The sequence below is a fragment of the Arachis ipaensis genome, chromosome B1, assembly GCF_059453495.1.
Source record: "Arachis ipaensis isolate K30076 ecotype BB chromosome B1, ASM5945349v1, whole genome shotgun sequence".
Classification (NCBI taxonomy): domain Eukaryota; kingdom Viridiplantae; phylum Streptophyta; class Magnoliopsida; order Fabales; family Fabaceae; genus Arachis; species Arachis ipaensis.
In genome coordinates, this window is record NC_142436.1 from 131,603,561 (window position 1) to 131,667,665 (window position 64,105).

The 64,105-nt window shown below is 36.8% G+C and overlaps 3 protein-coding genes and 1 non-coding gene across 5 annotated transcripts; 3 read left to right on the forward strand and 1 right to left on the reverse strand.

Moving 5' to 3' along the window:
* The first annotated feature begins 22,463 nt into the window (after positions 1–22,463).
* Positions 22,464–26,462, forward strand: LOC107634539 (uncharacterized). Its single transcript, XM_016337989.3, has 3 exons — positions 22,464–24,122; positions 24,859–25,280; positions 25,439–26,462. Exons 1-3 carry the CDS (start codon positions 23,225–23,227, stop codon positions 26,240–26,242), a joined length of 2,124 nt encoding a protein of 707 aa, XP_016193475.1. The 5' UTR covers positions 22,464–23,224; the 3' UTR covers positions 26,243–26,462.
* A 175-nt stretch (positions 26,463–26,637) lies between these two features.
* Positions 26,638–29,376, reverse strand: LOC107634551 (uncharacterized). The gene is made up of 5 exons (XM_016337995.3): positions 29,239–29,376; positions 28,552–28,702; positions 28,351–28,419; positions 28,102–28,208; positions 26,638–27,593 (listed from the first exon to the last, which is right to left on the reverse strand). Exons 2-5 carry the CDS (start codon positions 28,691–28,693, stop codon positions 26,973–26,975), a joined length of 939 nt encoding a protein of 312 aa, XP_016193481.1. The 5' UTR covers positions 28,694–28,702; positions 29,239–29,376; the 3' UTR covers positions 26,638–26,972.
* A 434-nt stretch (positions 29,377–29,810) lies between these two features.
* PS2 (Presenilin-2) lies at positions 29,811–46,021 on the forward strand. 2 transcript variants are annotated; one of them, XM_016338004.3, is made up of 3 exons: positions 29,811–31,292; positions 38,467–38,545; positions 44,376–46,021. In XM_016338004.3, the coding sequence occupies exon 3, from the start codon at positions 44,485–44,487 to the stop codon at positions 45,889–45,891; it is 1,407 nt and encodes a 468-aa protein (XP_016193490.1). In that variant the 5' UTR covers positions 29,811–31,292; positions 38,467–38,545; positions 44,376–44,484; the 3' UTR covers positions 45,892–46,021. The 2 variants fall into 2 exon arrangements, with proteins under 2 accessions (XP_016193490.1, XP_088357888.1); XM_088501762.1 differs by having other exon boundaries at positions 29,811–30,170.
* Positions 46,022–58,413: 12,392 nt separating this feature from the next.
* On the forward strand, positions 58,414–58,521 carry LOC148578398 (small nucleolar RNA R71). Its single transcript, XR_015902787.1, has one exon. It is a non-coding gene; the product is annotated as a small nucleolar RNA R71 (small nucleolar RNA).
* The last annotated feature ends 5,584 nt before the right edge of the window (positions 58,522–64,105 follow it).

Here is a 64,105-nt window from a genome sequence, read left to right on the forward strand (position 1 = left end):
CGGTTGTTCTAGGTGGAGTCCTAGCGGCGAACAGGGAGGCGAAAGAGAAGCTCGCCGTCGTGTTGGTCTGGTGAAGAGGAGGCTGTTGGTGGCTGGCGGTTAGGGAACTAATGACAAAGGGAGAGAGAGCTTCGCGGAGGTGGTGGGTCTCGCACAAAGCCAAGGAGAACCGGCGGCGATGTGGTTGGAGGTTAGGTTCTGGGCTCGGCGGAGGTGAGGTGCGGCGATGGTGAAATCGCGGAGGTGAGGCGTCGAAACAGTGAAGGTGTGGAGGCGCGTTGGGTGGTCCGCGAAGGTTCGGTGGTTCTGGGTGGCGCTAGGGTACGGACAGGGGAAAGATGGAGAGGCGGAAGAAGAAGAAAGAGAGAGATGTGGTGGCTCTGTGTCGGTTGTAAGAGGAGGGTCACGGTGGCTCGGCCAGTAAGAGCGAGGGAGGAGAAGGTGGCCGCCGCTGGTTGGTTGGTTTGGGCCTGCGCCTGGGCCTGGTTATGATCTATTTTTTCTGCATATGATGTTTCCGTGGTTTTGTGTTTGTGGAGGCTGAAATTGAAGGACCTGACTCGTTCCAAAAGCGAGGATGTTCGAACGAGTTGAGGCTGAGTGAACTCGCCGGTTCGGCAGTACTCGGCGTTGTGTCGTAGGTGTATTGATGAGTGAGTCTGAAGGATCTGACTCATTGCAGGAGGGAGGGTGAGCGAGTGAAAGGGTGTTGGAGTTCATGTTCTTGAATTCGGTTGTTGTGGGAGGAGGTGAAGCGGGAGGTGATGGCAATGGTTCCAACAACGAGGTTGACAAAGATGAAGAGGGAAGAAGGTGTTAACCAGCTGGCTATGAGAAGCGTCACTGAAGCTGTTGGTTCTGCCATAGAGAGCTTGTTAATTCGGGATCAGGGCAAAGAGTTCTGATTTGGGGGCAAAATGAAATCAATTTCCACCCAGGCTAACAAATTAATTAATTAGAAATTACAACTCAATTAAAACATGATTTGTCAGCATAATCCGGTGTCCAGGTAAGCATTGTCCTCACCGAAGTTTTGGTCCGGCAAGCTTATGGACACGCTTGTCAGTTTTTAAAATTAACCAAGTACCATTTTGTCGATTACAATAGTCAGGTACCGCAATGTCAGCATTTTAATCTTTCGGGTACTGATTTGGTCATTACCTCTTAATTAAATTTAGAGTTTAAGTGTATGATCTGAATATGTGCATTTAAAGTTGTAGCATGAACAGAGATTGCATGTAACTAGATATTGGATGTTGCTGTCATTAGATAATGGATGGTTTTGTCTAAAAAAATTAAAATTTTATCCCATTTAAAAAGTGTATGTCACTTATTTTTAATACTATTGTTCCTTATTTGAATTGGTGGATTCCAGTAAAATTTTTATGGCGACAATGTTTGGTTATTATATATATTTTTGTGGAATTACATTGGAAGTTCTACTTGTGTGGAGCCTTACCCAAAAATCTTTACAAATTACAAAATCACCTGATTTGTGTTGCTGAAAAGCCTCACCACCCCGTTGTGTGCCACCGTCAAGACACACCCATATGTGGATTCATCTATCAAACTTATTCTTCGCTTTCTGTTTCCCTTCTTTGCCATCCATTGCAGAAGACATGCAGTTTTCAAGGTCATACCACAGAAAAGAAAAAAAATACATGAAAATTCATGATAATGTATACATGGGATGCCGTCACCATTTGAGACACTTTTGATACATTTTCCTTTTTTTTAAATGCTATTCGGCATGTTTCTCTGTTTAGATACATGATTGTTTTTGCAAAAATCTAAGTAGATGTTACTTCTGTTAAGCATTAGGATGTTCCTTTTGTGTACTAAATGGATGTTACTTTATACATTTTTCGAGTTTTCTTGTGTTGCAGTTGTAATGTCTGTATTTTTTTAAAAATTGCATGGCCCTTTTTTTTAAATCCTACTCGGCATGTTTCTCCGTGTATGTACTTAGTTGTTTTTGCATAGATCTAAGTGGATGTTACTTCTATTAAACATCATAATGTTCTTTTTTCATACTAAATGGATGTTACTTTATATATTTTTCTAGTTTTCTTGTGTTGCATTTGTGGATGACTGTATTTCTTTAAGAATTGCATGGCCTTTTTTTTTAAATCCTACTCGTCATATTTCTCTGTGTAGGTACCTGATTAATTTTGAAAAGATCTAAGTGGATGTTACTTCTGTCAAGTACTAGAATGTTCCTTTTCATACTAAATGGATGTTACTGTATATATTTTCTGAGTTTGCTTGTGTTACAGTTGTGGATGCCTCTAAATTCCTTCACCACCTTTCCGAGCAATATGCCATGTTGGTTTCACTTTTGAAGCTATCACACTAACAGTGTAGTATAATCAATCTTGTTTTCTACCATGAAATTCTTTTTTATCAATCTTGTATCTTGAAGTTCTCATGTACAAATGTCTAATAGTTTAAGATACACCATCCGAAATTGCTTCTATAATCTATTTATATTTGTTTTTTAAATGTCTAATAATTTTGAAGAAAAAATACTTATGTTTATGTACTTGTGTTCATATAAGTAATAGCCATCATTATTTGCATGATAGCTTGGTAACTTCCAAAGACAGTGAAAAAAAACTCTCTAAACTACTTTAACAACAACAACATAAGAAGAAAAAATTGACATAAGTAGCAATATAAAAAGATTAATTCCATACAAAGATACAAGCTTCATTCATTTAGCTTCTGTGAAGTCTGAAATACCAACTTCCGAATATAATATAACAAATACAATGAAAGTGTCAATAGAATTGGCATTGAGGCTAAGACAAATTTAATGGGATCAAGGCCATTATTTAATTAAAAATTCATGCTCACTGATAATGCCTCTAGCAAGATTTTTATTTTTCACACTCTCTAATTTACTAAACATTTTTATGCTGATGGATGTATCTGGCTCTTCACTAGCTTGATAGTTATTTGAAATTTTTTCATTGTAATCCTCCCTCTCTTTTCAGAATCTTCACTGCAACATCCCTCCCATCTTATAGGCCTCTTTGTAAACAAGGCCAAAGCCACCTTCTTCTAATAACAATCGTTCTTTTACCATTCCTTTCTTTTTTTTTCTCATTAAAGACATCAACTCCTAGAAGCTTCAATAAACTCTCATCATTACCAACTACATCTGGTTCAACTATACCAGAAACATCAAAAGGACTTGAAAGTGGAGAAGGTAGAAGATTTGCATCATTATGTGTTATCCAAAAGTAGGAAAGAAACTAAATATACAATATAGAGTACTTCATAGGCACAAAAAAAAATACTAATTATCTCAAAAAGAAATATCTAACACCATAAAAGTTTAATTCTCAGTACAATATCAATTAAAAACATCCAAAAGAAACATTCATAATAAAAAACACAAGTTAAACTAAAACTCTGAGATGGGAAGGAAAAAAAAACCCAAATCGCTGGAGAGGAGACGCGGTTGATCAGCCGGGGTACACGTCTAGGCGGAGGTTGCTGCGTCGTCGATGGTTGCTGCGATGGTGGAGGAAGTCGTGATGGCAGCGGTGTGTGGAGGTGGATGTGGCGCGAGAGGATGATGTCCGCGCTGTTGGACGGTGGTTGCCGGTGGCGTTGCTTTCGGAGCTGTTTCTGATTTCCTTCGTGGCAGAAGAGAGGCGGCTATAGGGTGTCGCTTAACAGCGTGGTTCTGGGTGTCGCGGTGGCTGCACCAATTGGAGAGGAGTGTGGACGGCACAACTATGGGAGTGGAAGAGAGAAAAGGGGAAGAGTTTTTGTGCGCAGCTATTGGAGTGAGAGAGAAAAGGAAGAAGTTTCTACAATTTTTAATTAGGATTTACTTAATCAGTTCTTAATTATTCAAATTTTGAATTTAAAAAATTTAAATTAATTATTAAATAGAATTGTTTAAAAAATTGACTGATTTATGTTGTGTTCTTATACTTTTTTATTTTTATTTTTTGTCATATACAATACAACATGTCCACTCAATTACTCAAATACATTACACTAATACACTATAACCTCATACACAATACATACACATCCAGTGACATACATTCCCTAGAAGTTTTTCTCTAACCACAAATTAGGGGTGTTCGCGGTGCGGTTTGGTTCGGTTATTTGAGAAAAAGTCATCCGATCCAATTTTATATTTATTCTTCGATTCGGTTTGGTTTGATTTTTTTATCAACACCAACCAAACCAAACCAAACCAATTAAAACCAGTTTGGTTCGGTTCGGTATTTTCAGTTTTTCAAATAATTCAAAAAAATATCCTATTCTAAACTTCTATCCATACCCTAAAATCAAACATCAGAGCAGAACTCAAATCAAGAACAAATAATAAAAAACTAAAATAACAGATGATCAGTAATCACAACCAAAGAAGAAGTAATCAGATCCAAAATCCTAAGCAAAACTCAGAACAGAACATACAATCAAAATAAAGAAGTAATCAGATCCAAAACCCTAAACAAAACTCACAACTAAGAACAAATAATCAGTAATCAAAGCTAAAAATCAAAATAACAAATCAGAACGTATACAAGATCAGAACCCAAAAACAAAACAACAATAAATAGTCAGATCCAACAAATTTAGAACTGTAAATCAGAGATGCGAAGCGCCTGCGAACTATGAAGACCACGACGCTGTGAACTGCAGAGAAGAAAACGATGGCGTGGAGGAGGATGCTAGGAGGACAACAGGAGGAAGACGATGGGAGGAGATGCCGGCTTCTGTGCATGGAGGAGACGGCGGCTTCTGTGCGTGGAGGAAGGGCAGCACCGAGGAGAGGGAATCGCGATGAGGAAGGGAAGGAGAGAGGGCCACACCGAGAAGAGGGAAGCACGACGAGGAAGGCCACCGCGAGGGTGCTGTCCGGCACGTCAGGGGCTTAGAGGACGACGGCGTGTGAGGGTGGGATGTGGAATTTTCTACGGTGTGGAAAAAGAGAGAGGAGAGTGGGGGAGAGGAGAGAGCTAGGGTTCATGAGTGGCGGCTGTATCTTACTGGAAGGGGGGTGGGGTTTGGTTTTTATATAGGTTTTTTAGTACAACCGGTTCGGTTCGGTTTGGTTAGGGCTTTTCAAATTAAAATCGAAAATCGAACCGAACCACAAAAAACTGCAAAATATCATTTTTTTTTGTTTTTTGGATTTTCGGTTTTTTCGGTTATCGGTTTTTTCGGCTCGATTGGTCGGTTTTGTTCGGATTGGATCGATTTTGAACACCCCTACCACTAATGATCAAGTTTAGCGTGGTTCTCGCCTCTCTAGACTAATGGGCTGGCTTCTTTCTTTTTGTGTGTGTTGAATCCTTTTTTTTTTTACATTCGATAATTGATAAGCATGCTGGTCACTCATGTCTTAAAAAAAAAACATTGTTGGTCACTTTGTTTATACAAGTTAACAAATCACATGCTCCAAACTAAAAAAAAAAAAGAAAATTTTGCTCTTATCCATTGAGAGATGTTAAAATGACACTTTTTTCCCTTCTGTTTGTAAAAGATACACTCTCCTCCCATATAATTTTTTAAAAATCTCCTCTTTAATTCATTTTAATTTTTTGTGTTAATTAACGTTAATTTTACCCATTTTTAAAAAATAAATTATTCTTTTACAAAAATACCTTTTAGCAAAAAATTTATTTTTTTAATTAAATTTTGTTTACCAAAATACTCTTTAACAGAATATTTTTTTTAATAATTAAATTGTATTTTTACCAAAATATTCTTTTAAAATTTTTTAATGATTAAATTATTCTTTTTTTTAAAATACCCTTCAATAATTTTTTAATTATTAAATTATGGTTTTACCAAATTTTTTATTAACAATTATTTTTGTAATTTATTATTAATTTTTCGATATCAATATATATTATTTTAACATTATATTAAAAAAATCTTACCACTGTTAGTATGTATAACAATTAATATTAATAAATAATTTATTTCATAGAACTATTGAAAATTATTAACAACTTTATTAAAACTTAAAAACAAGTTGAGATGGATAAATTTCAAATTTAAAAAAATTAACATCTCATTTCTTCACATCTTTACAAAGCAAGTTCCTTAATAATTAAAAAATTATTGAAGGGTATCTTAGAAAAAAATAATTTAATTATTAAAAAAATTTTAAAAAATATCTTGAAATAATACAATTTAATCAATAAAAAATAATTTATTAAAGGATATTTTGGTAAACAAAATTTAATCACAAAAAAATAAATTTTTTGCTAAAGAGTATTTTTGTAAAAAATAATTTATTTTTCTTGAAAAATTGGTAAAGTTAATATTAGTTAACACAAAAAATTTTAAATGGATTAAATAGGAGGTTTTTTTTAAAAGTTATAAGAGAGGAGAATATACATTTTATAAATAGAAAGGAGGAGAGTGTTGTTTTAGTATCTCTCACAAAAAAAAAGTAGAATTTAAAAAAAAAAACAAATTACATCCTTTATTTTCTTTCTAACTACTCTAAAACACACTTCTTTTGAAGGTTGTGGCATCAAGCAACGTTTTGATAATTGCATTACACTAAAGCAAACTGATTTCTAGGCTTATCAATACAAAACAATGAAACATTGTGCATTAAAGGGGATGGATGGTGAACTCATCATGAGATAAGTCAATTCTGCAAATTATAAGAAACTAGTAGTAAGATATTTTTATATTATAGAAGTTTTATTACAAAGTTTTAAGCTAGACACTTTACTGAAAATTGAAAGACATAAGTTGAGAAATACACCTACATGAGACAATAGCTTTGCATTAATGTAATAATGTTGTTATATGAATAAAATTGTGGGTAATTCACATTAATAAACTAATATTCATCTAATTTTATACGAATCACTCAAAATAAAAAACGTAACGTGAATCACCTCAATCATATCTCTATGCAAATCAAATGAGTCATACTAAATTTAGCTCTCTATATAAATCGAAACAGTTTTATTTGATTTATACATATTTGTATGTTGTCCTAGTAAATTTAATCAGACTATTTCGATTTATGCATGCATGGATGCTATCCTTATAAATCTAAACAGAGTGATTAAATTTATTAGAACAGTATGCATACATGCATAAATCGAAACAGGGTAATTAGATTTATTAGGACAACATGCATGCATGCATAAATCGAACCAGTGTGTTTCGATTTACAATATGTAATTTGAAAAAAATAATTAAAATACTTGTTCATACCCTGGGTCGAGCTATCCGACCCGGGATGATCGGCGACAAAGCGACCGACCTCTTAAGGTCAGACTATCCGACCTCTTCTCAAAAAGAGCTCGGCCAAATCGACAGAAAGGCCCAAGAAGGCCCAAACAGAGGAACACGACCCAAATCCAAAGGCCGTCCAAGCCTATAGAGATAAGGGCGGTTCCCTTGAAGATAAGCTTACCTCAACTCAAAGATAAAGATAAGATAAGATAACTAACTTATCTTATCTAGAAAGGTCACTCTACAACTACTATAAATACACTGGAGCACCCAGGTATAACTCATACTCTGATTCTACATAAAACCTGCTTAATACCCGTGCTAACTTAAGCATCGGAGTCTCTTGCAGGTACCCCCCACCCTCCGGTGACCAAGGATCAGCAGTGCTATAAGTCCAGCAAGTCGGATACAACAGCTTCGGCCACCATCAGCCAGCCGGACACGCTATCTCCGACCAGTACAGAAGATCTCGTCCGAGATCGACCTCTAGTTTCAGGTAACCCTCGGAACATTGGCGCCATTGCCGGGGAACCTGGAAGTCATCCCAACACCATGGCGGACGGCCATGACAACGACCACGATTCAGATCTAGAAAACAGAACGCCGCACAAGAACGTGGACACTACATTGAAGGATGCTCCGGAATCCAACGGAGACAAAAACTCATCAAATCCGTGAGCAATAGAAGCACTTCAAGATCGCTTAAAGCAACTTGAGAAAGAAACCCAACAACAACGGGAGATCGGAAAGGATCTGCAAAGAGAGGTACGACGACGTCAAGAATTGGAAGAAAAACTACAGGAATTAGAAGCCGATCTCAAATCAAAAGCTCCTCAGACCGCTCCTGAGGAAAATTCATGCAAAGAACAAGATCCATTCACCAGGGAAATCATGAAAACCAAAATTCCAAAAGACTTCAAGCTCCCGGATATAATTTTGTATGATGGCACCACAGATCCCAACCATCATCTCAGCAATTTCAGAAGCAGAATGTACCTTACCGACGCCTCAGATGTCGTTCGCTGCAAAGCTTTTCCAACAACTCTCATGAAGACAGCAATCAGATGGTTCGACAACCTACCTCCAAAGTCCATCTCAAAATTTGAAGACCTGGCCAAAAAGTTCCTAGCCAGATTCTCCATCCAGAAAGATAAAGCCAAGCATGCCCCCAATTTACTAGGATCAAGCAAGGAGAACGGGAGAGCCTCCGCAACTACATGGAGAGATTCAACAAAACATGCATGGACATACAAAGCTTACCAACAGAGGCCACCATCATGGGACTCATCAACGGCCTACAAGAGGGACCTTTTAGCCAGTCTATATCAAAAAAGTACCCGACCTCCTTAGACGAAGTACAGGAACGAGCAGAAAAATATATCAACATGGAAGAAAACGCTCGGTTAGGAGAAACCTCAAAATCTGGGGCCCCCTACCGAGATAAAAACAAGGAATCCAAAAAGAAAGAAGATCGACAAGGAGAGAAAATCAAAAAATACCATAATTACACTCCTCTCAGGGCATCCCTAGTCGACGTACACAAAGAAGTCTGCCACACGGAGAAAATCCCCCCAGCACGGCCACTCAAAGGTAAAAGGGGAGGAGGAAACCGGAAGGAATATTGTGAATACCATCGGGTCCGAGGGCACTCCACCAACGAGTGCTTCGACTTAAAGAATATCATAGAAAAATTGGTGAGAGAAGGAAAATTAGATCGATTTCTGGCCACCCGAGATGATGACCAAAGAAAGAGACGAAGGGACGAAATGACGGACGAGCTGAACGATCACCTCGGACACCAGAAAGACACGTCCACATGATACACGGCGGATTCGCAGGAGGTGGGATCTCCAAATCATCTCGCAAAAGATATCTCAAAGAAGTATATCATGTCGAGGGAAAGGAAGAAGCACCCGACAACCCTGCGATAACATTCACTAAAGAGGACGTATCCGGCATCATCTCGGGACACGACGATCCCATGGTCATCACTATCATACTGGCAAACGCCAATCTACATCGCACATTAATAGACCAAGGGAGCTCCGCCGACATCTTATTCAAAACTGCCTTCGATAAGCTCGGCTTGGAAGAAAGGGAGCTTAAGGCATACCCAAACAGCTTGTTCGGCCTGGGAGATACCCCAGTACAACCACTGGGATACGTATTGCTACACACAACCTTCGGAAAAGGGAACCAATCCAGGACCCTCAAAATAGACTACATTGTGGTCGACGTAAGTTCAGCCTACAATGCTCTAATAGGTCGGACAACACTCAATCAACTCGGCGCAATAGTCTCGACCCCGCATCTATGCATGAAATTTCCAACTACAGAAGGGATAGCTACAATAAAAGCAGATCAAAAGATGGCGTGCCGCTGTTATAACGAAAGTCTAAACCTCAGAGGCAGAGGAGAAGAGTTTCATACAATTGAACTTAGCGGAGTTCAGCAACGAGAAGAACTCCGTTCGTAGCCAGAAGGTGAGATAGAGAAGATTCAGATCGGAGACACCTCGGATAAAACAACTAATATCGGTACGATCCTAAGAGGAGACTCAAAAGAATTACTGATACAATTCTTACGAGATAATGTTGATCTCTTCGCATGGAAAGCCGCAGACATGCCAGGCATAGACCCTAAGCTAATGTGTCACAAGTTAGCGGTCTACCCAGGATCTCGGCCAGTGCAACAGAGACGAAGAAAACTTGGGCCAGAGCGATCCCATGCGGTGGAAGAACAAGTACAAGCACTACTGGAGGCAGGATTCATAAGAGAAGTCAAATACCCACTATGGCTAGCCAACGTCGTCTTGGTGAAAAAATCAAATGGGAAGTGGCGAATGTGCACCGATTACACCGATCTCAACAAAGCCTGCCCAAAGGATCCATACACACTCCCAAGTATTGACGCTCTGGTAGATGCTTCCTCCGGATATAGATACCTCTCGTTTATGGACGCATACTCGGGATACAACCAAATCCCCATGTATCCACCAGATCAAGAAAAGACCTCGTTCTTAACACCGAAAGCAAATTACTGCTACATCGTGATGCCTTTCGGTCTCAAGAACGCAGGAGCTACTTATCAAAGGCTAATAAATAAAGTCTTCTCAGATCACATCGGAAAAATCATGGAAGTCTATGTAGACGACATGTTGATAAAGACACAAAGCGAAGATACATTATTGTCTGACCTGGCTCAAGTGTTCGACACTATAAGGAAGCATGACATGCGACTCAATCCCGCAAAATGCACCTTTGCAGTAGAAGCAGGTAAATTCTTAGGGTTCATGCTCACACAAAGAGGAATTGAAGCAAACCCGGATAAATGTCAAGCTATACTCAACATGAAGAGCCCCACCTGTGTCAAAGAAGTACAGCAACTCAACGGGAGGTTGGCCGCCCTATCCAGATTCTTAGCAGGAGCAGCGATAAGATCTCTCCCCTTCTATGCTACTTTAAGGAAGGGAAAGCAGTTCGAATGGACGACGGAATGTGAACAAGCCTTCCAAGACTTCAAGGAATTCTTAGGACGGCCGCCTATCCTATCTCGGCCACGAGAAGGAGAACCACTCATATTATATCTCGCGGTAGGAAGTCGGGCGATAGCCTCAGCACTAGTCAGAGAAGACGAAAGTGGGCAACAACCCGTTTACTTCATTAGCAAAGCGCTACAGGGATCCGAGCTAAACTACCAGAAAATAGAAAAGTTTGCCTATACTCTCATTCTAACATCTCGACGACTTCGCCCGTACTTCCAGGCTCACACCATTAAGGTTCGAACTAACCAGCCCATAAAAGGAATATTGCAAAAAATAGATTTAGCAGGCAGAATTTTACAATGGGCAATCGAGTTATCAGAGTTTGACCTCCAATATGAAGCTCGGACGGCCATCAAATCACAGTATCTGGCCGACTTTATCGCAGAATTCACAGATGCCCTAGAAACCCTCACATAATGGAATCTTTATGTGGATGGTTCTTCAAATAAAACTGGAAGTGGCGCAGGCGTGATAATAGAAAGCAACCAAGGAACCCAAGTTGAGCTCTCCCTCAAGTTCGGGTTCCCGGCCTCAAATAACCAGGCGGAATATGAAGCATTATTAGCTGGTTTGAAGCTGGCTAAAGAGGTTGGAGCTCAGAAACTCAACATTTACAACGATTCACAAGTAGTCACCTCACAGATAACAGGAAACTATCAAGCCAAAGACCCTACCATGAAAAAGTATTTGGATAAAACCAAGGAACAGCTCGGATAGCTCGAGGAATATAAGATCTGCCACATACCCCGTGAACAAAATGCTCGAGCTGATGCACTCTCGAAACTAGCCAGCACCAAACCAGGGGGCAACAATAGAAGCCTCATACAGGAAATGCTACAGAACCCGTCAATCTCGGAAGAGGAAAAAGTCCTGGCCATAACAAATCAGGACCAAGGATGGATGACCCCCATAATCAACTACCTCAAAGCAAGAACACTCCCCACAGAAGAAAAGGAGGCAAAGAGGTTAAAAAGAGAGGCACAGTACTACACCATCATAAACAACATCCTATACAAAAGAGGGATCTCAATACCATTACTAAAATGCGTGCCGACCTCTAACACAAGGGAAGTGCTAGAAGAAGTACACGGCGGCATTTGCGGCAATCATCTCGGAGCACGGGCTCTCACCAAAAAAATACTCCGGGCGGGGTTTTATTGGCCAACTCTACAAAAAGAAGCTACAGAATTTGTAAAGACATGTCCACCATGTTAGAAACATGCCAACTTTCACATCGCCCCACCAGAAGAGCTCATCAGCGTGACTTTGCCTTGGTCGTTTGCAAAATGGGGACTTGATCTTCTCGGACCCTTTCCCCAAGGATCAGGACAAGTAAAATTCCTCATAGTCGGAGTAGACTATTTTACAAAATGGATTGAGGCAGAACCCCTAGCCAACGCCACCGCTCAAAGAAGCCGGAAATTTCTATACAGGAACATTGTCACAAGGTTCGGGGTTCCATATTCAATAACCATAGACAATGGTACTCAATTCACAGATGCAGGCTTCAGAAAACTAGTAGCCGACTTGAATATAAAGCACCAGTACACCTCCGTTGAACACCCACAAGCCAATGGACAGGCCGAAACTGCCAACAAAGTCATATTGGCCGGGTTAAAACAGAGATTACAAGATGCAAAGGGAGCTTGGGCAGAGGAGCTTCCATAGGTCCTATGGGCATATCGAACGACGCCACATTCCACCACGAAGGAATCCCCCTTTCGGTTAGCATATGGAATAGAAGCAATGATCCCAATAGAGATCGACGAAGGATCGCCTAGAGTGGTTCATTACAATGAGGGAGCAAACTCCCAACTTCAGAGGGAAGAGCTTGACCTACTACCTGAAATCCAAGAAAGAGCTCGGATCAGGGAAGAAGCACTAAAGCGTCGAATGGCTTCCAGATATAATCAAAGGGTAGTGCCGAGAAGTTTCACGGAGAATGACCTCATCCTAATCTGAAATGATATCGGAACAACTCGACCAGGAGAAGGAAAGCTGGCAGCAAACTGGAAAGGACCCTACCGAGTCGTAGAAGTACTTGGGAAGGGCTACTACAGACTGTCTGAACTCGATGGATGAGAGCTTCCCAGATCATGGCACGCCTGCAACTTAAGAAGGTACTACAGTTAGAAAAGGTAAAAGATCTTATTATCGGATGCACTTTTTTTCCTGAAAAGGTTTTTTAACGAGGCACCAAGTTGAGACTCAGACACTATCCGACTTAAAGGGATGAAAAATTTCCACATGTATATATTTGCACTTTCCTTTGAATAAAATATATTTTCTAGATATTCTACAAGATCTCAAGACGCATTAATTTGAAGCATTCATCGTCCGATTATAAAGCAACAGATCGGCGGAAAGTGAAAAACAATTTCACCGCACAATCACGATAAAGATAAACCGTCCGATAAAGGTGAAAACACGATTCACCCAAAAGACGATCTAGAGATGACAACCACTTTCTACAAATTGGCAAAGATGAACACAGAATAATGTAAGAAGTTATCAAAAGTGATCCAAAAAAGAACCTGACGAGGTCTTACGAATTGCTAAAATAATAACTTAAAGACTGGCCGACGTTAAGAAGTCGGACCAAGTCAACCAAGTTATAAGTAAACCCTGGAAAGAAGTCTGGCCAACCCTATTAAAGAGGATTACTTTAACTTAGAAGGGCCCGACATGACAAAGTCAGCCCAAAATGAAAAAGTTATAAAAGTAGTCCCTGAAAGAGACCTGACAAGGGTCCAAAAAAGAGGACTACAAAAATAACTTAGAAAGAGGACGACGCAAAGAAGTCGACCTCCTACAAACAAGTTATAAAAGTAATCCCTGAAAGAGACCTGACAAAGGTCCAAAAAAGAGGATTACAAAATAACTTAGAAGAGATCGACCTAACGAAGTCGATCTCCTACAAAGAAAGTTATTAAAGTAATCCCTGAAAGAGACCTGACAAAGGTCCAAAAAAGAGGATTACTAGGAATAACTTAAAAACAAAAGCTACAGCTTGGACCGACAAGAGAAGTCGAACCAACGAAAGTTACAGCTTGGACTGACAGGAGAAGTCGGACCAACGAAAGCTACAGCTTGGACTGACAAGAGAAGTCGGACCAATGAAAGCTACAGCTTGGACTGACAAGAGAAGTCGGACCAACCAAACTACCACTTGGACCAACAAGAGAAATCGGACCAAAGAAAGCTAAAGAAGGACCGGCAAGAAAAGTCGGACCAAAACGAAACAAGCGCTAAAAGGGACATAGCTTTACCCAATAAGCCACCTGACAAGGCTAATGAAATTGTTCAAGACTAACTAAAAAGGTTTCGCCAGGAACACTAAGAGTTGTCGAACGAAAGTCGTCCTACCTCAACCAAAAAGGAGACACCACAGACAAGACGAAAGAAGGCCGAAAAGACCTCTCAAACAAATTATGCAAAAGATCGACATGATAGCATCGGTCAACTACAAATAAACTTGAAAAAGGACAACATAAGAGAAGCCGGTCATGGATTAACACTTAAAAACAGCTCAGAGATTCTGAGCAACAAGGCCCCAACATTCTCAAAGTGCATAAAGAAGTGCAAGCAAGCATGACATAAAATACCAAGCTTCAGGGTCAGACCCCAAAAAGCTTAGAAGCTACTCGATTGCGTTTGTTTTAAAGGGTTGCTAAAAGCAACCAAAAAGAGTGTCATCAAAGGATACCAACCACAAAATAAAAAGTTAAAAGCCCACAAGCCGGGCCAACTACACAGAAATCCAAAAACTACAGATCAGAAGACTTTTTAATAGCACCAGGAGAAGGAGGGCGAGCCTGGAGAGGAACAGCATCCACAGTACCATCGTCCCGGTTTAAGATCTGGCAGTCAAGATCAGAAACAGGAGGGCCGACCTCAACAGGAGGAACAGTAGGAGCTGACACCTTGGCAGAAGGAACAGGGAGAGGTTCAACATCATCATCATCCTCATCATCGGGGACAACCATACCATCCCTGACGACATTCTCCAGGCTGAAGAGAGTGAGGTCAGCCTCGGGAGCAATAATCCGAACCTGCTCCTTCAGGTTCTCGTAAGCAGCAGTCACACTGCCAACGAGATGACCTTGGAGCTCAGAGTAATCAGCTCGGGCATTCTCCAACTCCTCCCTCAGGCGCACCACCTCCCGATAAGATGTCACATAACTGTCCTTATGTCTCATAGCCGTATCCTCGGCCAGCCTCACCGAAGCCGCCAGAGAGAGGGAACTCGCCTTCTCATTCTCCAGATCCTTCTCCAACTTGGCTACCTTTACCTCAAGCTCCTTCTTAAGGCCCTTCATCCGGTTGAACTCCTGTTTAGCCTCCTCCATAAATTCCTTAGTGGCATGGAGAGGAAGATTCTGAGCAGTTCGATACAAGGCAGCCCCCATGTACGCCATTTTAACACTGTTTCGGGTCATAAAATCCAGATGGTGAAGGATTGACACATCATCCATGGGGAGGGTACCGTAGGGACCGATCTGCTGATCTACAAATTCGATTGCATTAAAATCAGGGGCGTCAAGGTTGAAGACCTCAGTTGTTTTTTGTTTCTTATTGGGAAGAGCACCAGAAGTAGCAGCTGAAAACTGTGGAGGCTCGGCCAGACGAACCCGAGGAGTCGGGATCACTTTCCTCGGCCCAGGAGAGCTCGGCACGGGCGGCTTCACTTGCACTTGGGAAGATCCCTCCCCGGCCGCCTTGGCCGAGATGTTTTGAGCAGCAGCAGCCTTTTTCGCCTTCTTATAGGCCTTCATGGAATCATTATTTTTCGACATCTCTGAAAGAACAGAATTAACCATAATGACAAGTTACAACACAGGAAAAGAAAAGCTCAGAAAGCAAGTATAAAAACAAATTAGACAGTACCCAAAGCAGTTCGAATCAAAGATGGATCACTCAAGAATCTTTTTGTATCTAGATGGGGTGGTTTCCCCCACAAATCCTCAAGAACAACCACAAAAGCCCGCTCAACCTCATTAAGCATCTCCCATGTATAACGTGGCACTCTCACATTCTTTTGCCACTCTAGAGGAAAAGCAGGCTCATCATTTTCATCAAGAAAAAAAAGGGTGGACCCCCTCAACAGCACGGACGCAGAAGAAATAGTTCTTAAAATATTTAAAAGACTCATCATACATGGCAAAAACTTTATGCCCCTGGGCTGACCTGAAAGAAACCTAGGAAGCTTTCTTTTTGGAGGAACCTCCGGGCTTGGCCGAGACAAAAAGATAAAGGAAAAGAGTTTCAGAAGGTGCTATGCCTAACTCTTGGCAAAGCAGTTGAAATATTTTGATAAAACCCCAGGAATTCGGATGAAGCTGGGATAGAGCAATGTTACATGACCACAACAGGTTGGTTTCAAAAGCAGTAAAAGGAAAAGTAACGTCTAACTGGCTGAAGAAGTATTCATAAGCGTAAAAGAAGGGACGCTCCCCCTCGACGAAAGTAGAAAAGCAAGCCCTCTCATCGGAATCAGGAGCTACGAGTTCATAATCCCTCTCCCGGGCACTGCCACTACAAATTCTATGACGCTTCCTCAGTTCTACACAAAATTCAGCATCCACGACAGAGACACACATTAGGACAAGGAAGTCCAGCCAATCAGACATCCCCTCAGGAACTTTGGAAGACACTTCTACAATGTTATTGCGAGAAGACATGACGCCGACTAATCTTACAAATAAGAAAAGAAGATTGGATTACTAAAAAAATATCTCGGACGAGGGGCAAAACAACTCGACAAAAATGACACAGGAAAACACATAGGAAAGGAAAACCCCAAGACTCAAAACCAAAGTCCTGGGGCATCCTTTGGAGGCAGAAACAAGGCAAGGATTCAGGAAATTCCTACAGCTTACGAATGTCTCAAATAAGCGCAAAGGAAGCAAAAACACAAAAAGCCACTATCTTTCTACAGTTTCACCAAACAACAGGGCATAGCAAAAAAGCCGAAAGTAGGAAAATCGTCAAAGATATAACCTTTTTTCAGAAACAAAAATCATCATTTCGAATACAATCATCAAAAGCACAAGCGGAAGCGACGGCAACATGCAAAACTCTAAAGGCATCAAGCAGCAGAAAAAAGTCAAAGAAATCACACAAAAAGACGAAGAAATCCCAGAATACACAACAATCAGGCATAGTAAAACAGAAAAATCCAAACTTTCTCCAAATCAGACTTTCTCTAAATCAGACAAGAAAATGACGCAGAAGAAAGGGAAGGAGAAAACCAACCTGGAACAAAAGAGAAGCTGCAAAAACTGAAGACGGGAAAATGGAATCAACCCAGAGAATCGCTAAATGACGCTATCACGCAAGGAAAGGCAGAATGATGCGGATGAAAACAGAAAATGAGAGAGTGAAGGAAGAAGTTACGAAGGAGAGAAACCGTTTTTTGATCGAAAGATTCAAAATAAAAACCAAGGGAAACGGGCAATTAAAACCAATTAATGAAGGTATTTAAAGCTTCGCATATTCCCAAAGTCAAAATATTAAAGGCAAAAGCGTGCGCTTTCAGAAGAAGCGAAAGAAGAAACGTTCCACATTCAAAAAGACTCTACAAAGAAAGGAATCGACAAAATGCTTGAGTTCGGCTTCACTAAAAAGGACCGAAGCCAAGGATTCGACCTCAACAAGAAAGACCGAGCTCAAGCAGGGGCACTGTTCATACCATGGGTCGAGCTATCCGACCCGGGATGATCGGCGACAAAGCGACCGACCTCTTAAGGTCAGACTATCCGACCTCTTCTCAAAAAGAGCTCGGCCAAATCAACAGGAAGGCCCAAGAAGGCCCAAACAAAGGAACACAACCCAAATCCAAAGGTCGTCCAAGCCTATAGAGATAAGGGCGGTTCCCTTGAAGATAAGCTGACCTCAACTCAAAGATAAAGATAAGATAAGATAACTAACTTATCTTATCTAGAAAGGTCACTCTACAACTACTATAAATACACTGGAGCACCCAGGTATAACTCATACTCTGATTCTACATAAAACCTGCTTAATACCCGTGCTAACTTAAGCATCGGAGTCTCTTGCAGGTACCCCCCACCCTCCGGTGACCAAGGATCAGCAGTGCTATAAGTCCAGCAAGTCGGATACAACAGCTCTGGCCGTCATCAGCCAGCCGGACACGCTATCTCCGACCAGTACAGAAGATCTCGTCCGAGATCGACCTCCAGTTTCAGGTAACCCTCGGAACAATACTATATCAACAAAATTATCATTTAATTTATGAAATTAAATTTAAAAATTATTTCTTTAAAATATTGATACACTATACATACACATACATTAGAATTTTTTAAATAAATATTTTATTCATGGATATAGGTAATTTATAGCATATTTACTAATTTTTATTTTTTTACATATTCGTTTACCGTGTAAACAAATTAAGATTGCTTATATCTCGTTTACACTATAAACGAGATAAGATACAATTTTATTTGGCATTATCTTGTTTGCAAACGAGATAATAGAATTTAAAAAAAAAAAACACATGACGAGATAAATTCATAGTTATCTCGTTTATACCGTAAACGAAATATATGAAATTATAAATATAAAAAATATAATTTTAAAATAATAAAATAATATTAATAATTAAATTTAGACCAATTTAAAAAATAAAAATTGATATATTTTGTTACTAGTTTTTAGAAAAACAGATAAATTTATGTAAAAGTAGTGATTTAAAGCTGTCTATTTAAAACCAACTCATTATATTTCTATAAACCAACACATTTGAATTTTTAATTATATATGTTCAAATAAAATTTATCAAAATTTTTTATTTTTTATAATTTTTTATTCTTTTTTAATACAAAATTTTTTTAATACTAATTTAAATGTATTAGTTTTTATAAAAATAATGTGTTAGTTTCAAATGAACAAATTTAAATCATATCGATTTTTTTAGAAATTAATAATTTTTTGTTTATATACGCTACTAATCTAAAATAATATTTAAACTTTTAAACTTAACTAAAACGAAAAAAAAAAAAGAAAAAGAAAATGAATACGAGAATTTAGTGCAATCATAAATATGGAAAATCCAAAAAGGTAGAAACTGTATGTGAGTAGTGTATATTTATTGATAATTATTTAAATTATTAAATGAATAAAAAATTATAATTATTAAAAAACGTCACATAAATCTTTCCAATTACCTGTCTATGTAAATCAAATGAGTCAGAATAGATTTAGTTCTCTATATAAATCTAATGACCCTATTTTAATTTATGCATGTATGCATGCTGTCCTAATAAATCTAATCATTCTGTTTAGATTTGTTAGGATAGCATGTATACATGTATAAATGAAAACAGTCTGGTTAAATTTACAAAGACAGTGTACTATTTTAATTTATATAAAGAGTTAAATTTAGTCTGATTCATTTGATTTATATAAAAATATAATTAGGATGATTCACATTACGTTTTTTTATTTTTAGTGATTCACGTAAAATTGGATGAATGTTGGTTTATTAACGTTACCCTAAAATTATTTCATTTTTTTTCTCCTGGATAAGGTAATAGTGGTTATTAAGATGAAAAGATAGTTATTTGTTGTGGTGGATGTAGGTGGAGACTTTAGAGAGTATTAAATGACAAAAATGACTAATCGAGAATAATCATCATTGGATTAGAGTGATATTTGAGTCAGCTTGTTTTTTAAAATAACTATTTGGTCAAAATTAGATTAATATCAATATAATTTGTATTTAAATATTTTAGTCAAACCTGATCTTAATAGAAAAAAATTTTATTTGATTAATGCTTGCCAAAATCATGTTAAGGTATGTAATTACCAAAAAGTGTATGTTATATTTCTTTAATATTATTTTTAATTCAAATTTTTAAAGTTAAATAAAAGATATTAATCATTAAAATAATTATATCATTATTATTTATAATTAAATAAACTATTTAAATAATTTTCATATTAATTTAAATATTTTCAAATTAATATTTTCATTCAACATATTTAAGAACAAAAAATATGAGATTAATTAAATCGATAAATATTTATTTTTTTTAACTAATGATACAAGATTTAAGTCTTAATTTTTTAGAAATAAAAAAATAATTTATTATATTTTTTAATAATGTCTTACATTGTGTAAATCAATTATTTTTCAGAGTTAAAACAAAAAAAAAAATTTTCCACCATTGGGAACAATACGTCGTTGACTCAGCATTTGATAAGGTCAAACAGCCATTTGGGCAAGGAAATGTATCTTTGAGATATCATTATGTATTCCAAACTTAAATTTCTATTATCAATTTTGAGAACCAATTTTTTCGATGATTAAGATAACTAATATAAAATTTCAAAATTCTTTCGTATCTTGATGAAACGACAAAATATTGATCAATAAAATTAGACGTCTAAAGATTTTTTTAACTTAAGTCTCTAATTAAATTGTTGGGTGTGTTATTTTCTTTGTCTAAAGGTGTGATTGTTGCTTTTTCTTTTTTTTTCTCCTTAGTTATCTTCTTTTTTTTTTGCGTGCTTTTTTTTTTTAATTTTGTCATTATTGCTGCGACCATCAATATTTCTGTTATCATCATTATCGTCACTGTCACCTTTTTTCTACTACTATTTTTTCTTTTTTTTCCTCATCTTCCTTCATTAATCATTATCAACATTATTATTATTGTTGTTATTTTCTTCTTCTCCTATAAATATTTGGTCACAAAAAAAAAAACTAAATCACCAAAAAAAAAAATGTTCAACAAGAATATTAAATATAAAAATTTTAGTGCACAGCATAAAAAAATTAGTACACAGCACAGAAAAATTTGTGCTATATCAAATAAATTTTTGTATTATGTACAAAAATTTCTATGTTATATCTATAAGTTTGTGTGTCATGTACAAAACTTTATGTAATGTGATTAAAAATTTATATACTTTGCAATAAAACTTGTGTGCTTTTTAATAAAATTTTTGTGTTTTGTAATAAATTTTTTGTGCTGAAAAAGCGCAAAAATAAAGAACTACATGATAGATGTGCGCATTTTTTGTTAGGCTTGTACTAATTTAATTGGACATGATTATCAAAAATGCTTGTATATGTAACATAACTGAATGTTAATATTTGCTATCGTTACTTCCTTGCGTTGAAGATTATTTTTTATTGTTTAAGAGATTATCCAAAAACAGAATTATTTGGGATCGATACAAAAATAATTTCTAACTTGATCTTATGCAATAGATTTATAGAAGTAAGCGGAACAATGTCTTTCTCTTCTTTATTGTTATTTGGTAGATTTGGCGAGATAATAATAATAATATATTCAATAATAATGACTTATCGACTACTAATAAAGTGATTAATTTTATTTAAAGTACATCTAGAGAGTTTTACTCTATTCTTTTTCATAAAAAATCTTTAACATCTTCTATATTGGTTTTTCTTTATTCCCTTTTCTTCTTAATTCGGTTAAATTAAATTCAGATACTAATCTTTTGAAATAGTAAAAATAGTAAATTTTAGTTGTATTTTGGATAATTCAATTAGTGGTTGAATTAAAAGGTGCATAAGATCTCTTCCGCTAATGAGTGTTTTTAGATGTGAACTTCATGTAATTTAAAAAAGTATGTTTTGGCTATAGTCTATAGAATGTGATTTCAAAAAAGTTATTGCTAAAACTAATTGCTTAAAGGCTTTTTAATCTAATTCAAATAAGAGAGAGTGGCCATCTTAGGAATGAACATGATTTGATTATAAAAAAATCAGGACTTCTTGCATCTTGATTGGAATATAGAGATCAATGTCATTCAAAGAACAACAAACAATGCTGCTGATCTCATGTTTTGCAGCAATTGATGATCGAGAGTCTGTGGAATGGTTTTTTCTATGGCATGAGCTTCAACATGTTATTGAGAATAATTTGTTTGTAGCCTTTTAGGCTTTGTTATTTATCTCTAGACCAAAAAAAAGCGACAAAATATCTATCTAAATGCCTCGTATAAACACTCATAACTCATAAGGATATCCAATTTTTAAAACCTCTAAAGTCAGAACCACACAAACGGCTAATGAATTGTAATAATTTTTTCTATAGGTTAATAAACTGTATTAATAATTTGTTTATATGTTTGATTTTGTTATCGTTTGAATATGCTATTATTTTAATAATTAGGTAGCTAATATCATTTATTTTTTTTAATTGTAAATTTTAAATACTAAATTATAAATTTTAAATTCTAAATCATTAAACTCTCAATAACATAATTTTATAATAAAAAATTAACTAATATTAACTAATTAAAAAAATAATTTTTTTAATGTATTTTGTTAATATATATTTTAAGAATACATTTTAAAAATTAAAAAAAGAATGTATTTTATTAAAAATTATGAAAATATATTTTTTATTTTTTTAACACATTAAATGCATAAAACCTTAAAAAATATTATTATTATACTCTTGAAATGTACTTTTGACACAAATTAATCTTTTTGTATTTATGATTAGAAAAAAAGACACAAAAAGGAAGCACAAAAAATGCTTTCCTTTTTAATCCATTGATTTTTTTTTCCCTTTGTGGGAAATCTATAATTATTAATTTATATATTAGTAACTAATTTAATGCTAATTGAATTACCTAATTGTCCATATCACATTGTTGGTTGAAGAAAATAAATAAAACAAACGGCGTTGAAAGTTGTAAGGTACAGAGGGTTCTCTAAAGTGATCGGTTTCTTTTCTTTCTACGAATCCAACCACTTAGAATCCGCAAAAATCGTGCGGGTTTTTTTCATTTCATAGATTTGCTTTCAATCTTCACTGTCTCCACTAAGCGCTTTCCATAAATTAAATATCAACACCCAGAAAAACGTTTTCTTTTTCTTGTTTCGTTTTTCTCATTTGTTTTCTCCGCTTCCAAAATTTGGCACCAACCCACCAACGACTCTCTGTAGCTTTTTAGTTTCTACATCTCATCCTGAATTCTTGATCCATTTCTTGGTTTAACTGCTCTAAAGTTGCTATCTTTTCTTTGTTTTTATTTGATTCCTCAGAAATTTGTTCAGTCACATTGGTTAGTATCACAGGGACTTGGAGCATTGCTTAATTTTTTCCCTTTTTTTTTATTTTTTTAATTATTAATTAGTTTTGTTCATTCTTTAAGCTGGACTTTCCATCTATCTACTTGTGCAGTAGTTTCTTTGTGCTAGATTACTGAAAGGTAGGGTTTTTCCATTCAATCAGAAATTTTGGTTTTGATTGTTACTTTTCGTGGAAGTTGAACATTACATTATTTAAGCTTATTCTTGTGGCAATACATTGATGGAAGGTTTTTCACTTTTCTGTTTAATGCTGATGATAGAAAGGAAAAGGATAAAAAAGTTGTTTGTGGAGTTTAGGTACTGATTTTTGGTATGTATGTGTGGAAGGGAGAGGGAAAATGGATTTTTGGGTAGTTGTAGCTGGTGCTGGAGCTGGGTACTTAGCTAAATATTGGAAAAGGGTTGCAAAGAGTAGTGATAGGTCACCTCATTTATCTTCAGAGGATCCCAATTTGGAGAACTGTGAGTCCCCGAGAAGCTCCTTTCGCGGGCAAGCATTGAGAGATAGATTGGGGAAGAATGTTCCTTTGGATAGAAGGATTTCGGATGCGAACTCAACGGATGGTCTTTCGACTCTAGATCTGGCTTCTAACATAGGGCTTGATGGTGAAGAAGTTAGACACTTGAGGACTTTGAATGATGGCGATGTTCCTTTTGGATCGAATTTAACAGGTTTATTCACAGCTAATGGGAACTATGATGATATTGAAGATGGAAATGAGCAAAGCTCCAATGTTAGTAGCCATTGTGGTTTCCTGCATCCGAGTTTGCCTAGAAGAGAAGTGAGTTCTATACTTAATGTATCCGGAAATAAAACCTCTCTTAGGACTAAGCGTAGGCGTGTTCATACTAGTAGACCAATAAGTTCACTAGAAAGTTGCTTAGTGGCTCAGCTATACAAAGAACATGCTGATATTGAAGAACGCTTTGTTACTTCTGTTTCATCGCCATCTAGAGCCACAGGGTCATTTCATGTATGTGATAGAAGCCAAAAAATTAGCAGCGCAGACGATGATGATTCTAGCTTTGTGTTTATTGGAAGTGAAGAAAACAAGTTGCTCAGGGAAGCCAGTCAAGTGAAAGATGAAAATATATTATTTGGGGTCCCGCCATTGCCAAAAATTAGATCATCCAGTGGTTTCAGGAAGATGAGATTTAATGCAAAAAATAAGCAAAGTAGGAGAATTTGCTCTTTTAATGGTGTGCTAAATGGAAAAGACGTCTATACTCAACATGGTATTGTTTCTTGATACAAAACTACTGTTTTAGATTTCCTGCATCTTAAGTATGTGATTTATCAGTAGTCCACCCATTCTGATATCAAATTGTTGAGCTTCATCTGCATTGTTTGGTTGATTACAAAGAAAACAAATAGTAAATTGTTCTATTTTTCTCATGCAATCCATTAATCCTGCAGAACATGATTTATATATTAGCAGCTATCTGAAAATCAAATAAATTTTGAACTGATAAAAAATGTTATAAAGTCTCAGGGATTGTTGATTTTTTTTTTCCCTGTTTTAATGATTGTGTGAAGGAAATTATGAAACAAGAAAATTTTCTTCCTGTTTTTTGCTTCCAGTCTTCACCGTTTCTCATCTTAAAATCTTGAGAAAAGAAAAATATGAAATGAAATATAGAAACCAAATGGGTGCTTAATTTCTCTATGCACAAATCTAGTTATCATGAGAATTTGGGCAGTCTCATTAGTCATTATTCCTTTACAAATGGATGATGCTTTGGGCCAAAGCTAGGAAGAAATTGCTTCAGGTCAATATGTTCATTATCTGCAATAATTAGAAAAGTACTTGACCCTTGTAGTGAGATCAAATACTGTATTGAGAACTTGACTTTTTAAAAAATTAGGTTGCTTAGCTTCCTTCGAGTTTATATCACGTATCTGATACTCAATTTGTAATGTTGTGTGTTTTGCTTTGATAACTACTATTATTGACACATATGTCATCGTCAGATGCAACATTTCTCTTCAGTCTTGGGATTTCTTTTGGTATATTATCTACCACCTTGGCAAATAAAAGAGAAATGGACAAGTTGAGAGAATTGCTGAAGAAGAATGAGAATTTGGTTCAAGATCTACAGGAAGAACTTGACATGAAGGATTCAATGACAGTGAAGGAGTTACATAGTGAAAACTATGGTTCACAGGATACATGTGATCATTCCTTCTGCGATAAGGAGCTAAATGGATTTTCCCCTGAAAAGCACACGGATAACTCTCCAATAACTAACCTCAAAAAAATATATGATGAGAAGGAAGATGAAAATTCGGAATGTATGAGCAAAATTGAAGCGGAGCTTGAAGCCGAACTTGAGAGGTTGGGGTTAAACATGAACGAATCTAGCCTAGATAGAAGACTGTCTGAGCTTGTCGAGGTAAGCATTAATTTTATGTTTCAGTTTGTAGTAACAACATAATTGTATAGGGACATAACATTGTCCTTTCCTCCTTATATTTTACATGCTTTTTGTACTTACGTTATCAGCGCAACAAATGCGTCCGTGGTGTGTTAATGTTGCCAAAATTAATGCAGGTTGATGCTGACTTCGTAGCAGATTTTGCTCAAGGTGAGTTGCGAGCTGACATGGTCGACGGGGAAGATTTTGATCTCCCAAAATCAAATGAGGACGCCAGCGACCCTATGATCGTCCCTGCAAACTATGCAGTTTCACCTCATGAACTTAGTTTGCGTTTGCATGAAGTCATCCAATCAAGACTCGAGGATCGTGTGCAGGAGCTTGAGCTTGCCTTACAAAATAGCCAGAGGAAATTACGTGTTATGGAATCAAAGCATGCAGGTAGTTCTCAAGAGTATTTCCCAAGTTGTAAACAAGCATCCTCCTTTGCCAAAGGGAATATTTTGACCTACGATGACTGCGACCCTATAGCCGAACCCAGAGCTGCAAATTTATCCAGTGAAGCTCTAGCTGAATACAATGAGGCGTTTGAAGATTCAATCAAGATAGATGAGTCTGAAGAACATTCACTACCAAGCAACTATGACAGTGCCAACAAAGGACGTTCGCATATACATGATTGGGACGTGTTCGGGGAGGATCAACATGGTGGAGGAAATGGTTCCATGACTCAGTCCCCTGTCAACGGAGAGAGACTTTCGATGGAACTTTCTTCAAGTGAGGTGTTGATCTTGGCAAGACAAAGCTCTAGTGTTCAGGGATTGGATGATGTAAGTGGAGATGAAGATTGTGATTGTGATTCCGAAATGGAAAGGCAATTGATAAGGCAAATTGTTGAGAGGACCAAAAAGGGTTCTCCTGTTCTTCAAAATGCACGAAGGATATTGTATTCTATGGATGATGATTATGATGAACACTGATATCAGATGCTTTTAGGTATGTAGGAGTAGAAAGAGGGTATTGACTTTCCATTGGGGGTTATAAATGTTCTAAGGATCAGTATAGACTATAGAGTTAGTTAACTGCATGTTCCGGGCTACACTTCCTCAGGGCATGGCAAATTTTCCCTTTTTTTTTTTTTTTTGGAAATACATTGGCATTACATAAAAATATGAAAGAATTATTCAGCTTTTTATAGTATTTTTTTTTTCTCTTTGGTGGATTTAGTTGAGTCAATCTCAACAATTCGCAATTTTTAATATCGTTCGAATCACAATTAGCAAATAGCAGACACAAAATAAAGCAGAAAGTACAAAACGTTACTTGATTCACAAAATCTAAAAAGAAAATGAGAAATGATTCGAGGAACACAACATAAACAAAATCTCCTAAATCGATAAATAACTATTTCCCCCAACAGTCTTGGATTATTGATGCAACAATTCACTGATTTACATGCTGTAGAAAAATCTCAATTTGGTCAAATACCAAATCACCTCAAAGTGAGCAACAAAAATATGCACCATTCTTAACGAGAGAAGGAAAGGATGATGCATAAGATGGGTACATAAACTGTCTTCTCTATGCATTGCTGATTGAGATAACATGTTTGGATTGCACATCAGATTTTCAAGTCCTTAGAGATTATATAAAGGTGTAGGCCCTAAAGCACTAGAGCATAGTAGAAACCCCAGGAAAACAAGTATTCCATCAAGCCCTTTTGGCAAAGTCATCGGTATCATCATTGTCATCTTTGTAATTTCCTTCTACTAAGTCCATATCGTCGCCTTCAATGCTGGTTTCTTTGTTATCCAGTTGGTCACTACTGCCATATCCGGATCCCTCACTTCCATCAAATCCACCAGCACTGGCATAATTATCACTGCCACCAAAACCAGCAGATGTTTCATGACTACCTACACCAGCAGCAGCATCAAAACCAGGAGCACTGCCATAGCTATCACTTCCTCCACCACCACCAGCAACACCAAAATTCCCACTGTTACCACCATAATCTCCACTGCCACCAGCACTGCTACTTCCATAACTGTCAGGAGTGGAATAGTTATTGTCATAGCCACTGCGACCATAATTGCCACCAGATCCATAGCCGCCTCCACCGTAACCTCCAGCAGCATTGCCACCATAACCGCCACCACCACCACCACCTGGAGCACCATCATAAGGAGAGTTACCGTAAGCACTTCCATAGCCAGCACCAGCACCATATGGTGCATTGCCATAAGAACCACCAAAACCACCACCTCCACCGCCGAATCCACGGGGCCTTTCATTAGCATAATTTACCCTAATCCGGCGACCATGAAGATCCTGAAATTTACAGATAGATAACAATGTTATCATATTTCTAGCAATCTAAATTTCAAAATTAAATAAGAAAAGGTTATTGGAGAATTTAAAATGCCAAAAGATATCAGATGGAAAGCATAACCAGGAAAGGTGTACACATCCATTGTCACAAATAAGTACACAATTTACCTGAAAACATACACAGACTATATATATGCATTAAAAGTACACAACACTAAACAAGTTATGGTGTTCTTGCTGAGGACCGTGTCAGCCCACATCAAGCTACACCAGTGACCACAATCTAAAGGGAAAACAAGAAAAGACTAAAGAGAAACATTGTTTCACACTCTAGACAATCTAGAATACAACACTGTTATTAAATAACCAAGATATACTCTGTGAATTCCCACAAACTAAATGGCATGTATACATAAATTCAGAAAGTAGTCATGAACAATTTGCAGAATCTGCTGTAACCAATGACATTCACGAGATAATAATACAATGAACAACTAATATGAATTACCTGTCCATCCAAGGCTTGAATAGCACTTGATGCCTCCTCAGCTGAACTGAAAGTAACAAAACCAAATCCCCTGGATCTACCACTATCACGATCCACAATTATCCTTGCTACAAGTACAAAGAGCATGGCAGTTAAGAACCAATGTTGAAGAGTAAATTAATATAGACAATTTTCAAGAACCAAAAACCATAAAAGCAAACAACATTAAGATAACAAAAGAAGCAAGTGGAGGAAAAAGAATCTATGTACCATCAACAACTTCTCCATATCTTGAAAATGCCTCCCTCAAACCTTGCTCATCAGTAGAATATGAAACACCTGCAACAGAGGAAATGTTAATATGTATCTATCCATATATCAATATCTATTATATTATTAGTATCAGCTACATTACACCAAAAATAAAACATGATGGATGCAACTTATAAGGTATTTCAAACTTGAATCCACCTCCAATGAACAGTTTTGAGCTTGGAGCAGATGACATGCACCGTATTGCCTGGAAAATAGATGGGGATGAGAGCAATTCTGAACTGATCTGCTTGTTTGCAGCATTTCTGAGTAAATTCCCAATTCGACCAAAGAAAGCCATCGTTGGAACCTGAAGTAAACCGCAAACCTTGATTATTATTATGTTCTATATATGGTATTTCAACATCAAAAAACCAGATTGCCGACACATATGAGACGAAAACAAAGAAATGCAGAAAGAAAAATTAGCCAAATTATTTACTTCAGCTTGTTACACTCAAACTATATACAATCATTTCATTGTTCTTGTCCTAATCAATAACATAAATTCAAAAGCCAGCCATCTTTAACGCTTTCATTACCTAACTATTAGTTTCAGAGAGCTATCTATCAATCAAATTTCAAGCTCCCTGATCAAACCCTTGCAATAACCAATGAAATAAGACCAGCGGATTGAAAACCAAAACGAAAAGAGATATATCAATATCATAGGTAGCATAGCAAGATCAATATTCTCAACTTGTCAAGTGCCGGGGAAGTAATACAAATAAACAACAATAAATTGAATCGGACGATGAAGAAAGAACAAGGCGGAGATTAAAAAAATATAAACGAGAGCAGCACAGTGAAGAAGAAAAAGAAGAGAATTGGAGCCTGGGAGAGTACCTTTGTCAAGTGCTAAAACCCTAAGCAGAGATATTTTTAACCTTTGCTGGAAACTGAAATTGAATTGAATGGGTTTATGTAAATGAAATTCAGAACCAAAAATCCTACGTGGAGACCTGGGGAAAAGCCGATATCAACCCTTGATTTCGGTTCGAGAATCTGTAGCCGTCCATGCTAGTAATTTGTGTGTTTTATTTGGGCCTCCGTAAGAGATGGAGAAAGCAGGGAAAAAGGAATTTGTTCAAGCTTTAATGAGAAATGTTAGGTAATTGAAATTTATTGTTTTCTTTTTTTTTTTCGGTGGACAAATTTATTGTTTTTCGTCATCAATGAATTATTTTTTTTTTATATGATGCAGGATCTAAGGCCCAAGACAAACAAACAAAAACTAGCCTACAGATTCTTAAAAATCTAATTCCTTTACAGCATCTAGTAATAATGAAAGAAAAGGTGGGGCCTCCTCGAAGCATATCAAACCAGCAACAATTCTTTGGGTGTTCTTTGCTAGTGTAGTGTATGTATGGGCAGCAAAATTGGCTTCCCAAAAATATGGCAGACACGAAGCAGGCCTGGCTTCATGAGAAGGTTTTTAATTGCACGAATTAGAGAGGTGCAAGCATGGAGTTAATTCGTCTGATTATGGATAAGATGGAGGGAGCAGGCTGAATCAATTTCCACCACAATCTTCCTGAATCCAAATTCTATTGTCATCTTTAATTCCACATATATCTCCCATAGGCCATAACTCGGCTGTAGTTATAGTCATTTTTCCAATATTAAGCATAAAGTCCACAACGAACCAGCCATGGGAGTCTCTCAAAAGATCCTCGCAAGCTCCGTTCTTTGAGGTGGTGAAAAAAAATCCATCAGAGTTCAACTTAACCCAGCCTTTTTCAGAGGATTCCCAGCCCATTTCCTTAATAATCGAAGAGGCGAGATTTCTTCTGTCGTGCTTTCTTAAATTTAGAAAACTTTCGTAATTTTTTGCTATTTTTTGCTAATTTGCGGTATCTCTGAGCTTTGAACTTCTCCTTGACTGAAAATCAATTCCTTTCTGTTCCTCCAAAGATTTAACAGTAAATACTCCTGTAGCATTTGGCACCCAAGCTAGAGAGAATCATCTTCTAATTCTGGCTAAGGTGCTTTTATTATATTCATCAACTCAAGAATTTTTTCAGGGAGAACCTACTGTAAGAAGTCCCAGTTCAAATTACCATCTTCCTTGGCATAAATTGCTGTTTCTCCTTCGCTTTCTCATCATCTATTTGAACAATCACAAACTGTTTTAAGGAAGCTATACCCGAGATCTAATGATCTTTCTAGGAAGAAATATTGCTGTCATTGCCAATTCTCTAGATAATTTGAGTTTTAAACTGCTCCCATATCTTAGCAATGTCTTTTTAGGCATTCGAACAATTCAATTTCTGGTGCACCTTGGGGATAAAACTATCACCACGTCTATACTTAGATCTCGTGATTTTGACTCACAGAGAATCTCCATTAGCAATGAGTTCCCAAGCCAGCTTCATAAGAAATAGGTAGTTAAAGTCTTGGGCCTTCCATATCCCTATTTCACCCTTGCTTTTGGGCTTGCAAACATCATCCCAACTGATAAGGTGGATCTTTCTTTTTTTTTTTTTTTTTTTTTTTTTGACTCGTAAGGAGAGATGTTTCTCTCTAGGAAGCTGTGACCTTAAGAAGAATATGGTGCTTCTCGGATTGGCGGAGCTTCATTCGATCTTTCCATTCTGTTTCAAACATGTTACAAACATTTTTAGAGTTTACAATCTTTTTTTTGTATCTGGAACCAAGACGAGTGTGTTGACGAAGCCAATGTCTAATCCCACAAGAGAGGGTTGTGAAGGATATGTTTTGAAACTGCAAGACAATGCAAAGGCTAGAAAAGCACCAATAAATAAAAAACTGGTAGGGAATATATTTTTAATTTCAGCAATCAAGAGGATGCCAATAGAATCTACAACGACGGTCCATGGAGGGTGTTGGGACATATGCTGAGCTTGCAATGGTAGAGACCCGAAGTGTCTGAGTATGAGGTAAATTATTATCTTCTTTCTATTTGAATTCAAATACATGGTTTACCTCTAGATAAGATAAATAGAGAGAATGCTATAAAGATAGGAGCTGCTGTGGAAGAGTGATTAAAGTGGAGGATCCTTTTGTGGAAGGAAATCTACTTAGGACCTTCTTAAGAATAAGGGTAGGGTTGAATACCCTTGTTTCTCTAAAAACTAGATTTTGGTTTCAAAGGAGAGAAAAAAATTAGTCATGGGCTACGATAAAGTATGAAAATTACTACTATAACTGTGAAAGGATTGGGCATGATAGGAGGGTATGCAAAATAGAAATAGCTATATCAGTTGAAAATTCAGAACTATCAAGATATGGTCAAGTCTCTCATTTGCGGGATTAAGACCGATTGCTACTTTAGTTGCAAGGTTCGGCATTCAATTACAGAAGCAAAAAAAACAGTGATTGGGAGGCACGTGAAGAAAGCCTTCAGAATGAAAAGTCCAGGCAAAAGAAACCAAGAGATGAGATAAGGTCAAATCAACAGCAGGATATGTTTGCAAAAGCTAGTATGATGAGTGACAACCAAGTGAGCCTAGAGGATACAGCTTAAAGACAGAGATCGAGACACGTGGAGGAAGAAATTACAGTTGAAAAAAAATGAAAGGTTAGATGAAGAGAATGCGACTAGAGAGGGAAATATGATTTATTGGAAAAGTAAGAATGGGTAGAGTACAAACAGATGAATGGAAGTAGAAGGAGGATACGAAGTAGAAGAGGCTGATGTCATGATTTGTCAGAATTCTTTTCAAGAAAGATCTAGAAAGGATGAAAGGGAAAAAAGAGCTAATGAATCTATCGGGCCTAACCAATTGGACCTAAGTGGGAAACACAAGTCTCAAATGAAGCATATTAAGCTAAACATGAAAATATTAAAAGGGAAGAAGGCCTTGGAGATGGAGGTTATGGAAGTGGGCTGGACAAATGATAATAAAAATTTCAATATAATGGGTCAAAGCCTTTCACGAAACAGATCAGTAGAGGAGAATACTAGTCCTAAAAACATAAGAAAAAAAGGAAAGAAGACACAAGTCCATGGAACCGAAACAAGGGAGTATTATTTTGTGAAACTTTTTGATGTTGATGATGATGATGATAAGACAGAAACCGACAAGGAGGAGAAGTTACCAGAGGCATTGGAGATAGAACTGGTGCACGGCAGTAACCAAAAGCTAAAAATCAAAAGAAAATGAGAAGAGATTAGCCAGCAAGACATAACAGAAGAAAGGACAAGTATTGATGAGCAAGGAAATGAAGAAGAGAGAAGTAAGAGAATCAGAAGGGAACAAGTCAAAGAAAGTGGAAATGATGGCAGAATGGATTTATACAAAGATGTTGCTAGGAAATATGGACACAAGGCTGAGGAGACGGGCCTAAACATGCCCCACCCTCAGCCATGAGTATCATTAGTTGGAACTGTCGTGGGATGGCGGCTCCTGCAACAGTATCCGAATTGTGTAATCTGTGTATATAGATAAAGCCCGCTATGGTTTTTTTATGGATACTAGAGCTAAACAAGAATTTATCAATAGAGTTAAGAAAAAGTTACATTTTGATAAATGATAAATCGTTTTGTATAGAACCCCGAGGAATGTGCGGCGATCTCTGTCGTTTCTGGAATAATAAAGTTAATGTTGAAGTTTACTCGTGGACCAATAATTTTATTAACGCAAAAGGGAATAAATGGATCAGCCACTTTGTTTATGGAAATCCAATGTATTCACAAAGGAAGAAGCTCTGGAGAGAATTGGCAACTAATAAGGAGGATCCGCTGACTCCAAAAATGTTCATAGGAGATTTTAATGATATTTTAAGCCAAGAAGAGAAGATTAGGATGCATCCAAAACCGGTTAGTCAAATGATGGAGTTTAGAAATTTTGTGAATTATAATAGCCTAATGGACTTGGAGTTGCAAGGGTGAAAGTTTACGTAGTTCAGTAATCCAAGAAGTGGGTTCATCACAAGGGAGAGGATTGATAAAGCTTTAACAAATTGGGAATGGCGAAAATTATTCCAACATACCAAATTGGAGTTCTTGCCTGCAGTGAGCTCGGACCATTATCCTATTGTCTTAACACCGGAACCGAAGAAAAAATGTAAAAAAGTGTTCAAATTTAAAGCTTTTTTGGAGGATCACAAAGAATGCGAGGAGATCGTTAGAAAATGGTGGAATAGGAGAACAAAGAGGGACAGCAGATGGGATAGCTAAATTGAGAAGATGAATAACTGCAAAAAAGAATTACAGAGTTAGAGTAAAAAAATATTTACTAGAGCGGATAAAAAGATAGCTAGGCTATATAACAAACTTCAGCATCTTCCAACAATGAATTTGCCAGTAAATCAACAAGAAAGGATAGTGCAAATTAAGGAAAGAATTAAACAGTTATGGGAACAAGAGGAGATGTATTGGGGCAAAGGTCAAGATTAAAATGGATACGATTTGGGGACAAAAACACAACGTTTTTCACGCAACAGCAATCCAAAGAAGGGATAGGAACATGATTAAAAAGCTAAAGAACTCACAAGGGGAGTGGGTCTGTAGAAGCTTGGAGGTGATGAAGCTCATTAAAGACCATTATACTGATCTTTTTAGGGACTCACAAAGTAAAAATTTAGAATAGTGTTTACAGAAAATTCCAAAGAAAGTGACTCAAGAGATGAACGAGAGTTTAACAAAGCAAGTAACAGAAGAGGAAGTTAAGGAAGCAGTTTTTAGCATGGGGGGTTTAAAGGCACCAGGCTCGGACGGGTTCAACGGTTTGTTTTATTAGAGGCATTGGACCGACATAAAAAATGAGGTATGTGATGTGGTTAGAGAGTTCTTTACAAAGCAATCATTATTTGATGAAATTAGTGAAACAGCGATACCTTATTCCCAGGATTAAACAACTAGAAACCCTGAACTACCTTAGACCTATTAGTTGTTGTAACTTCATCTATAAGATTATTTCAAAGATTCTAGTAATGAGGCTGAGAAAGATATTAGACAAAGTGGTGTCCTCAACTCAGAGTGCCTTTGTAGAAGAGAGGTTAATTTAGGATAATATAGTGATAGTTCAAAAAGCACTACATAGTCTTAAAAAGAAAGAAAGGAGGAGATCAAAAAACCTAGCTATCAAGTTGGACATGAATAAAACATATAATAGAGTGGAATAGAATTTCTTGAAAAAAGTGTTAATGGCTTCGGGTTCACTGGGGATTGGATGCAGCTAGTCATAAAGTGCATCAGGAGTGTGAGCTATAGGTTCAAGGTGAATGGGAAGTTGTCATAGAAGGTGATAACCCAAAGAGATTTTCACTATTCCTAAGAATGAGGCTCACACAAATGGAGTTATATATGGTTTCAAAGTCACACCCAATGCCCCTACCATCACTCACCTCCTATTCGCAGATGATTGTATTATTTTAGTTGAGGCAAAAGAAGAAGAGATATACTAGATCATTTTGATCCTGAATAAATACACTAAAACATCAGGTCAATGCATTAATCCAGAGAAATCGGGTATAATTTTTGGAGAGCAGGTGTCGATACAAGTAAGAGTGAATATTGAAGAAATACTTGATATAGCTGTATGGAATAATATGAAAAAGTATCTTTGCTTACCATCTCAATGGAGGTGATCCAAGAATAGAGCATTGGCATGGATAACGGAACGGGTGATGAGTAAGTTGGAAGGATGGAAAGAAAAATTATTAAACCAAGCAGGAAAGGAGGTATTGATTAAAGCAGTAGTTCAAGCAATACCAACATATGCGATGAATGTGGTTAAATTTCCTAAGAACTTTTTCTAGAGATTAAGTGCCAAAGTGGCAAAGTTTTGGTATGGACAAAGAATGCGTGATACATTGGAAGAGTTGGGATAAGTTAATTATGAGTTAAAAAGATGAAGGTTTAGGTTTCAAAGATTTTCATGCTCGGAATTTAGCTCACTTGGCCAAGCAAACATGGAGGATTGTAGAGAATCCGGAGTCTCTGTGGATAAAATTTTTGAAAGCAATATACTTTTCAAATTGTTCTTTTTGGGAGGCTCGAAGGAACACAAAAGCATCCTGGATGTGGAGCAGTATTCTAGAGGGGAGGGACTTTTTTAGGTGGAACGGTAGATGGAATATTGGGAATGGGAGAAAAGTGAAGGCGTGGGAAGATAAATGGATTATAGATTCCAAGAAAATTCAGAATGAACCACATAGAGAGGTGCAATTCGTTAGTGAACTGATTGATTCAGGGGAGGGGTGAAATTCTAAGAAGATTAATTCTATTTTTACTTTAGAGTTAAAAGATAAGATTATCAAAACTCCTATTAACTTATTAGAGATGAAGGATTGATTGGTGTGGCCATATACTTTGGATGGATCCTACTCTATTAAGTCGGGATATTATGTGGCAAAGAAGCAACAAATCGAATTAAAGGGGGGGGAGAAGCGTCCACAAGTAGTGATCTAAAGGAGTTATGGGCAGAAATTTAGAAGATTAAAGCTCCTCAAAAATAAATATATTTGTGTGAAAAACTGCACATAATACTATTCCAGTGAATGAGAACCTGTTCAAGAGGAGAATTGCTAAGAGTTCTATGTGTCAAATTTGTAACTTAAAAATTGAAATCACAGAGCATGTTATTCTTTTGTATCCCTGGACGAGAGCTGCCTGGTTTGGCACCCAGTGCTACAAATACCCAACTACGGACACGGTTTCATCATATGAAAAGTAGGTTCTAGAATGTATTAAAGAAATATGACGAAACATAAAAATAGCGCAAGATGTTTTAATCAGTAGGATAGCCTATCTTAGTTGGAAAATATGAAAGATCAGAAACCAAGCAGTATTTTAGAAAATAGAGATCAATCCAGCCAACACAATTCATAGAGCAAAAATAATAAAGATACAATTCGTAGAAGTAACACATGATAGGCATATAGAGAATCAACAACTAGTACAAAAAAGAGGTAGAACCATTACGTGGAGACCTCCGCCCCAGAGCCTTGGGTAAAGGCTAACGTTGATGCATCTTTTACGGCAACAACAGGGACAGGAGTCACTGCAGTGACAATCAGAAATAGTGCAAGAAATCTTGTAATTGGAGCAACAACAAAAATTACGGCGTGTTCTAGTCTAGCAGCAGAAACTTTAGCAATCATACATGCCATTATTCTAGCAAAAAACATGGAGATGAAGAAGGTGTTAATAGAATCAGATAATGTAATGCTAGTGCAGATGTTGAAATAAAAAAGTAGAATAGGTGAAATTGATCCTATTATATTGGATATTTTTGAACTTACAAAAAGAAAAATTGAATTTGGCTTCACATGGATCCCAAGAGAAGAAAATCATCTTGCTCACAAGGTTGCAATATTGGAGGCAATGGGAGTGATGGAGAGATCATGGATCATCAGACCGCTTTTAGAGATAATTGTACAGATGTGCAAAGATGCACCCATCAAGTTGGAACAGCATAATTGTAATGGAGGAGTAGTGTCAGAGCCATGGGAAGGGTCTTCGGTACAGCGGCGGTGACTCTGGGAAGAGCTCTATCTGCGCAACCATGGTGTAGCGGGCGACGGCAGCATGTTTGTAGCAGATGAAGGACTGCCTGGGGGATTGCAGAGATGCATATACGCAGACTAGAGACGGAAGATGAAGTTTGAGAGCAAAATTGAGGGATCACTAGCGCTATACCGTTCTCCGACTCCCAGCAGCAGCATCGTCTTGGAATAAGAGAAACACTTCCAGTGTGGAGGAGTCTCAGCCTCACCCAAGCGAAATCAACGCGATTAGACCCATCTCCTTGCAGCGAGTAGTGTCGAATTCGCATCCCTTACAACTTGTAATTTGATAAGAGTATTAGATAGGTAGTTGTGCCTGTGAGTTCACATGAGGGAGAATTAGTTTGAATGTGATTAGTTGAAGAGTTGGAGCGCTGAGCATGAGTGGCAAAGAGAAGAGGATTAGTTGTTCTTGTGGTTGGGTCAGGCTTGTCTGACACTAACCCAATCCAAAAAAAAAAATTATCAATACTATTACAAACCTCTTTGGGGATCTTATGGTTTGTATAACATAGCTAGGGATGACCGTCAAAACAGATTATACTAACGTAGTAACGTGCATCTTCCTACTAAGGAGAGAGTTTCTATGTTCTAACTAGAGAGTTTCTTCTGCATTTTCTCAAAAATTAACTGGAAGTGATGCTTGTTGCACTTCTCATGAATAAGAGGCACCCCAAGTATTTTTCCAAATTTTCAGTAGGTTATACTTAATTGGTTATTAAGCTCTTGCTTAATAGAGTAATGCACATTTTGGAGAAAAAGATGCACGATTTTAGTCACTTTTTGGCTTAAATTCCCACAAAACATCTTTAGTGCTTTTTTAGTGACTCGAACTTGATCCTTATTCGCTTATGCAAAAAGCACCAAATCATCTACAAAACAAAGATGAGATATTTTAGGCCTATTTCTAGATAAACTGATAGACTTCTATTTTTTTTTTCATTGACCAAAAAAATTAAGATCTGTGAGTTTTTAATTTTCATGTGAATAAATTAGTTATGAATAATAGCAAGTTCAATGTCCCAAAATATTTTATTCTAAAGAATTCAGATGCCTTCGGCGAAGCTCTGGACTTCGTTGTTACAAGAGTCAAAATCAAGCTTTTTAATGATGTTCATCACTTTATTCCCTAAAATATGAGTTTATATAAGAACACAAATATTATAATTATATCTATGAGTCATATCTTTAATCGTAATATGATGTTCCTTTACAGTTTGAAACTAAAATATTCATATTAAATAATTAAAAAGAGTAAAGAGAAACATCTTGATGTGGACAGATTCAAACCTATATAGGTTTATATTCTGAAAGAATATTCTTCATATTTAAAATTTGGTAAGAGAGCTATAGCTCCTTATTTTGGTAGGGATTTATATCTTCTAAATCAAGTTATTTAAAATTTCTATCTTAACTGTCATGACTAATACCTCCCCTTCCCATAATGCTTGCAATAAGAGTGTTAGTGATATTGTCATTATTGTCTGATGTAGAAATGAAATCTCCATTTTGATGCCTATTAGCAATTTTTTTTGTAGTATACTAAAACTCTTTTAATAATCTTAGTATTTATCTTCTATTTTTTTTTACTAATAATAGGTTGAGTATTCTTTAAAGCTTGGAGCTGGTGTTTATTATCTCCGATGATCAATTTTTCGTGGTTCTTTTCTTAGTTCAGGTGTGTAGTCTTCTTCTTGCTAATTTTTGTATTATTTTTTTTTCGCTGTGGATAAAACTTTTTTGTTTTTGTAAGATTTTTGGGCGTTAAACTGGCTTCCAGACTTTTAGTAATGTATGACATTTTTTATTCTTTCTCTCAGCATTAACTTTGATATTAGTAGGCTGATATTTTTTTTTCAGTGATGTGTTGCTGATTTTCTTCGTTATTACTTTTCTGATCCTCCTTTAATATATAGGATCTGAAATCTAGATGTTTAAAAAGTTTCTTTTTCTTCTTTTAGTATATATTCTATCCTTGATTTGCTCCTTCTTTGATTCTTTTTTACTAACATTTAAGTATGAGATAAAGTATATTGTTGATTATTAGATTAAAAAGATAAAGTATGTTGTTAAATTATTAAACTAAAGGAATTAAGATGATAGCTAAATGATAGCCAAAAATATTAACTTCTAATGACCCTCTAAGATTCCTCTCGGCAAAATCTTGACCAAAAATTAAGAAAAAAACTTTGCTAAAATCTTGATAAAAAAAAAGCTTTGTTAAAATAAAAAATAGAGTGAATACCCAACCGGTCCCTAATAATTTTTTCGAAGGGATTATGAGATCTCTAAACAAAAAAATATCTTTTCCAGTCCCTAATCTTTATTTTTATGAGACTAATTAGTCCATGTGTTAATGATAAAAAATATTGACAGAAGGGGCTAATCAGTCTCATAAAAGTAAAGATCAGGAGTCGAAAAGGATATTTTTTTTTCGTTGAGGGTCTCGATTGTCTTTCGAGATAATTGTCGGAGGCCGTTTAGGATTTTTTTTTCTAAAAAGTATTTAGAATTGAATTTTGATATATTTAGTATAATCTATGTGTATTTAATTACATAATGTTACTTCAGTAAAAACAATTACTTTTTATTTTAATTGCTTAAATAATCATTTAAGACAATAGATATAATTAGACAATTGTATAAAATATTAAATACTATCTTTGAATCAACTAAAGTCTTTAATTTAAGGGATAAGTACTTTTTTCGTCCCCAAGGTCTGGGGTCAAAATCAAAATCGTCCCTGATCTTTTTTTCTTATTAAAATCATCCTCAACGTTACAAAACGTTATAAAATTGTCCTTTTCTACTTCTATTTTTTTTATTTACCAAATTACCCTTTATTATTAAAAAATTATAAAATAAAATAATTATAAAATAAATAAAAAAAAAGAAGAAAAGGGGGGTGGGGGTCTGAAGAGAGAAAGAAAGAGGGGGGGGGGAGTCCGCGAGAAAAAAGGGAGGGGGAGGAGGGGGAGAGAAGAAAATCGGAGGGGAAGGAGCCGCGCTCCACGCCGTCCGGTCGCACCGCCGTCGCGCCGTGCTCAGCCCAATACGTGCCCCGCCGCGCCTCGCCGCCAGATCCGCGCCTCACGCCGTCACCCATGGAGCCACGAGCTGCGCCGGTCGCCGCCGCTTCGCCGCCGCACCACACCGCACCACCCCACCACCGCTTCTTCTTCTTCTTCTTCTTCTTCTTCTGTGAACTGAATTTGTTGTGGAGTATTATTGTAAAATTTGTTGTGCATATTTGAATTTTCTGAATTTTCTGTTGATGATGATGATGACTATGAAGAGAGGGGCATGAAAAAGTGGGGTGAGGGGGTGAGGGGCAGTGAGGGGTGGGGGTTACAGTGAGGGGGTGAGGGGGAGGCAGTGAGGGGTGAGGGGTTACGGTGAGGGGGTGAGGAGGAGGCAGTGAGGGGTGGGGGGTGAGGAGGTGGGTGAGGCAGTGAGGGGTGGGGGTTACGGTGAGGAGGTGAGGGAGTCGGTGAGGGGGAGGCGGTGAGGGGTGAGGGGTGAGGGGTGAGGGGTGGGGGTGGGGGGTTACCGGAGTGGGGTGAGGGAGTTGTGTTTGTGTTTGTGTTTGTGTTTGTGTTTGTGGTGATGGTGGTGGTGGTGGTGGTGGGTTGGTGACAGTGGAGGTGGTGGGGTGAGGAAGGTGAAAAGGAGAATGATGATGATGATGAGGGTATTTTGGTCCAAAAATTTGAGAAATGATGATTTTAAAACGTTTTTGAACGTTGGGGATGATTTTAATAAGAAAAAAATATTGAGAACGATTTTGATTTCGACCCCAGACCTTGGGGACGAAAAAAGTACTTATCCCTTAATTTAATTATCTAAATACATTAAGAAGAAAATTACCCTATTAAAATAAATCACCTCTAAATTTACATAAATACAATTTTTTAAATAAGGATACGTGTATGTGTTTTTTTCTATTTTTAAGTAAACTATGGTAAGGTGCCGCGATTTAACAAATACACCTAATTTACTGTAGACTATCACGAATTAGAAAGAGAAAAATACTAATCATAAATTGCAGTAGACTATCACGATTTATATTTTATTGATGGTGTTTATAAACCCCTCTAAACTATTACAGTTAATGTTTTGGCCATGTATAATTAGTTAAAACGGTAAAAAATTATTTACTCATTTTCTAAAAATATATCTAACATGGTTAATATATCTATTTTTGAAAAATACACAATATATCTAACGTATAATATATCTATTTTTTTATTATTTCGATATTCTTCTAAAAATAATATACAATAAATATATTTTCAAAAAATGAGTAAATACTTATCGTTTTAACTAACTATACATGGCATAAGGCACATTTTTTTTTATATTTAGAGAGAAAATATATGAAAAATATAACAACTAAACAATGATAGCTTTTATGTATTTATTTGACTTACTTCTTCATGTATTATACCATTTTTTATCCTTCATAAATAATATATTTTTAAAATATATCTGATGAATTTAAAAAAAACTATATTTTAGTTAAAAAATATTTAAATTATTTTTGACTTATTTGTTCACTAAAAATAAGATAAAAATGCCAATTAAAAAAAAAGAAAAGATATACAAGTGGTATAGTAGACATAAAAGAGTAGGTCAAATAAATACATACGAAATAATTATTAGTTGTTTGGTTATTTTATTTATGAAGGATAAAAAAAATGGTATAATGCATGAAGGAATAGGTCAAATAAATACATAAAAAAAGTCTTTGTTTATTTGTTATATTTTTTCATATGTTTTCTCTCCAAATATAAAAAAAATGTGCCTTTGATTAGGTATAATTACTTAAAATGATAAATATTTACTCATTTTCTGAAAATATATTTATTGTGTATTATTTTTAGAAGAATATTGAAATAATGAACAAATAAATATATTATACATGTTAGATATATTTTTAAAAAATGAATAAATACTTATCATTTTAACTAATTATACATAATCAAAGCATAAATTGTAGTGGTTTAGAAGGATTTATAGATATCGTCAACAAAGCATAAACCGTGGAAGTCTACCGTAATTTATGTTTAACTTTTTTTATTCATAAACCGTGACAATATCTTTTTATTAAATCCTAGTACCTATCACCGTTTACATAAAAATAGAAAAAAACACATATACATAACTTTATTTAAAAATTTGTATTTTAATAAATTTGGAGGTGATTTATTTTAACAGGGTAAATTGCCCTAAATTAAGATAATAAAATTTGCTCGTAAAAATAATAATAGAGTAATATCAGAAATCAGATTTTTCGGCCAATATTAATCAACATTATTAAAATTATTTTGTTTATATCTTAAATCATAAACCTTTAACTCTATACAACACTTTATAAATATAAACTATAAATTCTATAGTTAGCCCAGCATTAACTAATTAAAAGTTAGTTTTTATATTTTCTCTAATAACAACTATAGAATAAACAACAAACTTTTCACTCGAATATTAACGACAAAAATGATTCTATTTTTATTAACGACAAAAATATTTTTAAATTTGGCATAAATATCTTCTTTGTAGATATTAGTAGAAAAATATATTAGTAACATTTGATTTTAATAAAGTTTTTTTTGTAGTATTAGTAAAAAAATAAAACAGTTTTATCTTTAAAATTTGATAATTTTATGCTAAATAAATTTTTTTATGTTTTTTATCAGTGACTAAAAATATTTTTAAAATATGAAAAAATTTCTAAAAATAAAAATTTTTGTCCGATTTTTTATATATACTCTCTAAATAGATTTTCAAATATTTTTATAAAATTTTAGATCAAATATATAAGTTGTTTCTCAAATACAAAAAATCTTTTATCATTTATAAAAATATTATTAATTATTTTTGTAATATTTTATAATATTTTAAGGGATAAAGTATACTTTTTGCCTCTGAAATTTGATAAAAGTTTTAAAAATATTCATAAGTTTTATTTTGTTTTAATTTTGTTACAGATATTTTTTATTTGCGTCAAATATACCATTGACCGCCAATTTTTAAAAAAATTTAAGACCAATTTAACAACAATTTTATAAGAACAACACTCAATACAAGTAAATCAAGCATAATTTTCATACACTATTGTTAGATTAGTCTTAAATTTTTAAAAAATTTAGTTGTTAAAGGTATATCTGATACAAATTAAAAACTTTTAAAAATTTATGGATATTTTTAAAATCTTTACCAAATTTAAGAGAGAAAAAATATTCTTTATCCTATTCTAAGAGTATTTTTATTGTGAGTAAAACTCCTCCTCGATCCTTAACCATTTACCAAATTGACCTGGCGTCCCCTTACCATTAGAAATTAACAACGTAGTCCTTAACTATTCTCTCCGTGTGACCAAAAGGACCCTCTTACTGGTACTTCCGGTTAAGAGGGTCCTTTCGGTCACACGAAGAGAATGTATAAGGACCGTGTTGTTATTTTCTAATGGTGAGGGGACCGGAGAGGGATTTTACCTAAAATTAGAAAATAAATAAAAAAAGCATTGTTTTAAGTTTTGCATCTAATGCATTCTGCCATATTTTACATGTGGACAGAGAGCAAACAACGTTAAACTTAATAGATAGCACGAAATCATTAACAACGAGACTTAACACAAAAGTGATAATTATTTGGGTTGATTAAGCATTATTATGTCTTGGATTTAGGGTTTTAAGAACAAAATGTATGTTCTATATTGTTGAACCTAAAAAATAGTTAGTTCAAGATTATTATTCCATACACCTTTTTCTAGAAAAATTAAACTGCTTTTCTTATTAGTGAAATTAAATTCATCAGCCATAATTTTAATAGTAGGATACACGTAGAGACTAAATATTATTTTTAGATTTTTAGAAGTGATATTTGTTTCATCCAAATATTCGTGATATGACGAATTAATTTTAATTAATTTTACGTATTTTAATTTTGTTTATTTAGTTACTAATTTGAATTTTATGTCAGAGGATTTAGAGTTTTCTTTATTTAACCTAAAGTTGAGTGAGTTTCTTTGATTTAATTTTCAAACCAGTGAATAAATTATATTGAGGTATTTCTTTCTTGTTGCATCAAGAAATTCAGTAAAAAGAATATTTAGTCTCTACGTGTAACCCTACTATTAAAATATTTAGTCCCTAACCATTTAGAAAAGGACCTGGCGTCCCTGACCATTAAAAAATAACAATACGGTCCTTATCCATTCTCTCGTGTGACCGAAATAATCTTTTTATCGATTTTCGAATAAAAAGTAATCGGAAGTATTGATAAAAAGGTCCTTTTAATCACACCGAAAAAATAATTAAGGATCGCATTGTTAATTTTCAATGGTAAGGCAGCGTCATGTCAATTTTGTAAATAATTAAGTACCGGAGTGGGGTTTTACTCTTTTATTGTTATCGAAAGGGAAGGTTAGCCTGTGTGAGGTTTTGGTAATTCACCCTAATTATTATAAATTATTTTTTCTGATATACAATTTTTTTTTTTCAAAGAAGCCACATCCTCTGAAATTTTCGATCCATGATCCGCACACACAGTCGCTGACTTGAACGAACTAAGAACAAAAGTGGAAACCTGGAAAAACAAGGGATTGGATCTCCAATGGATTCGAACGCCATGGCACAACTCCAAAGACCTTCAACCCAAACCCCAACCCTGCTCGATTCTCTGGGCGAAGAAATCATCAGAATTGTAGCCCCAGTCTCAATCTGCATGTTCCTCGTTGTAATCCTCGTCTCCATTCTCAACACCGGTGACTCTTCCTTCTCCGTTTCCAGCATCGCCACCATTGCGTACACCGAGACAACCTCCGATTCCTCCTGGGACAAGTTCCTAGGTGCCCTGCTCAACTCCCTCGCCTTCGTCGTCGTCGTCACCGTGGCCACCTTCGTCCTCGTCCTCCTCTTCTATTTCAGGTGCACTGGCTTCCTCAAAATCTACATGGGTTTCTCCGCTTTCGTCGTTCTAGGGTTCCTCGGCGGGGAAGTTTTCATCTTTTTGATTCAGCATTTTAGTACCCCAATTGATTGTTTCACTTTCTTGTTGCTTCTGTGTAATTTTGCTGTTGTTGGTGTTATGGCTGTCTTTATGTCGAAAATGGCTATTATTGTTACTCAGAGTTACTTGGTTGTTATTGGGATTCTTGTAGCTTATTGGTTCACTATGTTGCCTGAATGGACCACTTGGGCCATGCTTGTTGCCATGGCATTGTATGATCTTGCTGCCGTTTTGTTGCCTATTGGTCCCTTGAGGCTTCTCGTTGAGCTCGCCATATCGCGGGACGAGGAGATTCCAGCTTTGGTTTATGAAGCTAGGCCTGTGAATGTTGAGAATTTGGATCCTAGGGTTGCTGTTGCTCAGAGGAGGCTGTGGAGAGAGAGGAGGGTTACCGAGAATTCTAATCTCCGGGGTGATGCTAATGTGAATGTTAGTAATAATAATGCCTTAGGTCTTGGTGCCAATGCTGAGTTGAACCCTGGTTTGGATTTAAACAGCAATAATCCCAGTTCGGCTGGGGAAGATGCTATTTTGGATTCGAATTTGAGTTCTAGTACTTCTTATGGGATCTATAGTGACAGGAATTTGGTTAGAGCTGAAGAGGGGCGAGTTCAGGAGACCAATTCAGAGGTTACTACCCCATTGATTGGTCATGGAGTGAATGTTCGGATACATAGCAGAGCAGAAAATGTGGATGCATCAGATGAGAATTTGATGTTGGAGGGAATTGGATTGGGTTCATCCGGCGCAATCAAGTTAGGACTGGGCGATTTCATCTTCTATAGTGTTTTGGTTGGCAGGGCTGCAATGTATGATTTTATGACTGTGTATGCGTGTTATCTCGCTATCATTGCTGGTCTGGGGATAACACTGATGCTTTTGGCTTTTTATCAGAAGGCTTTGCCTGCTCTTCCCGTGTCAGTCGCACTGGGGGTGCTGTTTTATTTCTTGACCAGGCTCTTACTTGAAGTGTTTGTAGTACAATGTTCCATGAATCTTCTGATGTTTTAAAGTCAGATGTTATTTCTTGAGTCTAGTGCGTGGCTAAAATGAAAAAATATATATTCTATGCTTATATATATAGTTATATACACTAGGGAAAGTTCTGGGCTCCTATGTTTACTAGTAAGGCTTTTCAGAACTGTATCTGTTCTTTCTATTCTATAGCACATAACTTTTGATGTCCCTCTTGGATCTAAGAAGGCCCTCTTTGGAGACCAATGGGAGAAGGGAAATGGAGATGTGGCAGATTGAATTTGAATACCCCACATAAAATTGCCATAGCCACCCTGGTAAAAGTTGAGCATTGCTCAGCAGCTTTGAAGCCTTTGACTGAAACACTAGGCGCTGCAGGTTGAGGATCTGTGACCAAATTCACTCAATTCATGTTCTTTAAAGTAGAATAGGTCAGGTGAAAAAAAGAACGAAAATGAAATTAGTTCAGCATGAAACATCATAATCATTAGTTGTTAGTCAAACTTTTATATCATTACTTTGTTGGTTGAAATAACTTTAGTATGAAAATAATTCATTTTCTTGTGAAAATCAGATGAAAGTTAATAGTTATACATGGATATCATTGGCAGCTAGTCTCAGCAAATATCGAATATTATGAATGAATAGGATGGAAGCAAATTCCTTCAAGGCAAGAATGTTTGTGTTTATCTTGTATGTTGTAAGACATTGGTAGTTGGTACTGCATATTTTCTACTTAGTGAAAGTAGGGACGCCAACACAACCCTACCCGGGGCGGGGCGGGTGTCTAACTGGAGTGGGATGGGGTCGTATTCAGGGTGGACCTGCCTTTAGCCGTCCTTATATATATATAACTTGTGTCTTAATTAATTTATGCTTGGATGGTGTTTATGGTTTTATAAAGGTTAAATTACACAGTTGGTCCCTACACTTTCAGTGAAATTGCAAATTGGTCTCTATACTTAAAATTTGTAATTTAGTCTCTGTCAAAGTGCTTCATTTAACAGAATATTTTCAGTATATTTTCTATTTTAACAGAATATTTTCAGCATATTATGAAAAATATTCTGTTAAATCAATACTTTTTGACCAACAGGGACTAAATTGTAAATTTTAATTCTCTTCAGGGATTCAATTACAAACTTTTAAAGTGTGGGAACCAATTTGCAATTTCACTAAAAGTGTAGGGATCAACCGTGTAATTTAACCTTTTATAAATTTTGAAATTTAATTTAAACGCCGGATCCTAAAAGTTATAGGGCGGGATGGGTACCTTATGGATACGGTTAGGATACAAAATTTTACTACTCACGGATAGTAGCAGAATAGGTTCTATATCGAATAGGTTAGGGTGATGCATCGGGTAGTGCGATACCGTCTCTAAGGTAGCGTTTGGTGGAGAGACAGAGACAGAAAGACTAAGACGGAGAGACAGAGACTAAGAGACAGAGATTAAAATAAATTTCAGTATTTGCAAAGTGGGAGACAAAAATTAAAACAAGAATAAAATTCTAATTTAATTTATACAAAGGATAAAATTGAAATTAATTAATTGAAATGAAAGTATTTTAGGTATAAAATGTTATCAAAGTTTCAGTCTTTATCTCTAAAAATTTTAGTCCCATGTGTTCCTACTTTTTAGAGGTATTGAAATACTGAAATTTTGGGGACAGAGACATAAATTTTAGTATCAGTCTCTGAACTAACAAACATGATACTGAGTCTTAGTCTTTCAGTCTCTTACCTCAAAACAAACGCTATTTAAGTGAAAGGTGCAGAACTACTACCCACTGATTCATTGCCAAATTCAACTGGAATGCTCTATTCTAACAAATTGCTTAATATATCAACCTAAGACATTTTTTCATTCAACTTATTGGTCCATAATCCATTCTGCTGAAATGAATTTGCCTCTTGCATTTACACGTTTTCATATTAGGTAGACAATTCTGCACTAGTGAAATGTGGTTGCAAACCTACACAAGTTATATAAGAAGCTGCATAAGAGTATGTGTCTCTGATCTTTTTTTTTTTTTCTTTTCGGAGCCAAAACATAATTATATTGATTAGAAATACGGACCATCCGGATAAAGTAAAGGGAAGGGAAGTTATATTTATTTAAGAATGAGATCTATCCATTGAAAATTCTAATTGACATTTTCAATCGTATATTGTTGCCGTTGATTGAAATCAAAACCCCACTGGTAAGCAGAAAATCCTTGTTTGCATTTATTTGACTCACAACTTCTTCAGTTGCCGGCATACAAATAAAAAAATAAAGAAAAAGTCTGTTCTACCTAAAATCAATCGACAAAAGTAACTTAGGATTAACAGTAATATTCTCCGTGAGCATTACTATAAATAAAAGCTAACTCCACCCTTCTTCAGCAACTCCGTTGTAGTCTAGGTGGTTAGGATACTCGGCTCTCACCCGGGTTCAAGTCCCGGCAACGGAATTTTTGTTTCCTCTTACTCTCTCTTTTACTGCTTCTTTGTGAACTTCATCCAGTTCTATGTATGTATACCTCAGCAAAAGCAGGAACATGAACATGTTAAGCTTTCCCGTCTTCACATGATAAATAATAGATATTATTAAGAAATATTATTTTAAATATGTAATCATGAATACAAATAAAAGATTTTTTTTCTCAAAGGTATATTTTTTAAAATATGAAAGTTTAATTACATAAAAGTATATATCGTAAACACTATAAGAAAAATGCTGAAATGCTGAGTATTATCGGATTTATTATTGGAAACAATCAGACAGTATAACCCTCGCCAGTAAATATTTACCGTCGGTTATTTTACGTTCGACGATAATTACTGTCGGATTTTGTGACGGATAACCAGCTCGAAAAATCAATTAGTTATCAGTGAATTTTTTTGACGGTAATATTGGTGACAAAAAATGGTGTTCTGCACCATATTACCGTCAGATGATTCCGACGGTGATGTCTTTTTGTTTAAAATTTGAAATTAATGGTCAATTTTAATTTTAAATTTACATTTTTTCACACAATTAGTGGTCAATTCATAAATAATGAAAATTTTTTTATTTAAAATAAATAATACAATGATCAAATAAGTTAAAAAAGTCAAGTACATCAAATAAATATAATGAAACAATAAATTAAAAAAACTAATATCTACAGATCCAGGCAGTCGTCGTCGTCAGTCCTATGGCCCTGAGTCTGCAGCGTAGAAGGTGGTGATGTTCGTGGGCCTGCAGCAGGACCGCTGCCACCAACAGGGTCGATGCCAGCGGCGTGCATCTATTCCTGGTACACTTCCATCTGAGCCTCCGTATGCTGCATCTGCTCCAACGACTCCCTAAACTCCAACCTAAGCTCATCAGTAGACGTCACATGGGTGAGGATCTCCTAATACCTCTCCCAATAATAGTTAAGCTCTTGAACCTGCTGGTGAAGGCTGCATTGAAGCTCCTGCACCTGCAGCCTCAAATCCACGCCTTCATCGGGCTGACGACTCGACTGGTGGCGGAGCTTGACAACAGCCTCAATATCGAGGTGCGGAGGCTGCTGGTGAAGAATGACCCCGTCCCACATACGTGGTTCTTGTATAGGGCTAAGGCAGTCTCGCGCCAAACAGCATCGGGGTCGACGATCGAGACCGCAGAGCCATCTGCAGCGTCCTCCCCGTTTTGCTGAGACTGCTGAGTCACGGCCTCTAGTCTCTATGTGTAGGACTCCTATGCAATTAACACAAGTTATTGTAATTAGTAAGACAGATATACAGTTAATTTCTAATAATTTTATAGCAGAAGATAATCAGATGTATGTTTACTCACATAATGGTTCTGAGACCGCTGATCAACAAATCTTGCTTTGTTCTCCTGCAGCATGTGGGTGTACTTGAACGTCTTTGCCAATGTGGCCTCGCGGTCAAATAACTTCAACTACACAAGTTGCATCGAAATACAAAATTATTAGAATGCCTAGTAATGATATGCAAAAAGAATATAACGAAGTTATTAAGAAAATTAAAAGAACTACATACCAGCCTAGATTTGGTCTTCATGAAGGTCGCGGAGCTGCCGGTATACTTGGACAACCTGGTCGATGCCCTGTTAGCTCTGTTGGTGAGACATGATAAACCCCTATTTTGTGGTTTATCTTATCCTTAATTTAGGGGATTTTATCAACCTATCTCACATTTATTCAATGAAATAGCATAGTTTTGTAATTCTCCCAAAATTTGTGCTTAAGTGTGAAAACATGTTTTTTTAGGCCTTTAAATAGCTAAATTTGATTCACTTGGATTCCATTCGATGCCTTGATATGTTTGTTAAGTGATTTCAGGCTTATAAGCAAGGATGGGATGGAAGAAGTGAGGAGAAAAGCATGCAAAGTGGAGAATTCATGAAGAAATGAGCATTTGGAGGATTCAAGCCCGCGCGCACGCGTCATCCATGCGTACGCATGAGGAGGAAATTCGCCAGCGACGCGCACGCGTGACGCTGATCACGTGACCTCATTAAAGTAAATTCGCTGGGGGCAATTTCTGAGCTTTCCAGGCCCAAATCCAACTCATTTCTGAGGTTCTTTGATGCAGAATTCAAGATTGGGCAAGGAGAGAGCAATTAGTTAGTGTAGGAAACATGCCTTAGGTTAGTTCTAGAGAGAGAAGCTCCATCTTCTCTCTAGAAATTAGGGTTCTTAGTTTAATTTCCTTCTAGATTTAGGTTTTGATTCTTGTTTTCAATTAGTTTTTCTTTTAATTTCTTATTCCTATATCTTTGTTCTCTTAGTTTATATTGTTAATTTCCCCTTTATGCCTCTTTTCATGTTGATGAACTCTTGTTGGATTTGGATTTCATTTAATGCAATTTATGTTTTATGTTCCTTTATTGTTTAATTGAGTTGTTATTATTGTTTTCTTGCAATTGGTAGTTGTGGATTTATTATTCTTGCACTTTTATGATGTTTTCCTTTTATGCCTATCAAGTATTTGACAAAATATTTGGTTGGATTTTAGAGTAGCTTTTTAAGCATTCTTGGCTTGGAAAGAGAAATTAGGCAATCTTGAGTCATTAACACCCAACTTATGTTGGTGATCTAGAGTTGTTAGTTAATATTGTTTCCATTGACTCTAATCTCTTGCTAATTCATTTAGTAAGTTGATTACGACTTTTGGATTGAGATTAACTAGTCCTATTTAACCTTTTTTCTATGTTGAAGATAACAGTGTACCTTCTTCCGATGTTGGAGATGACTTAATATGATTAGTTCTTGTTAATCATTGTATGATAATTAATGACTAGGATAGAAAGCCTATGTTCTCAATCCTTGCCATGAATGTCTCTCTTTTTAGTATTTGCTATCTTTAATTGTTTGCTTTATTTTTTGCCATTTAATTTCTTATTTTATCAACCCAATCCCCTTGAACCTCATAACCAATAATTGAGCACTCGATTGTAATTCCTAGGGAGAACGACCTGGGACTAATACTTTCGGTTATTTTATTGGGTTGGACTCGTGACAACCAAAAATTAAACTTTGATGGAGGATTGGTTGTTGGTGTAGACTATACTTTCAATGAAGTGATTCAATTTTATTGAAGAATTCTAGATCAACACAAAATACTACATCATGTTTTTGGCGCCGTTGCTAGGAAATTGCATTGTGTGCTTGTTATTGGTTATTGTATATATGTGAATATTGTGAATAGTTTGCTTTCTTTATTTGTTTTGGTAGTTTTGGTTTAGTAGTTTGTTTTCTTTATCTCTTGTTAGTTTTTGTTTTTGTCTTTCTACCAAGAATTCTCACCTCTTTGGCTATGAGTTTGGTTCAAACTATGTTGTAGGAAATGAAAGCTTCAATGGAGGTTTGCATCAAGGAATTGAAAATCAAAGGTGGGAGGAGCCTCAAGCATATGGATACTTGGTGCACGAAATTGTGATCTCTGGTAATGGCTCCATGGTGCGCAAAAATTGTGATTACACTTTGATTATGTAAAATTCATCGCTCTTTCTTTCTCTGGTAATGGCGCCAAAAAACATGATGCCAATACCATGGTTCACAACTTCGCACAACTAACCAGCAAGTGCACTGGGTCGTCCAAGTAATACCTTACGTGAGTAAGGGTCGAATCCCACGGAGATTGTTGGTATGAAGTAAGCTATGGTCACCTTGTAAATCTCAGTCAGGCGGATATAAAATAGTAATGGGGTTTTCGAAAATAATTAATAAAACAGGGATAGAAATACTTATGTAAATCATTGGTGAGAATTTCAGATAAGCGAATAGAGATACTTTCGTTCCTCTGAACCTCTGCTTTCCTGCTATCTTCATCCAATCAGTCTTACTCCTTTCCATGGCTGGCTTTATGTGATACATCACCATTATCAATGGCTACTTTCGGTCTTCACTCGGGAAAATGATCCAAATGCCCTGTCACGGCACGGCTAATCGTCTGGAGGCATCACCCTTGTCAATGGTTTCATCTTATCCTCTCAGTGAAAATGGTCAACGCACCCTGTCACGGCACGGCTATTCGTCTGTCACTACACCCGACAATCGCGAGTTTGAAGCTCGTCACAGTCATTCAATCATTGAATCCTACTCGGAATACCACAGACAAGGTTTAGACCTTCCGGATTCTCTTGAATGCCGCCATCATTCTAGCTTACGCCACGAAGATTTCGATTAAGAGATCTAAGAGATACTCATTCAGTCGAAGGTAGAACGGAAGTGGTTGTCAGGCACGCGTTCATAGGGAATGATGATGATTGTCACGTTCATCACATTCAGATTGAAGTGCGAATGAATATCTTAGAAGCGAAATAAGATGAATTGAATAGAAAACAGTAGTACTTTGCATTAATCTTTGAGGAACAGCAGAGCTCCACACCTTAATCTATGGAGTGTAGAAACTCTACCGTTAAAAATACATAAGTGAAAGGTCCAGGCATGGCCGAGATGGCCAGCCCCCAAAACGTGATCAATAGATCAAAATATGATCAAAAGATGCCTAATACAATAGTAAAAGGTCCTATTTATAATAAACTAGCTACTAGGGTTTACAAAAGTAAGTAATTGATGCATAAATCCACTTCCGGAGCCCACTTGGTGTGTGCTTGGGCTGAGCTTTAACTTTCCACGTGCAGAGGCCATTTGTGGAGTTGAACGCCAGGTTTTGATCCATTTCTGGCGTTCAACTCTGGTTTTTGATCCCTTTCTGGCGCTGAACTCCAGAATTGGGCAGAGAGCTGGCGTTGAATGCCAGTTTACGTCGTATAAACTTGGGCAAAGTATGAACTATTATACATTGCTGGAAAGCCCTGGATGTCTACTTTCCAACGCAATTGGAAGCGCGCCATTTCGAGTTCTGTAGCTCCAGAAAATCCACTTTGAGTGCAGGGAGGTCAGAATCCAACAGCATCAGCAGTCCTTCTTCACCTCTGAATCTGATTTTTGCTCAAGTCCCTCAATTTCAACCAGAAAATACCTGAAATCACAGAAAAACACACAAACTCATAGTAAAGTCCAGAAATGTGAATTTAACATAAAAACTAATGAAAACATCCCTAAAAGTAACTAGATCCTACTAAAAACATACTAAAAACAATGTCAAAAAGCGTATAAATTATCCGCTCATCACAACACCAAACTTAAATTGTTGCTTGTCCCCAAGCAACTGAAAATCAAATAGGATAAAAAGAAGAGAATATACTATAAATTCCAAACTATCAATGAAACATAGCTCCAATCAGATGAGCGGGACTTATAGCTTTTTGCCTCTTGAATAGTTTTGGCATCTCACTTTATCCATTGAAGTTCAGAATGATTGACATCTATAGGAACTCAGAGTTCAGATAGTGTTATTGACTCTCCTAGTTCAGTATGATGATTCTTGAACACAGCTTCTTTATGAGTCTTGGCCGTGGCCCTAAGCACTTTGTTTTCCAGTATTACCACCGGATACATAAATGCCACAGACACATAATTGGGTGAACCTTTTCAGATTGTGACTCAGCTTTGCTAAAGTCCCCAATTAGAGGTGTCCAGGGTTCTTAAGCACACTCTTTTTTTTTTTTTGCTTTGGACCTTGACTTTAACCGCTCAGTCTCAAGTTTTCACTTGACACCTACACGCCACAAGCACATGGTTAGGGACAGCTTGGTTTAGCCGCTTATACCAGGATTTTATTCCTTTACGCCCTCCTATCCACTGATGCTCAAAGCCTTGGGATCCTTTTTATTTACCCTTGCCTTTTGGTTTTAAGGGTTATTGGCTTTTTGCTCTTGCCTCTTGGTTTTAAGAGCTTTTGGCTTTTTCTGCTTGCTTTTTCTTTCTTTTTTTTATTTTTTTTCGCCTATTTTTTTTTCTGCAAGCTTTGTTCTTTGCTGCTTTTTCTTGCTTCAAGAATCATTTTTATGATTTTTCATATTATCAAATAACATGTCTCCTAGTCATCATTCTTTCAAGAGCCAACATATTTAACATTCTTAAACAACAACTTCAAAAGACATATGCACTGTTCAAGCATACATTCAGAAAACAAGAAGCATTGTCACCACATCAATATAATTAAGCTAAGTTCAAGGATAAATTCGAAACTCATGTACTTCTTGTTCTTTTGAATTAAAATATTTTTCATTTAAGAGAGGTGATGGATTCATAGGACATTCATAACTTTAAGACATAAGTACTAACTACTAATGATCATGTAATGAAGACACAAACATAGATAAGCACATAACATAGAAAACGAAAAATAGAAGAAATAAGAACAAGGAATGAATCCACCTTAGTGATGGTGGCGTTTCCTTCTTGAGGAACCAATGATGTCCTTGAGCTCTTCTATGTCTCTTCCTTGTCTTTGTTGTTCCTCCCTCATTGCTTTTTGATCTTCTCTTATTTCATGAAGCATGATGGAGTGCTCTTGATGTTCCACCCTTAATTGTCCCATGTTGGCACTTAATTCCCCTAGGGAGGTGTTGATTTGCTCCCAATAGTTTTGTGGAGGAAATTGCATTTGAGGCATCTCCGGGATCTCATGGTGATGAGCTTCTTGCGCCTCTTGAGCTCTATGAATGGGCTCTCTTGCTTGCTCCATCTTTTTCTTAGTGATGGGCTTCTCTTCCTTAATAGGAATGTCTCCTTCTATGAAAACTCCAGCTGACTAACATAGATGGCAGATAAGATGAGGAAAAGCTAGCCTTGCCATGGGGGATGACTTTTCGGCTATTTTGTACAGTTCATTAGAGATGACTTCATGAACTTCTATTTCCTCTCCAATCATGATGCTATGAATCATGATGGCCCGATCCACAGTAACTTCAGATCGGTTGCTAGTGGGAATGATTGAGCATTGAATGAACTCCAACCATCCTCTAGCCACAGGCTTGAGGTCCAATCTTCTTAGTTGAACCGGCTTGCCCTTGGAGTATATCTTCCATTGAGCTCCTTCCACACATATGTCCATAAGGACTTGGTCCAACCTTTGATTAAAGTTGACCCTTCTAGTGTAGGGGCGTTCATCTCCTTGCATCATGGGCAAGTTGAACGCCAACCTCACATTCTCCAGACTAAAATCTAAGTATTTCCCCCGAACCATTGTAACGTAGTTCTTTGGATCCGGGTTCTTACTTTGATCATGGTTCTTGGTGATCCATGCATTGGCATAGAACTCTTGAACCATTAGGATGCCGATTTGTTGGATGGGATTTGTTAAAACTTCCCAACCTCTTCTTTGAATTTCATGTCGGATCTCCGGATACTCATTTCTTTTGAGTTTGAAAGGGACCTCAGGGATCACCTTCTTCTTGGCCACAACATCATAGAAGTGGTCTTGATGGGCTTTGGAGATGAACCTTTCCATCTCCCATGACTCGGAGGTGGAAGCTTTTGTCTTCCCTTTCCCCTTTCTAGAGGATTCTCCGGTCTTAGGTGCCATCAATGGTAATGGAAAAACAAAAAGCTTATGCTTTTACCACACCAAACTTAGAATATTGCTCGCCCTCGAGCAATGAAAGAAAGAATAGAGGAAGAAGAAAAAGAAAATATGGAGAAGAGGGGTGAAGTGTGTTTTGGCCAAGTAGAGAGGAGAGGGTTGTGTTGTATGAAAATGAGGAAGAATGGAGGGCTTTATATAGGGAAGGGAGGGGGGAAGGTTTCGGCCATTTAGGGTGGGTTTGAGTGGGAAATTGGTTTTGAATTTTGAAGGTAGGTGGAGTTTATGAGGTAGGTTTATGGGGAAGAGTGGATGGATGTGAGTGGTGAAGAGGTGATGGGGAAGAGAGATTGAGGTGATTGGTGAAGGGTTTTTGGGGAAGAGTGTTTATGGGATTGTGTGAAAGAGAGTGGTGAGGGATGAGAAGAAGTGAGTGGAGGTAGGTGTGGATCCTGTAGGGTCCACAGATTCTGAGGTGATCCTGCGGGGTCCACAGATCCTGAGATGATCCTGTGGGGTCCACAAATCTTGAGGTGTCAAGGCATTTACATCCCTGCACCAATTTAGGCATGCAAAATGCCCTTGCACACAACTCTGGGCGTTCAGCGCCAGGTTGGTTCCCATTTTGGGCGTTCAACGCCCATTTGCTGCCATTTCTGGCGTTGAACGCCAGAACCATGCTTGTTCTGGGCGTTCAGCGCCAGGATGCTGCCCATTTTGCCATGCTCTGTTCTGGCGTTGAACGCTAGACAGGTGCTCCTCCAGGGTGTGATTTTTCTTCTGCTGTTTTTGATTCCGTTTTTGATTTTTTTGTTTATTTTGTGACTCCACATGATCATGAACCTATAAAGACATATAACTAAGAAAAATATAGTTAGATAAATAAAAATTGGGTTGCCTCCCAACAAGCGCTTCTTTAATGTCAATAGCTTGACAGTGGGCTCTCATGGAGCCTCATAGATGTTTAGAGCATTGTTGAGACTCTCCAACACCAAACTTAGAGTTTGGATATGGGAGTTCAACACCAAACTTAGAGTTTGGTTGTGGTCTCCCAACACCAAACTTAGAGTTTGACTATGGGGGCTTTGTTTGACTCTGCTTTGAGAGAAGCTTTTTATGCTTCCTCTCCATGGATACAGAGAGAGATCCTTGAGTTGTAAACACAAGGTTGTCCTCATTCAATTGAAGGATTAATTCTCCTCTGTCCACATCAATCACAGCTCTTACTGTGGCTAGGAAAGGTCTTCCTAGGATGATGGATTCATCCTCTTCCTTTCCAGTATCCAGGACTATGAAATCAGCAGGGATGTAAAGGCCTTCAACCTTTACTAACACGTCATCTACTTGTCCATAAGCCTGTTTTCTTGAATTGTCTGCCATCTCTAATGAGATTTTAGCAGCTTGCACCCCATAGATTCCCAGTTTCTCTATTACAGAGAGGGACATGAGGTTTATTCCTGAACCAAGGTCACCCAGAGCCTTAAAGATCATGGTGCCTATGGTACAAGGTATTATGAACTTTCCAGAATCCTGTCTCTTCTGAGGCAATGTCAGTTGATCCAGATCACTTAGTTCATTAGTGAACAAGGGACGTTCATCTTCCCAAGTTTCAATACCAAATAACTTGGCATTCAGCTTCATGATTGCACCAAGAAACTTGGCAGTTTGCTCTTCAGTAACATCCTCATTCTCTTCAGAAGAGGAATACTCATCAGAGGTCATGAAAGGCATAAGGAGGTTCAATGGAATTTCTATGGTCTCTAGATGAGCCTCAGATTCCTTTGGTTCCTCAGAGGGAAACTCCTTATTAATCACTGGACGTCCCAGGAGGTCTTCTCCCTTGGGATTCACGTCCTCCTCCCCTTCTTTGGGTTCGGCCATTTCGGTTATGTCAATGGCCTTGCACTCTCCTTTTGGATTCTCTTCTGTATTGCTTGGGAGAGTACTAGGAGGGATTTCAGTGATACTTTTACTCAGCTGGCCCACTTGTGCTTCCAAATTTCTAATGGAAGACCTTGTTTTATTCATGAAACTTACAGTGGCCTTGGATAGATCAGAGACTAAGTTTGCTAAGCTAGATAGATTCTGCTCAGAATTCTCTGTCTGTTGCTGAGTGGATGATGGAAAAGGCTTGCTATTGCTAAACCCGTTTCTTCCACCATTATTAAAGCCTTGTTGAGGCTTTTGATCCTTCCATGAGAAATTTGGATGATTTCTCCATGATGAGTTATAGGTGTTTCCATAAGGTTCACCTAAGTAATTCACCTCTGCTATTGCAGGGTTCTCAGGATCATAAGCTTCTTCTGCATGAGAAGCCTCTTGAGTACTGTTGGATGCAGCTTGCATTCCATGCAGACTCTGAGAAATCATATTGACTTGCTGGGTCAATATTTTGTTCTGAGCCAATATGGCATTCAGAGTATCAACTTCAAGAAGTCCCTTCTTCATAGGCGTCCCATTATTTATAGGATTCCTTTCAAAAGTGTGCATGAACTGGTTATTAGCAACCATGTCAATGAGTTCTTGAGCTTCTGCAGGCGTTTTCTTTAGGTGAATGGATCCACCTGCAGAAGTATCCAATGACATCTTTGATAACTCAGATAAACCATCATAGAATATATCCAGGATCGTCCATTCTGAAAGCATGTCTGAAGGACACTTTTTGGTCAGTCCTTTGTATCTCTCCCAAGCTTCATAGAGGGATTCACCTTCTTTCTGTCTGAAGGTTTGAACATCCACTCTAAGCTTGCTCAGCTTTTGAGGAGGAAAGAACTTGGCTAGGAAAGCCTTGACCAGCTTATCCCAAGAGTTCAGGCTATCCTTAGGTTGAGAGTCCAACCATACTCTAGCTCTGTCTCTTACAGCAAAAGGGAAAAGCATGAGCCTGTAGACTTCAGAATCTACTCCATTAGTCTTAACAGTATCACATATCTGCAAGAATTCAGTTAAGAACTAAAAAGGATCTTCAGATGGAAGTCCATGAAACTTGCAGTTCTGCTGCATCAGAGAAACTAATTGAGGTTTCAGCTCAAAGTTGTTTGCTCCAATGGCAGGAATGGAGATGCTTCTTCCATGTAAATTGGAATTTGGTGCAGTAAATTCACCAAGCATTCTCCTTGCATTGTTGTTGGGTTCGGCTGCCATCTCCTTTACTTGTTCAAAATTTTCAATCAAGTTGTCTCTGGATTGTTGTAATTTAGCTTCTCTTAATTTCCTCTTCAGAGTCCTTTCAGGTTCTGGATCAGCTTCAATAAGAATGCCTTTTTCTCTGTCCCTGCTCATAAGAAAGAGGAGAGAAAAAGAAAAGAAGAGGAATCCTCTATGTCACAGTAAAGAGGTTCCTTATTGTTAGTAGAAGAAAAGAAGAAGAGAAAAATCTGAACTCAGAAAGAGAGAGAGATGGTTCGGATTTTTGGTGGGTGAGGGAGAGATGTTAGTAGATGAATAAATAAATAGAATAAGATGAGAGGAGGGAAATTTTGAAAATAATTTTTGAAAAAGAGTTAGTGATTTTTGAAAATAGTTTTTGAAAAAGGTTAGTAGTTTTTTTCGAAAATTCAAAATAAAAATAAAATAATTAGTTAATTAAAAAGAAATTTTTAAAAAAGAGGGAAGATATTTTCGAAAATAGAGAGAGAGAGTTAGTTAGGTGGTTTTGAAAAAGGTAAGAAACAAACAAAAAGTTAGTTAGTTAGTTGAAACAAAATTCAATTTTGAAAAGATAAGGAGTTGGGAAGTTAAAGAAGATATTTTGAAATCAAATTTTTGAAAAAGATATGATAAGAAGATATTTTGAAAAGATATGATTGAAATTAGTTTTTGAAAAAGATTTGATTTTTAAAATCTCAATTAGTGACTTGATTCACAAGAAATCATAAGATATGATTCTAGAACTTAAAGTTTGAATCTTTCTTAACAAGTAAGTAACAAACTTGAAATTTTTGAATCAAAACATTAATTGTTATTGTTATTTTCGAAAATTTGATATAAAAATAAGAAAAAAGGTTTTTGAAAAATATTTTTGGAATTTTCGAAAATAACTAAGAAGTTTGAAAAAGATTTGATTTTTGAAAAAGATTTTGAAAAAGATAAGATTTTTAAATTGAAAATTTGATTTGACTCATAAAAACAACTTGATTTTAAAAATTTTTGAAAAAGTCAAATCTAATTTTCGAAATTATGAGAGAAAAGAGAAAAAGATATATATATATATATATTTTGAATTTTTATGATGAGAGAGAAAAATTAAAAACATCATTTTCATGTTTTTCTCTTTTATTTTTGAATCAAAACAAGGGATGCATGTAGGAACACTATGAATGTCAAGATGAACACCAAGAACACTATGAAGATCATGATGAACATTAAGAACATATTTTTGAAAAATTTTTTTAATGCAAAGAAAACATGCAAGACACCAAACTTAGAATTCTTTAATGCTTAGACACTAAGAATTCCAGAATGCATATGAAAAACAAGAAAAGACACAAAACATGCAAATGCAAAGATCAAACAAGAAGACTTACCAAGAACAACTTGAAGATCATGAAGAACACTATGAATGCATGAAAATTTTCGAAAAATGCTATGAATATGCATTTGACACCAAACTTATAACATGACTCAAGACTCAAACAAGAAACAGAAAAATATTTTTTATTTTTATGATTTTCTAATTTTTTTTTGTATTTTTATTTTAAAATTTTCGAAAATCATTTTGAAAAAGAAAAAATAAGGATTCAAAGTTTTTAATATGAATTCCAGGAATCTTGCATTCTTAGTCTAAAGCTTCAGTCCAGGAATTAGACATGGCTCACTAGCCAGCCAAGCTTTCAATAAAAGCTCCGGTCCAAAACACTAGACATGGCCATTGGCCAGCCAAGCTTCAGCATATAACAGGTGGATCATGAACAGTAGTAGGTGGATTAGCACCAACTAGCTTTCTCTTGATAACGAATTGCAAGCCTCAGTCCAAATGAATTTAGACATGGCTTTACAGCCAGCCAGGCTTCACATGCTTCATGAAACACTAGAATTCATTCTTAAAAATTTTGAATAAAAATATATTTTTGAAAACATTTTTATTTTTTCGAAAAACAGGTGAGAAAATTTTGAAATATTTTTTTTTTGAAAAATTTTTTGAAAAGAAAACGAAAAGAAAATTACCCAATCTGAGCAACAGGATGAACCGTCAGTTGTCCAAACTCGAACAATCCCCGGCAACGGCGCCAAAAACTTGGTGCGCAGAAATTGTGATTACACTTTGATTATGTAAAATTCATCGCTCTTTCTTTCCCTGGTAATGGCGCCAAAAAACATGATGCCAATACCATGGTTCACAACTTCGCACAACTAACCAGCAAGTGCACTGGGTCATCCAGGTAATACCTTACGTGAGTAAGGGTCGAATCCCACGGAGATTGTTGGTATGAAGCAAGCTATGGTCACCTTGTAAATCTCAGTCAGGCGGATATAAAATAGTAATGGGGTTTTCGAAAATAATTAATAAAACAGGGATAGAAATACTTATGTAAATCATTGGTGAGAATTTCAGATAAGCGAATAGAGATGCTTTCGTTCCTCTGAACCTCTGCTTTCTTGCTATCTTCATCCAATCAGTCTTACTCCTTTCCATGGCTGGCTTTATGTGATACATCACCATTGTCAATGGCTACTTTCGGTCTTCTCTCGGGAAAATGATCCAAATGCCCTGTCACGGCACGACTAATCGTCTGGAGGCATCACCCTTGTCAATGGTTTCATCTTATCCTCTCAGTGAAAATGGTCAACGCACCCTGTCACGGCACGACTATTCATCTGTCAGTTCTCGATCCTGCTGGAATAGGATTTACTATCATTTTGCGTCTGTCACTACGCCCGGCAATCGCGAGTTTGAAGCTCGTCACAGTCATTCAATCATTGAATCCTACTCGGAATACCACAGACAAGGTTTAGACCTTCCGGATTCTCTTGAATGCCGCCATCATTCTAGCTTACGCCACGAAGATTCCGATTAAGAGATCTAAGAGATACTCATTCAGTCGAAGGTAGAACGGAAGTGGTTGTCAGGCACGCGTTCATAGGGAATGATGATGATTGTCACGTTCATCACATTCAGATTGAAGTACGAATGAATATCTTAGAAGCGAAATAAGATGAATTGAATAGAAAACAGTAGTGCTTTGCATTAATCTTTGAGGAACAGCAGAGCTCCACACCTTAATCTATGGAGTGTAGAAACTCTACCGTTAAAAATACATAAGTGAAAGGTCCAGGCATGGCCGAGATGGCCAGCCCCCAAAACGTGATCAATAGATCAAAATATGATCAAAAGATGCCTAATACAATAGTAAAAGGTCCTATTTATAATAAACTAGCTACTAGGGTTTACAAAAGTAAGTAATTGATGCATAAATCCACTTCCGGGGCCCACTTGGTGTGTGCTTGGGCTGAGCTTTAACTTTCTACGTGCAGAGGCCATTTGTGGAGTTGAACGCCAGGTTTTGATCCATTTCTGGCGTTCAACTCTGGTTTTTGATCCCCTTCTGGCGCTGAACTCTAGAATTGGGCAGAGAGCTGGCGTTGAACGCCAGTTTACATCATCTAAACTTGAGCAAAGTATGGACTATTATACATTGCTAGAAAGCCCTGGATGTCTACTTTCCAACGCAATTGGAAGCACGCCATTTTGAGTTCTGTAGCTCCAGAAAATCCACTTTGAGTGCAGGGAGGTCAGAATCCAACAGCATCAGCAGTCCTTCTTCACCTCTGAATCTGATTTTTGCTCAAGTCCCTCAATTTCAGCCAGAAAATACCTGAAATCATAGAAAAACACACAAACTCATAGTAAAGTCCAGAAATGTGAATTTAACATAAAAACTAATGAAAACATCCCTAAAAGTAACTAGATCCTACTAAAAACATACTAAAAACAATGTCAAAAAGCGTATAAATTATCCGCTCATCACTCCAACAACTTGGTGCTCTAATCTCAATTCATAATTTGTCACAACTTCGATACAACTAACCAGCAAGTGCACTGGGTCATCCAAGTAATAAACCTTACGTGAGTAAGGGTCGATCCCACGGAGATTGTTGGTATGAAGCAAGCTATGGTCACCTTGTAAATCTCAGTCAGGCGGATATAAAATAGTTATGGAGTTTTCGAAAATAAATAATAAACTAAGGATAGAAACACTTATGTAATTCATTGGTGAGAATTTCAGATAAGCGTGTAGAGATGCTTTCGTTCCTCTGAATCTCTGCTTTCCCGCTGTCTTCATCCAATCAGTCTTACTCCTTTCTATGGCTGGCTTTATGCAAGGGCATCACCGTTGTCAATGGTTACATCCCATCCTCTTGTGAAAATTGTCCAAATGCTCTGTCACAGCACGGCTAATCATCTGAGGTTCTCGATCATGCTGGAATAGGATTCACCCTCCTTTTGCGTCTGTCACTACGCCCAGCACTCGCGAGTTTGAAGCTCGTCACAGTCATTCAATCCCTGAATCCTACTCGGAATACCACAGACAAGGTTTAGAATTTCCGAATTCCCATGAATGCCGCCATCAATCTAGCTTACACCACGAAGATTCTGATTAAGAGATCTAAGAGATACTCATTCAATCTAAGGTAGAACAGAAGTGGTTGTCAGGCACGCGTTCATAGGGAATGATGATGATTGTCACGTTCATCACATTCAGGTTGAAGTGCAAATGAATATCTTAGAAGCGGAACAAGTTGATTTGAATAGAAAAACAGTAGTACTTTGCATTAATCTTTGAGGAACAGCAGAGCTCCACACCTTAATCTATGGAGTGTAGAAACTCTACCGTTGAAAATACATAAGTGATAATGGAGTTCATTGGTCTCGGCCCCAGAGGGGAACCGGAGTAACCAAGACTTCTATGATCCGAAGATAAAACTCAGGATGTCTAATACAATAGTAAAAAGTTCTATTTATACTAAACTAGTTACTAGGGTTTACAGAAGTAAGTAATTGATGTATAAATCCACTTCCGAGGCCCACTTGGTGTGTGCTTGGGCTGAGCTTGAATGTTACACGTGCAGAGGCTCTTTTTAGAGTTGAACGCCAGGTTGTAACGTGTTTCTGGCGTTCAACTCTGGTTTGTGACTTGTTTCTGGCGTTTAACTCCAGACAGTAGCGTAGAACTGGCGTTCAACGCCCTTTTATGTCGTCTAAACTCGGCCAAAGTATGGACTATTATATATTGCTGGAAAGCCCTGGATGTCTACTTTCCAACGAAATTGGAAGCGCGCCATTTTGAGTTTTGTAGCTCCAGAAAATCCATTTTGAGTGCAGGGAGGTCAG

Coding starts and splice junctions, on each gene's coding strand:
- PS2 (XM_016338004.3), top strand. CDS start 44,485: ATGGATTCGAACGCCATGGCACAACTCCAAAGACCTTCAACCCAAACC.
- LOC107634551 (XM_016337995.3), bottom strand. CDS start 28,693: ATGGCTTTCTTTGGTCGAATTGGGAATTTACTCAGAAATGCTGCAAAC. Junction 28,420..28,551: donor CTCAAAACTGTTCATTGGAG/GTGGATTCAAGT, acceptor CCTCTGTTGCAG/GTGTTTCATATTCTACTGAT. Junction 27,594..28,101: donor TTCAAGCCTTGGATGGACAG/GTAATTCATATT, acceptor TGTAAATTTCAG/GATCTTCATGGTCGCCGGAT.
- LOC107634539 (XM_016337989.3), top strand. CDS start 23,225: ATGGATTTTTGGGTAGTTGTAGCTGGTGCTGGAGCTGGGTACTTAGCT. Junction 24,123..24,858: donor AGACGTCTATACTCAACATG/GTATTGTTTCTT, acceptor TGTCATCGTCAG/ATGCAACATTTCTCTTCAGT. Junction 25,281..25,438: donor GACTGTCTGAGCTTGTCGAG/GTAAGCATTAAT, acceptor AAATTAATGCAG/GTTGATGCTGACTTCGTAGC.